The following is a 72089-nucleotide window of genomic DNA, read 5'->3' on the forward strand; positions in this document are numbered from 1 at the left end:
TTTATTAATGGGAACTGTAATCTGATTGAATCCATTCTCATAATCCTGTCACAGTTTCAGTTTCTCCCTTTCTGTCTGTGTTTACAGAAATGAAACCAAAGGAGAGAGGCATTTCCTTGAAACTGGTATTATATTATAGAAGCTAGCAACACCATCTTAATCACACAAGTATGTGGACATACTTGTCATAGTCAGTTGCATAATATTCAGTTACAGGTTGATCATTTTTATTAGCCACTTTATGTTTTAATTTTATCACAATTATCACTAGATGGCTGTGTACCAAGATTACCAATTGGCAACAAGGCTGTGCCTTTATTGATCACGTGGCAGCACTGATAATAATGACCATTGAACGTTGGAATGAATCCACAAACTTAAGAAAGAAAGAAAGAAAGAAAGAAAAATAAGATGTTTATAGTTACTGGAACACTACAATTTATTCCTGCAGTGCTGTTAAGTTTTTCGTCCAAAATACATGCTTGCCTGGCCATGCTCATATCTGTGATGCTGACCAAAGTTTCACTTACAGAAGAACTCTTTTACAAACTTACGTAAAAGTTTAGCAAAAGTTTTTATAATGGGGACTAGCCTAATTCTCTCCATATCAGGCTGTCAGATTAGTTCTACATCTATGCCGTGCAGTTTCAAGGGAAGTCCTCTCTTGGATTATCTGGTTTCTTTTCTACACTTCTTTTCTTTTCGCACTCTGAGAAACTGAAACTATTCGCATGTCCCTGGCATTGAGAGGAAGTCCTCATGATAACAAATAACATAATGACTGGGTAGGTAGGGTATTCACCCTTGAATAAGTCATTAATATCTACTTGTGCTCTTTTTCTTTTAGATATACAGCATGTCGGATGCGAGCAGAATTATTGAATTATTGAAAACCATATGGTCTTATGGTCATACATGGTGTATAGGCCTTGTAGGCTATGAAACATCTACTGACTCACAAAGATGGTTTGTTAACCTTATGAATGCTGAGTTGTGTTGCTTTTCTTTTTATTTTATTTTCTTGTTTATTGGCTTTTATGCAGTTATTTTAGGACAGGACAGTGAAAGAGTGTGACAGAAAACGATTGGGAGAGAGAGGAGGGAAGGATCGCCAAAGGACCTCTGACCAGAATCGAACCCTTGGGTCACCAGTGTAATGGCACAGCATCTTATAGCTCATTGAGCCACCGTGCCCCCTGAACTACGTTGCTTTAAGAGACCTCTTGTTTCTTCCGGTTTCAAGGTTTCTTGGTTCATGGGTTTCACTACTCCAGAAACAACAGATACAGGGCAGACATATGATGTGGCATGCTGTGTTTATACCCGAGATAAGGCCAGTGAGGAGATGTTGAGATATGCCAAGGCAAGGCCTTTCTTATCAAAGTTGAAGTCAAAGTTCTTCACATGCACTAGACATACAAAGGAATTTAAATTACGTTTCTCACTACCCCATGCACTGTTAGGCCTATAATTGGCCTATGTACATTAGTTATTTTATTGTATTTTTGAAAGTCCATTGGGTCAACAGGATGGGTCAACTAACCTTGAATCCCTTCAGTGCAATTGGTCAACTAACCTTGACTTGCTTCTATGCACTTTCTATTTCACAGAAATCAACTCAATACATTTGGCTTAACATGACCTTTAGTCATGGAGTGGATGCAGCAGTGTGTTTTATTATTATTGCTGATTTCCGGATATGGCCCTGGGCCTATAAATGCTGAGGGCATTTGTAGGAAGTCATGAGATCTCGAGAAGACTTTTGGAGAGAACACATCATCTTTACATTCACCACTACCATACCCCACGACACAATGACGTAAGTACAACATGACATTAAAGCAACATTCTAATATTTCTCCAAATAGGTACAATTTCTCCCCCTGCCCCGAATTCTGCGATTTTTGTTTCACTTTTGGGCAATCAGGGGGCCCCAGGCTGCAGCCATATCTAGCCTGTGCATTAATCCGGCCCTGGCCATTTCACAGCAAGACAGCACGTCATTTGCACAGTACTTACCTTTAAACTGCTAGGCCTATATACCAATAAATAGACTGTGGAGGCTGCCCTGTGAGCCTTAGCTTGGACTGAAGGTGTTCTCAACTCGAAGCAGAAAGTGAATTTCCAGCCGATGATAATCCTTTGGGGTTGTTCCCCGTTTATTGCAAAATTGAGGTTTAATACAAAAACTATGTTCACCCTTTGTGCTGTTTGTGCGTGTTAAAAGTGCTGGTGTGGCATTTTGGCTGGTCAAACACGAACCGTGCGTTTCCCCAGTCCAAGCCTCATCCACCCACTGTGTGTGGGCACCTGTAATTATAGGCCAACCAATCCTATCAGCTACGTGACCTACAATAAAAGTGAAGTGCTCCCCCATGTGGCTAAATCTAAAACTATGCTAAAACCTAACAATAGGTGAGAATAAAAGGGCTCCTACTAACAATACACTGAAGAGCTCTTGGTGATATGGTGGCATATAGATGACTTTGTTGTTTGCAGTCCATGTGTATCTTTTATTATCTTTCTCTGTTAATCTGCTTTACTGTATATATCTCACCTGTCTTTCTGCTTGTCTGTCTGTCTGTCTGTCTGTCTGTCTGTCTGTCTAAATGCCTGTCTGACTGTTTGCATGTCTCTCTCTCTCTGTCTAGTGCACAAAACTCTACTCTGTTGGAGCGCCTGAAGCAGCTGCAGTGCCACTTCACTTGGACACTCAGTGACAACGTTAGACGTCTTCGTCGGCAGCGAGACTTCCTGGAACAAGGCAGTGAGAGTGACTCCCTCTCCTGGAAGGGCCATCTGTACAACGTGCTGGCGTACATACAGTACAAAATCGACAATTCCACCGAGTCTACCGAGAACGCGCTAGCATGCCTGCGAAAGGCTGAGGTGATCCTCAAAGAGCAGGCCACAGATGGCAGAGGACCTGAGCTCATGGTGAACCAAGCCGACCAGGCCTGGGTGCACTATCATCTGGGAGAAATGGCTGACGCCCAGCGGTGCCTGGAGGAAGCTGCCAGCCTCCAGCAGGAGTTCCCAGCTCCACCTGGATTTGAGATGCACCCAGAGGTGCACGGGGAGAAAGGCTGGACACTGATGAAGTTTGGTGCTGATTTCCGGAAGGAGGCACTGAGTGAGTTTGAAAAGGCTGTGAAAGGAGACTCGAACAGGAAAGCGTGGCATAAAGGCCTCATTTTGGCAAAAGACAAAATGAACAGGGAAACAGGGACAGGAAACTGGAACAAACGGACTAGACCTGACCCATTATTCTTACAGCAGGTCGAAAAGGCCAAAGAGGTCGATCCAGACGACATACGCATTTCAATTATCTACTTGATCACTATGGTGGATGCTGGCAAGAAGCCAGTCGGTGAGGCGGTGAGAGAGGCTCAAACACTAGCTCTGCGTGTTCAACGCCCTCTTGGAGATCTTTCAAGCATTCTATATTTCTTGAGGTTACACGATTTAGAGTCAGCATTGCATGTTGCACAGAAGTTCGAGAAAAAATACCCATCTGACAGGGAAGCCAAAAAACAGCTGGCCATCTGTTACAAACGGACGATTTTCAAACCAGGGCAATCAAATCAAGACAGGGTGCTGATGGAAAATGCCATCAAATTTTATGAAGATGTAATCAGGCTTTACCCTCTGTACGTTAGGGGAAGAATAGATCTGGCAGAAATATATGCAAAGTCTGGAAACACAGGCAAAGCAGATCAGATGTACTTGGATCTTCTCAAAGAAGAAAAGGACCTAGAGCCTGCACAATTACAACTGTTGTACAGTAGCTATGCAGTCCACCTATTCCACAATAAAGACTTTGCTCAGTCTATTTATTATCACAAGAAAGCTGTAGAAATCCCACGACAATCTCCCGACATAACGAGAAGCATCAAGACCCTGAGGAAGATTGCTGAAAACCCCAGACACCGCAGATGTGATGAAATGCAGGAGTTTCTGCTGGGACTTAAGCACATTTAATTTTTGGGCAATTTCCCATGCAATACGAAAGCAAAATGATAAGATGTTTTATTCTGATGAATGCATGCTAACATACTCCACAAATCATTTTAGACTGACGAAACTACATAATCTGAGGAACATTATTTTTAACAGCAAGAGCTTTCTATCAACAAGGGAAATATACTGTAGTGCATTCATGTAAGTATCTGGTTAAAAAAAAATACTACAGTAGACCTATTGCCTGGTTTCAAAGTAGACATAAATAAATTAGATTGTCATTTACAAGAACTGTCCATACACTGTATTTAGCGTACTTGCCTGCTGCATGAAATATTTGTTATATGACACTGGTTAAATATTTAAATTAGATGATCACGAAACAATCATGTAAATGTGTAAATGATGTAAATAAATGCGCAGAAGAAAGAACCTCTTGCCTGTGTGTGTGTGTGTGTGTGTGTGTGTGTGTGTGTGTGTGTGTGTGTGTGTGTGTGTGTGTGTGTGTGTGTGTGTGTGTGTGTGTGTGTGTGTGTTTCGTAATCTTAACAAACTGAGGTTCAGAGTAGTGATCCTTTTATGTTGAGAGGTCTTGCATGGCAGGAACAAACATTCTACCACCTCAATGAGTAGTCTTCATTCCTGCTAAAACTCCTGGATATGCCCTTTTTTCTTTTTAAATTTTAAAAGTCACCCTTGCCATTAAGGGTACAAAACATAGTTGGTGTAGCCTACATTTGACTCTGTTATAGAAGAGAAAAGACAATAAAACATAGGCCTTAGGCCTATCCTACGTGAAAGTTAACTGACAAAGAAGCTCTCGTGTTCATGCACACTCCCTGGCTTTTTTTAAGACACCTGATTTTTTTGTATTTTTTAAGAAATCTGACAAGAACCAAGATGCAGTAATGTCACAAGGGCAAAACGTGAATGGGCGAAATTGATACACAATAGGTCATAATCTTTGATGCCAGCAATTCCACTTAATGCTGCATAGAGTTAAAAATAAAAGTAAAATACTGTCTCAACCTAAGACCCAATATGATAATCAAATTCATACTTTATCCCCTTAGGGAACACAAATCTCAGCTCCCGAGTGAAAAAAAAGTTTGACAGGCTCCAGGCCAATGTTGTTTGGTCAAATGTCATGTCACTACCTGTGAAAGCATGATTTCCCCTGATTGATATCATATTCCCACTTGGTTGTACACCCTAGGGGGGACATTTGTGATGTGCAATTAATCGGAAGTGATAAAATATAGTCGCTTGCCCTAATAACGGTTACGGTAAATGATACATTAGAAGAGGCACACAATAAAACTTCATCGAAAACTGCAGAACTGCAACTTAAAATGCACTTACTTGCATTCCTTGGGCCTGTTTTGTATGGGAAAATGTGCTAATGCTTTCCCTGTGTGTGGTTTACTTCAAAAGTTATCCCCCATCGTGTCATTTTTATGATTTTCCACATTCCAGGCTAGGATATTAAAGGGTTGAAAATTAAGAGGGTCATTATTTTGGCTTAAAGGAGAATTTCGGCCAGTTTGGATGCATATCCCATCTTGGGTGGACCAAGGGGAAAGGATGCAAGGGAAAACCGCAAGAATTTTTTATGCGTGCTGCGCAAAGTTGTTCAATTGCGGCGTTTTCGGTTAAAGCCTGGCCCGTCAGGCAGACTTTTGACCTGTTTTAAAGCCCTTAGCTTGTATCAAAACACTTTTGAATGCTTTGGCCGTGGTGTGTGTGTCATTACAAGTAAATCTGGTTGCTAGCTGGCACAGGAACGATACAATCTGAGTTTTGAAAAGTGGCGCACCTACCTCTCTCAGCTTCCGCCGTACACCTACGTCCGCAAAATGGTTCGCCGAAGTGATACTTCATAGTAATCCATTTCATTTTTGTCCACCAAAGACGAGCCAAAGGAACCTAATTCACACATTTCCATGTCCTGTGTTGTTGTTTTCTCGCAGATTGATTTCTCACTAGTGAAGCGCAGTTTTGTGACGTCACGTTGGTTGGCTGGTTGTGTGGCTGGCTGAGTCATGTGACAACGTGACGTCACAAAACTGCGCTTTTCAAAACTCTGATTGTATCGTTCCTGTGCCAGCTAATGGTACTGTAAACCACCAGATTTACTTGTAATGACACACACACCACGGCCAAAGCGTTCAAAAGTGTTTTAATACAAGCTAAGGGCTTTAACACAGGTCAAAAGTCTGCCCGACGGGCCAGGCTTTAACCGAAAACACCGCAATTGAACAACTTTGCGCAGCACGCATGAAAATTTCTCACGGTTTTCCCTTTCATCCTTTTCCCTTGGTCCACCCAAGATGGGATATGAATCCAAAACTGGCCGAAATTCTCCTTTAATATCCAACACAATAATCAATTACATGCTGTAAATTTTAGATTAGATTAGATTAGATTAGATTATTCTTTATTATCATGCACCCATGAAAATTGCCTTTGGTCTCACAGGGTAAAAAACCTATAGACACAAATAGACAAAACACACATACCTTGAAATTCAGAGTGAAGAGGATGGGTAGAATCATCTAAAATGTCCATAGTTTTCCTGTCAACTGCAGTCCTGTATACCGGTAGACTGTCCAGTGGTTTTTGGGGTCTTCCTATGATCTTTCCTGCCATTTTCACCACTCTGGACAGCATGTTCTTGTTCAGCAGGGTGAGGTGGCCTGCCATACCAAACAGAAATGTTGTAGGTAAGGACACTCTCTAGGCTTACATATGTCCTCTCCAAAATGTTGCAGCTTACTCCAAAGCCTCTCAGTTTCCTGATTAAAAACAACCGTTGATTGGCCTTTTTGCATATTGCAACATCATCTGTGAAGTTAAGCTTGCAGTCAACACATGTGCCTAGATACTTAAAACAGCTAACAGTTTGAACATTTTGATCAGAAATTAAAAGTGGTGAAGGGACACCAGTATAATTAAGAATTAGCTCCTTGGTTTTATTAAGTAAAAGTGAACTATAGCCATATATGAAGAGTTCAGATGCAAAACCCCCTAAGTGCCTTTTCAGAAAATAATCTTAATTAATTTTTATTTAATACAAAACTATCAACATTTCATATTTTCCATTTTATTTATGTAATATAACTATTTACAGTATATGTATTATCAAATACATGAAAGTAAACCAAACCAACAACAGTGTTCTCTAAAAATATAGAAGTGCAGGTCTTCAGAAATGGAGTTAGGGGGGTTTGCATTTGAACTCTTCATATATATATATACCACTGCTCTAGCTTAAAAACATGATCCACATATTCAGATATGCTGTCGTTCTGTTCAAAACTGCTGTAAAAACAATAAATAAAATCCGAGCATAAGCCTTGCCGTTTTGCAGGTGATACATGAAGAGTAATTGGTGAAAAAGTAGCTCACCAAAACACAATAAATCTTGACAGAATGAAATGTCAAAACAAGCACAACAAGGATCACAAGTGTCACGTTTGCACGTTTATTTAAGGATTGGGGGAAAAGGGAGTGAATGCGGGTGCTTCCTACCTCAGTGGCGTTTCGCTGAGATGGTGGGGCTGGTTCCGAGTCACCAGAGTTGGGTACGGAGTAGGCTATAGAAGTAAGACGGAAGGCAGGTCAAGATTACCGGGGCAGGAGATCAGAGAAGTAGTCGAGCAGGGCCAGGTTCACAGGCAAGAGTCAGAGACGCTTCAAGATATGCAGGTAACTGGTATTGGTTTGCAAATGGTCTGATGGTACTGAAAAACAGGGCTTGATATACAGAGGGTGATAAGCAGAGAATGTGGTGTAGCTGGCAGGTTAATGAGAGTACAGGTGTGGTGAATGAGACAGAGCAGAGGCTGAAGTAAGAAAACAATTTAGGCCATTTTATTGCCAAATTAAGTTTAGATATACAGTATATGCTACGCTAACATGAGATATTTAATTAGGAATTAACTGACTTTAATTCTGAATAAAGCTTAATTCTGCTTTGAAAACGTCACGGAATTATTAATTCGGAATTAAAAACATCATGTAGGCCTAAACGTAGTGATTGTCAATTGTCAAAAACTTTAATTTCATTCCTCAGGTCAATATATGGGAAAATGTGTCAATTTGTCTCTGTATATACTGTAGTTTACTTCAAAGGTTTTGACCCATAATTTGTCAGGTTCCAGTCAGATGCATTAAAGGGTTAAAAGTGCATTTTTCGGCTCAGCCCTTTCCTAGATCTGCAGCTTTTCTAATGGGGGCAGCTTTTTTACATTAAAAAAGTTCTTAACATGGGGCTACTCCAAATATTTTCCCAAAAGGTATCACTGCTTGCTAGTTGTCTGCTGATGTTACATAACCTTTTGGATGTTATTGGGAATAAATCCAGATGTTTTTTTTTTTTATGTAAACAAACACCTGCCCACATTACAATGACTAGGATCTCTGAAAAGGCTGAAGAAAAAAAAATCTCAGGTACTGACAAGTCCAGTTTAGTGTGAGCATTACAACTGCATGTAAACATTGTAAATTGGCTGAAGTTATCCTTTAAAAATACAAAATAGACAAGGTGGGGTGGGGGAGGGCAGGTGCACTTGGACCCCCCTTTCCATTTAGACTAATTGAATATCATTCAACAACTGTATAAAGTTGTTTTCATTTAAGGTATGCATTTGGCATTTCTTACTGTATAAGAAGAGCCACCACCTTGTCTCACTATTTTGCAAGCCCATATGCCTTTTACAGTAACAACTGCTTTTAGGTTTCTTTCTTGCTATTGAATGTGACGCCTGTCCCATGTTTATTTTTAGGATGCAAATGAGGATGAGGTTTGCACGCAATGCAATTGAAGAGAAGATCTCACTACCAGGAAGCACTGGATGTTGTGGATGCGGGTGTTGGTATGTGAGTAGGCCTTAGTGGTATAATAGTTTCATTTCTGCCAAATAATGCCAATAATTAATCAAATTGTTATTTTTAAATATGTGGACGCTGCAGTGGTAGCATACAGTATATAGTAAGGTCGCCAAATTCCGCCCACTTCACTGATCCCTTCACTGAAAACGTGATAATATGTATATGTATGTAATATGCGAAGAGTTCAGATGCAAAACCCCTTAACTCCATTTCTGAAGACCTGCACTTCTATATTTTTAGAGAACCCCGTTGTTGGTCTGGTTTACTGTACATTCATGTACTTGATAATACATATAAATAGTTATATTATATAAATAAAATTTAGAAATATGCAATTTTGATAGCTTTGTATTAATTAAAAATGAATTAAGATTATTTTCTGAAAAGGCACTTAGAGGGTTTTGCATCTGAACTCTTCATGTATATTTTTGGATAGCGGCAACTGTGTAGATGAGGTAATGAGCAATATTAGCTAACATTGGTAGCCCTTTCTATCGTAATTTGGCGATAACGTCCCAGGGCTGGACTGGGGTAGAAACAGGGCCTGGGCACTTTTTGCTTAAAGGGGCCCCTCATAATTAGCAGCGCAGAACTGAATCGCTGGTGGGCCCCGCACCCTCAAGGGCCCCTATTTTCAGAAATGTTTTTTTAAAAAAAATAGGGGCCCACGAGGGTGCAGGGCCCACCGGGAAATGCCAGCTATGCCAGATGGCCAGTCCAGCCCTGGGTCCAGGTACAGTAGCGGCTAGCTGGTCCCATAGGATTCAATGACAGTTTCTAGCCTGGAACTGGAAGTAGCATCATGTCTGGAATGAGTGGGCCCAGGCCAATGAAACTGCACAATATGTGCAGGCACATTTGATCTACCTTATATGATGGGGAAAGAGTGTGAAAATGACTGAGTATTAAGTGCATGCATGCACAATTTTAGTCCATTTTTAAAAATAAATATTAAGTTCGGGCAACGGCTTTGTTCCAAATTTCGATTTGAGTTCGACACCCCTGGACTAAGAGAACAACTGGACGTACAGGAGAAAGGTAAAACCCAATCATTTCACCCCAAGGAAGTGTAAAATGAGCGTATTTCCAGAGGCACAGAGACGGCGTGTGTGTGTGTGTGTGTGTGTGTGTGTGTGTGTGTGTGTGTGTGTGTGTGTGTGTGTGTGTGTGTGTGTGTGTGTGTGTGTGTGTGTGTGTGTGTTTCTGACCTCCTCCCCTCTTGAACTCCACGTTGCGTGTCTCGCTGCCCACGCGCGCCCCGTAGAACAGACGCTGGCCCGTCACCACTTCCTGCCCGCTGATGGCGCTGTCTGATTGGGTGCCACAGACTCCCAGGATGCCGTGCGGGGGAGGCAGGAAGACGGCCTGCTCACACGCGGCCTGCTGTCATAACAGAGATGATACAATTATCTTGCATTAGGCTACTTAACCCGTTAAGACACAGCATTATACATTTGCTGTTAGAAGAATGACAATGACCAAGACATAGTGCATTACTTAAGGCCCCGTGTTATGTTATAGTAGTGTAGTACTATGGTAGTTAACCTTTCAATAACTATTACAGGGTGACACTGGAGGTACGGTGTGCATTATGGGGCTAACAGTACAATGCCTTACATTAGGTCTACCTCATAGTTACATTACCTTACAATGGACCTATGATAAATGAAGCAGTCAAGCTATGTGTCTGCCTTCTGTCATACTAAAGAAATGTAATTAATGACATTTAACAGTTGTCTTTATCAAAAGTAACTTACTAATGAGGACAAAAATAAACTTAAAGAAAACAGAATGAAACGCAGTGTTAGTGTCACAATCGTCACTATTTGTAGTGTCTTCCATTGTCATTGTACTTTCCCTTATCACTGCTCTTATCATCAGCTGTAATCTTTGACCAGAACATTCATTTGTTTGTCATTTCACAAGATATTCAAAAGTGCTATTCTGTTATTTTATATTTCACAAGCCTTATTTAATTGCAGGAAATGATTCTGGGAGTTGCTATACCCTTATCAAGAATAAAACCATTGTCAACATGTCTTGTCTTACAGTTTTTCTCATTCTCAATTGGTTTTGTACATTTCTCACAACAGAATAATGATTCTCAAAAGTCTTTGTTCAATTGTGACTTCCTGGTGTTACCTGTGCACATGGTCAAATCAGTTTCTCATTGTTTTCGGCATATAGCAAATGCTCTCGTCCACCATGCCATGGCTGTGTACAATTCTCAGTGATTTCGTACATTATCAATTACTTTTGTCATATCACTCAAAAAGCTTTGTCACTGAATGCATGAAACTATCTCAATCTTATCTGATCAATGTAATATAAAACTGAATTTACAACATTTCCCATCCAATCTAAACAACATTTCGCTTCAGAAAAGATCTTCAAGAGTACTATTCAATTGACAACATGAGAAATTGATTTGACTAGCTTGTCCATACAATATGACACAATGACTAACCATTCTGCTGGCGCTGATACGTTCATTGACACAAAAACTTGGTTTTTGAAAGACAAATAAGGGTTTTGAGCAAGAGACTCGGTTTTGCAGGTTATCCACCGTGTTTTGCCATTCTGTTTTGAGAATGAATATTATATTTTGCAAATTGCGAGAGAGATTCGAGTAATGTACAAAAACAATTGAGAAATACTGTAATAAACATAACGGACAAAAAAATGCTTTAATCTCCAACAATAGGTAAGTGGTGCAACAAACTCAGGACATACAGACAGATTCATTTCATATATTGAACTTCTTTCATTAATTTATTCCTTAATTCATTCATTCATCCACATTCATCTGTTTCTTTATCCATGTTTGTGATCATGAATGTGTACCCCTCTCTCTCTCTCTCTCTCTCTCTCTCTCTCTCTCTCTCTCTCTCTCTCTCTCTCTCTCTCTCTCTCTCTCTCTCTCTCTCTCTCTCTCTCTCTCTCTCACCCTCTCTCAGGTGTGTTACATACTTGTATCTGTTGGTTCTGCCGTGCCTCTTTGTCCCTGGGAGGCCTGCTCTTCGTAGGCTGCTGATGCTGCTGCTGTGCATGATGAGGAGAAGGTGGTACAGTATATAGAATAGAACAGAACAGAACAGAACAGAACAGAACAGAATAGAATAGAATAGAACAGAACAGAACAGAACAGAATAGAACAGAACAGAATAGAATAGAATAGAATACAATAGAATAGAATAAAATAGAATAGAATAGAATAGAATAGAATAGAATAGAATAGAATAGAACAGAACAGAACAGAACAGAATAGAATAGAATAGAATAGAATAGAATAGAACAGAACAGAACAGAACAGAAAATAACAGAATAGAATAGAATAGAATAGAATAGAATAGAATAGAACAGAACAGAAAAGAATAGAATAGAATAGAATGTATTGTCACGCAAGCATGACATTTGTCTTTGATCTCACCATATCATAACACATGTTATGGAACATTCATTCCATTGTTCAAAACATAGAAAGGCTTAGGGGCCATTGACAGTAAATAGAATGGACGCCAAATCAACGCTATTTGCCATTCAACGCTTTGAAGCCAGATTTGGGAACATTCCAACTTACATTCCACCTTAGCAACGCCAAACGCAGGTGCTGATTGGACAACAACAAGACTTCTAACGGTCAATCAAACCATGTTCTGATGCTCATTGGTCAATTTAACTTTTAATATCTCTCTAAAATAAAACATCACCACAAAAAATCACCACCCTGGTAAGTTGGAGAGCAAGGGGACCTACTAGTTGAGCGAAAAATGATCCCCCTGGAGTGGCATTTAAGGGACATACAGGGTTTTATGTCTCTCATAGGAATGAATGGGATTTGGCCATTTTTTGGTCTTTTTGGGTCCAACCTTGGCTCCAACTTGGCTTCAACAATGAAATAGAATTTTGGCCTCCATTCTATTTACTCTCAATGTTAAGGGCAGATTATAGTTCAGCAACNGCGCCTGTTGCTTATGGTCGCTAACCACTGTTGATGTTATAGATCTGCGCACGAGGTGTCATGTCGTTAGCTACATTTGGCTACATAGCTACAAGGCTACAGTACAGTAGTCAGACTGCAGGCATTGTGCTGCGAGTGCTAAACTGATGTAGTGTTTGTTTGCTACTTACTAATGCAGTCATTGTAGCTTCATTTATTTACACAGACTAGAAAGAAAGTGTTCGTATTCCACAGAATATTGACAGTTTGGCTCTCGTAAACTACCGGAGAACTGTGCCGCCACGAGAAGAAGGAAGTATCGAGACGACCAATCACAGCGCCTTTTCTCTGCGACCTTCGCAACCGTCTGTCGCGTAGTCAGGATTTTTTTGAGGCACGCGACGACGGTTGCAGAGCCTCTGCGCGGGGGGTGTGGTCGCGCACAGACGGTTGCACAGGCTCTGCAACCGTCAGCGACAATAAGTACAAATTGGCCTTTACATACACACATTATTGCATTCACCCCCTCCCTCTAGCCACCCTTCCCAGCAAACACATCATATACAAGTCAGGTACCAGATCCAGTCCCTGCTGATGCTGCTGATGAGGCTTCTGTTTCCATGGATGCTGACGAGGGGGATGCTGCTCTCGCGCCGATGGCTGCTGATGCCGCTGCTGTTCCTGGGCCAGTTGTTGATGGTCAGGCTGCTGAGTGGCTCGTGGTGTTTCTTCTTGTTGTTGTTCTGTCTGTGGTTGATGATCAGACGGTTGTCTTTGTAGTTTCCACAACTGAGGAGAAGAACCTTGTCGTTCTGCTAGTTGTTGGTAGTGAGGATGCCTGTGTTTTGGTGGTTTTGGTGGCCTCTGATGGTGCTGCTTTGGTGGTGTCTGTTGTTGATTAGGATTCTTCTGTTGCCCTGGTAGTTGTGTCCGTTGCTGTGGTAACTGAGGCTGTGCAGGCTGCTGCTGAAGCTGTTGGTGCTGGTGGTGGTGGTGGTACTGATGCTGCTGCTGCTGCTGCTGTTGTTGCCCTTGGCGACCCAGAAGGTGAGGATGCTGCTGCTGTGGAGGATGCAGGAGATGCTGCAGCTGTTGCTGCTGCTGATGGAGATGAAACTGGAGCTGCTGCTGGTGACGCACCTGCAGGAGAGTGTGGCGCTCCTGCCTCAGCTGCAGCTCTCGCTCCTGGACATGGGGACGGAGATCTGGCTGTTGCTGTAACATACTGTGCTGCTGTTGCTGTTGTTGTTGTTGTTGTTGTTGTTGTTGTTGTTGTTGTTGTTGTTGTTGTTGTTGTTGTTGTTGTTGTTGTTGTTGTTGTTGTTGTTGTTGTTGTTGTTGTTGCAGCAAATACCCCTGTTGCAGCTGGGGTGGATATTGGGCTTGCTGATGTTTTTGCAACAGGTGATGATTGTCCTGCTGCGGCTGGTGGTGGTGGTGCTGTTGTTGTTGTTGTTGTTGTTGTTGTTGTTGTTGTTGTTGTTGTTGTTGTTGTTGTTGTTGTTGTTGTTGTTGCCCCTGCTGCTGCAGATGATGATATACTTGCTGCTGCCAGTATTGCAGTGCCTGTTGCTGACATTCCACAACTCTCCCGTCAGTCCGGGCAGTCAGTGTTGGCGCATCTCTCTGCGCTTCTCTCCCGTCTGTCTGGGCTGTCAGTGTCGGCACATCACTCTGCGCTTCTCTCCATCCCCTGGATGCACTCGTCCATCCCTTTCTAATCACCAGCTCTACATTCCCGTCATCATCCTTATTGTTGTGGTTAGGATCATTATCATCCTCATCATCATCATACTCCTCCTCCACCACCACATCTGCATCCTCTTCCTCGACATCAATCCCCTCCTCTTCCTCCCTGGCCCAGCAAGCCCCGACAGGAAGTCCCGACAGGAAGTTGTCATCCTCTGGCAGTGGCGGTGCGCTGGGGCATGCGTCACTGTCGAAGGCCTTGTAGAGGGTGGTGGTGGAGCGAGCTGCGTGGTTTTGATCTAGGAGTCTTCTCTTGGCATGTGGACTATCGGAGCAGCCTGCAGCTGCGGCATCATCATCATCATCATCAGTGTCCTGGGGCAGGAGATCTTCAGCAAGGAGCTGAGGAGGGGATGATGGGATACTTGGAGAAGAGCAGCCCTGAAGAGGGTGCGTTTGGCTGGGGAGCACAGAGGGTGCATTTGGCTGGGCTAGAGCGGGAGGCTGAGTCATCTCCGTGGAGTGTTCACTGTCCTTGGCTAAGGGGGCTGCTGAGTGAATCTCTATGGAGGGCTTGTTGGCCTTGGCTATGGGGGCTGAGTACATCTCGCTGGATGCCTGATTTGGCAGGGCGACGACGAGGGCCAACTCTGAGTCTGACAGGGTGCCAGCGGGGGGCTGGAGATGGTCTTCAACGCTCCTCTCCGTGACTATGTCCTCCGCCACCTCATTGTGCCCCTTTTTCCCATTTTTTCAGATTCATCATGTGTGTATTTTGAATGTTAATGAATGTCCATTACAAAACTGTCTTTAGCCAAGTTGACAACGATGCAAGAGGCACACAAGACTGGAGGACAGGGAAAACAATGTGAGTTTGGGGAATGGATTTGCACACAGTAGGCCTATGCTTTTGGTTCCCTTTACAACAGAGGGGGACAAAGCAGCTTATAGAAAATAAAAGTTCTGCCAGGTGTCCAGCCTACCGGTGCTCCTGATTTGCAGTTTAAAGCTACTTGACTCATTACTCATGAGGTGTGCTGATTGGGATCAACAGATTCAGTGAAACTGCTGCAAGGAACATATGGCAAAAAATTCTAAAGGTTATATGTAGTGTATATCTACCTTTGCCTTCCAGTAATACTTTTTGAAGGCACCTAAAACTCTGCCCTTAGGCAAACCTTCTCGTCAGACATCTTCAGTGGCTGGCATCAGTGCTAAGGTCACTGGCAGCGGTACGCCTTTTTTTAATATAATGAAGGCCGAGGTAACGTCTGCAAATCAGCTCCTCCTGTCCCTTACTGCAGCCTTCAGTTTTTATAAATAAAAAATATTATTCAGAATCATTCTTTCATTTGCAATTGGGGTGTTGAATGGGTGGAAAGCCCCTCACAAAGCCCCTCTGCACTGCTTGACAACACATTGTCTACTCCATCGAGCATGGCAAGAGGCAAGAAGCCAGAAGCCAGAAACCAGTGGCCAGGAAAGGACAGGAGGAACTAGATTGGCTGGCTGCCATTGTGTGTGAGAGAGAACCTATTATCATCATGCAACAATCATCAGAATGCAAACATTCTGTGTGTGTGTGTGTGTGTGTGTGTGTGTGTGTGTGTGTGTGTGTGTGTGTGTGTGTGTGTGTGTGTGTGTGTGTGTGTGTGTGTGTGTGTGTGTGTGTCATACACGCTAGCCGTGAGTACCTTAGATTCTGGTCTTCATTTCATGCCAAGTTACAACTAGGCCTGTGCAGTCGCCTTCGACTGCTTAAGGTATATCCCAGAAACGCGACGCTTAGAGTCCCCCATCATTCCTACCACTCCCGTCCACCTTTCCATAAACGTATATGATAAATACAAAACATAAAAGAATGTAATATCTTTACATAGATCAATGACATGCATAGGCTTAAAACCAAACGGCTATTGTGAAAATGAAGCAAAAGATGGGGCAAATGGTAACACTGTTTTAATGGTTCACTATTACAGTGGATCAACCACATTAGGTACAGTGTAATAACCAGGGTAACAATATTTAATACCATGTAATACCAGAGTAACACCATGTACCAATTTGTACATCATGTATTTGTGTGTAAGTGGTATTACATGGCATTGCATATTGTTACACTGGTTATTACACTGTACTGTGGTAGATTCACTGAAATGGTGAACCATTAAAATAAGGTGTTACCGGGCAAATCAATCCACCCAGTCAGAAGTTATGGGCCAAATGAAAATTCCGCCATTTTGAGAGTGTTGACCTCCACACTCGAATCAGTTCATGAACCTACCCTAGAGCATTGACACACCAAATCTGGGACAAATCCATCCAACTGGTCAGAAGTTATGGGCCAAACAAATATTCAGCCATCTTGAATTCAGCCATCTTGAAAGTGTTGACCTTCAAACTCGAATCAGTGCATGAACCTACCCTAGAGCATTCACACACCAAATCTGGGACAAATCCATCCACCCGGTCAGAAGTTATGGGCCAAACAAAAATTCGGCCATCTTGAATTCGGCCATCTTGAAAGTGTTGACCTCCAAACTCGAATCAGTTCATGAACCTGCCCTAGAGCATTCACCCAAAAAATCTGGGACAGCTCCAAACATCTGTTTCAAAGTTATCGCGTTAACACGAAAGGCCTTACGCGGCGGCGGCGGACGCGGCGGCGGCGGACGCGGCGGCGGCGGACGCGGCGGCGGAGGACGCGGCGGCGGAGGACGCGGCGGCGGATGCGGCAGCGGCGCACGCAAAACCATTACATCCCCGACGCTCCGCGTTTCGGGGATATAATTAGCATTTACTTTAAAAGGTGTGGCACTGGTGCCCCATCCTCCTCCATGACTGAGGACATGGCAAGGTACCGTCTCACACCCAGTTGGGCTGCCTCCTTTCAAGAGTGAGGTACAAATGCATTTTTTGAATTGTTGAGATAAAATTGCTGTGATAAAATGACAATGGGAGTTCCCTGGTATGTCTCTCTAAACTGATAACTGCAAACTGCATGTAAACTGCATGCACCCACCCACCCACACTCACACACACACACACACACACACACACACACACACACACACACACACACACACACACACACACACACACACACACACACACACACACACACACAGACACACACACAAATGTGGGTATGTGCGTATGTCTTTCATTCTACCAGCACCAGCATTCTACCTTTATTTTTTTAAAGGTGTGGGTGTGGTAGCATACAGTATATATAGCCTACATCTGACATGCAGTTCAGTAGAATACCTACAAGAGCTGGAAAGAGTCAACAGGACAAAAGAGTCTCATCACCATGGCGTAAGTCAATCTTCATACATAAGTACATGATATTTATGGAAGGACGTGTAATACTGAACGCAGGACAATTGCCAGTGTTTGAAAATGATTCAGTTGTGGTTCAGATTTTTGTTAGTTTTTTGGAAGGTCAACTCACGTTAAAACTAATAGTTAGTTAAATGTCACCACCTACAAACTGAAAGACTCAAATGCATAATTTCCGGGGATGACTTATTATGAGTAAACCAGATATTTTACTGTGTGGAGATTTGTTTTGGAAGTTTGAAGATGAACTTGGGATTTAAAAAGCCATCCTAAAATCAAATTCAGCTTTGGAGGTCCAGTTCCCAGGTCCATTTGTAGGTATCCTGGAGGTTTACTGAGTTCTCGTTTCACCTGTATCTGACATTATGGGCATTCCAGCCAACCGATCAGTGAACAGGGGAGAGATGAGGGAGGCGGTGAACGATGACAGGCAAATTACACATCATGGTCAAACATTAGCTATTGGAAAATGGCAGAACATTTAAAACTTCAAAAAATGTCACCCTCTCCCATCTGGAATTGGTGTTCATTTCAGTAGCTCCACCCTCTGTCTGAACTGGGTAAAACCAGCTTAATTTGTAGGTGTTCAATATCAATAACTGTTTTACCAGTCAAAGCGCCATCTTGAACTACGTTACCTGATCAGAAAATATTTTATAATACTGTAATGATTCTGATTGATACGCTTGACAAACATATTACTTTTTGGCCTTAGCCAGTTTGAAAAGCAGGAAGGAAATCTCACACAATACACCTTTGGGTGCTGTTTCCATGTAGCAGGATATTTTCAAATGTGGATATTGTTTTCTCCTGTTATTCAACGTGGATAAAAATTAAAAATCACCCTCTCCCACCTAAACTCGGTGCTCAGTTCGGCAGCTCTAGGGAAATCTTGCACGGTGGATCTTTAAACTTGTACTTGTTCAAAATTTCATTTCATTTATGTTAAATTGTTCTTCCATTTCCCATAGTGACGATGACTTGCAACGTGAATTGAACAGCATGGAGTGTCATTTCAACTGGAAGTTAGACTGCAGCAATCCATCTACACTGAAGAAGCTTCAACTGAACCTTGAGGATCGTCTGAGGTGTGGATGCAGCTGGATGCGTCATGTATATAATGCCCTTGGGTATGTCCTTCATGCCCAGGGCTTGGAAGATGAAGCCCTGGAAGTCTTAATCAAAGGACAAAAGTATATCAAGACAGAGACAACATACCATGGAGACTGCTCCCTGCTGATAAATCAGGCAAACATGGCCTGGGTCTATTACCATAAAGGAGAGCTGGAGCAGAGTCGAGCTTGCCTGGAAGAAGTGGCTAGACTTCAGCAGGAGTTCCAGACCCCAAAGGGTTCCCAGGTGCACCCAGTGCTAAGTGCACAAAAAGGCTGGACCCTGATGAAGTTTGAGAACAGCCATAAGAGACGTGCCATAGAGTGCTTCAAAATGGCTCTGGCAGGGGATCCTGAGAAGAAAAACTTCCACAAAGGTCTGGCCCTTGCCATGGAAAAGAGTTACACCAAAGAAGACTTCAAAGATACCATAGGCTTGCAAAGAGAGATGATTGATCAGCTGAAATTTGCAAGAGACAAGTATGAAAATGAAGATACATAGGCAAAACAAATTAATAATTAAAACTCTTCGCCCTACCATCTGGCCGCACATACAGGAGTATGCCCGTATCCCCGCAGGCCATACAGATGCTAATTGACACGAGATGCAATTGACTAGGGACATGGCGCAGGATTCTTCTTCACATTTCCTTTTTTTGCCTGCCTTTCTTTTGGGGGCTTTTTTCTTTTAGCACAAAACTTTTTGTTGCTCACGAATGAAATGTATGTATTTGAATGTGACAGTTAAACATCTTGCAATCTTGTGAATAAATATCTTGAAAGAGGCAGACACGCACACATGTAGGCATGCAGGTACGCACACATGCAGGCACGCAGGCACACACACACACACACACACACACACACACACACACACACACACACACACACACACACACACACACACACACACACACACACACACACACACACACACACACACACACACACCTGCCGTGCCCACTCCTGGATGGCGTTGGCTGTGAGGGGTCCCTCCACGCTCCCGTCGCGGCGGAGGAAGATCTCCCCCTGGTCCGTCTGATAGAGAGACAGCAGTGCATGGGCCGGGGGGGGCTGCAGTGCCAGGCGCAACACCTGCAACAATAATAACAATAATAATAATAATAATAATAATAGTAATAATAATAATAATAATAATAATAATAATAACATAATAATAATAGGGGGCGCTGTGGCGCAGTGCACTAAGCCCCCCACATTTGGGCTTGCATGCCCACCCACAGGGACCCTGGTTCAAGTCCGGCCTGTGTCATTTCCCGATCTTTCCCTGTCTCTCTGTCCCATTCGCTTGCTGTCACCATCTTCGACTGTCCTGTCAAATAAAGGCATAAAGCCCTTAAATATATATATATATATATATATATAATAAATATATATAATAATATATAAAAATATAAATAATAACACGTCACCACAATTTTAACCATCCGCCACCTTCCAGTCAACACCCCAGTGGGAGGCACAGCATGGTACCGCTGAGCTAAACGGACCTGACTGTTAGCTCAGCGTTACGACACATATTGTATGAGACTTTGGGAGGAAGGTTTACTAATGTTTTATGCTAGTTAGCATAGCACTTTCCATCTAAGCAGGAGATTTTTTTTAAAAGCAGGCTACGTGGAATCAGTACCTGAATGAGTGAGTGAGTGAGTGAGTGAATGAATGAATGAATGAATGAATGAATGAATGAATGAATGAATAAATGAATGAACAAACATGAGATATTGAAGTGATACTGTACCATGTCTGCAAATAAGCTCCTTTTACACATCCCCTGAAGTTAAATAGATGTGTTTTACTTTTCTCCTACTTCTAGCCATTTTCTATGTCTGGCAACGGAAATCTTACCTCCAAACTTGTAGCCATTTTCATTTTTTTAAAGTATTTTTTGGGGGCTTTTCAGCCTTTATTGGTTTTTGTGAGACAGGATAGTGAAGGAGAGACAGGAAGTGAGCTGGGAGAGAGAGATGGGGAAGGGCCGGCAAAGGACCGGGACCGGGAATCGAACCCAGGTCGGCCGAGTGGTAAACGTGTGCCCTACCATATCAGCCATGGTAGGGCCTGTAGCCATTTTCATTTAATCTTATGGGTCCAGACAGGGCTGGACTGGGGTAGAAACAGGGCCTGGGCACTTTTTGCTTAAAGGGGCCCCTCATAATTAGCAGCGCAGAACTGAATCGCTGGTGGGCCCCGCACCCTCAAGGGCCCCTATTTTCCACCGGGAAATGCCAGCTATGCCAGATGGCCAGTCCAGCCCTGGGTCCAGGTAGCGGCTAGCTGGTCCCATAGGATTCAATGACAGTTTCTAGCCTGGAACTGGACGTAGCATCATGTCTGGAATGAGTGGGCCCAGGTCAATGAAACTGCTCAAACTGCACAATATGTGCAGGCACATTTGATCTACCTTATATGATGGGGAAAGAGTGTGAAAATGACTGAGTATTAAGTGCATGCATGCACAATTTTAGTCCATTTTTAAAAATAAATATTAAGTTCGGCCCACGGCTTTGTTCCAAATTTCGATTTGAGTTTGACACCCCTGGACTAAGAGAACAACTGGAAGTACAGGAGAAAGGTAAAACCCAATCATTTCACCCCAAGGAAGTGTAAAATGAGCGTATTTCCAGAGGCACAGAGACGGCGTGTGTGTGTGTGTGTGTGTGTGTGTGTGTGTGTGTGTGTGTGTGTGTGTGTGTGTGTGTGTGTGTGTGTGTGTGTGTGTGTGTGTGTGTGTGTGTGTGTGTGTGTGTGTGTGTTTCTGACCTCCTCCCCTCTTGAACTCCACGTTGCGTGTCTCGCTGCCCACGCGCGCCCCGTAGAACAGACGCTGGCCCGTCACCACTTCCTGCCCGCTGATGGCGCTGTCTGATTGGGTGCCACAGACTCCCAGGATGCCGTGCGGGGGAGGCAGGAAGACGGCCTGCTCACACGCGGCCTGCTGTCATAACAGAGATGATACAATTATCTTGCATTAGGCTACTTAACCCGTTAAGACACAGCATTATACATTTGCTGTTAGAAGAATGACAATGACCAAGACATAGTGCATTACTTAAGGCCCCGTGTTATGTTATAGTAGTGTAGTACTATGGTAGTTAACCTTTCAATAACTATTACAGGGTGCTACTGGAGGTACGGCGTGCATTATGAGGCTAACAGTACAATGCCTTACATTAGGTCTACCTCATAGTTACATTACCTTACAATGGACCTATGATAAATGAAGCAGTCAAGCTATGTGTCTGCCTTCTGTCATACTAAAGAAATGTAATAAATGACATTTAACAGTTGTCTTTCCAATGTAACTAACTAATGAGGACAAAAATAAACTTAAAGAAAACAGAAAGAAACGCAGTGTTAGTGTCACAATCGTCACTATTTGTAGTGTCTTCCATTGTCATTGTACTTTCCCTTATCACTGCTCTTATCATCAGCTGTAATCTTTGACCAGAACATTCCTTTGTTTGTCATTTCACAAGATATTCAAAAGTGTTATTCTGTTATTTTATATTTCACAAGCCTTATTTAATTGCAGGGCGTGATTCTGGGAGTTGCTATACCCTTATCAAGAATAAAACCATTGTCAACATGTCTTGTCTTACAGTAATAAACATAATGGACAAAAAAAATGCTTTCATCACCAACAATAGGTAAGTGGTGCAACAAACTCAGGACATACAGACAGATTCATTTCATATATTGAACTTCTTTCATTCATTCATTCCTTAATTCATTCATTCATCCACATTCATCTGTTTCTTTATCCATGTTTGTGATCATGAATGTGTACCTCTCTCTCTCTCTCTCTCTCTCTCTCTCTCTCTCTCTCTCTCTCTCTCTCTCTCTCTCTCTCTCTCTCTCTCTCACCCTCTCTCAGGTGTGTTACATACTTGTATCTGTTGGTTCTGCCGTGCCTCTTTGTCCCTGGGAGGCCTGCTCTTCGTAGGCTGCTGATGCTGCTGCTGTGCATGATGAGGAGAAGGTGGTACAGTATATAGAATAGAACAGAATAGAACAGAACAGAACAGAATAGAATAGAATAGAATAGAACAGAACAGAACAGAACAGAACAGAACAGAACAGAACAGAATAGAATAGAATAGAATAGAACAGAACAGAACAGAACAGAACAGAACAGAATAGAATAGAATAGAATAGAATAGAATAGAATAGAATAGAACAGAATAGAATAGAATAGAATAGAACAGAACAGAACAGAATAGAACAGAATAGAATAGAATAGAATAGAATAGAATAGAATAGAATAGAACAGAACAGAACAGAAAAGAATAGAATAGACTTTATTGTCATGCAAGCATGAAATTTGTCTTTGATCTCACCATATAATAACACATGTTATGGAACATTCATTCCATTGTTCAAAACATAGAAAGGCTTACATACACACATTATTGCATTCACCCCCTCCCTCTAGCCACCCTTCCCAGCAAACACATCATATACAAGTCAGGTACCAGATCTAGTCCCTGCTGATGCTGCTGATGAGGCTTCTGTTTCCATGGATGCTGACGAGGGGGGTGCTGCTCTCGCGCCGATGGCTGCTGATGCCGCTGCTGTTCCTGGGCCAGTTGTTGATGGTCAGGCTGCTGAGTAGCTCGTGGTGTTTCTTCTTGTTGTTGTTCTGTCTGTGGTTGATGATCAGACGGTTGTCTTTGTAGTTTCCACAACTGAGGAGAAGAACCTTGTCGTTCTGCTAGTTGTTGGTAGTGAGGATGCCTGTGTTTTGGTGGTTTTGGTGGCCTCTGATGGTGCTGCTTTGGTGGTGTCTGCTGCTGATTAGGATTCTTCTGTTGCCCTGGTAGTTGTGTCCGTTGCTGTGGTAACTGAGGCTGTGCTGGCTGCTGCTGGTGATGGTGGTGGTGGTACTGATGATGCTGCTGCTGCTGTTGTTGCCCTTGGCGATCCAGAAGGTGAGGATGCTGCTGCTGTGGAGGATGCAGGAGATGCTGCAGCTGTTGCTGCTGTTGATGGAGATGAAACTGGAGCTGCTGCTGGTGACGCACCTGCAGGAGAGTGTGGCGCTCCTGCCTCAGCTGCAGCTCTCTCTCCTGGAGATGGGGACGGAGATCTGGCTGTTGCTGTAACATACTGTGCTGTTGTTGTTGTTGTTGTTGTTGTTGTTGTTGTTGTTGTTGTTGTTGTTGTTGTTGTTGTTGTTGTTGCTGCTGCTGTTATTGTTGTTGTTGTTGTTGTTGTTGTTGTTGTTGTTGTTGTTGTTGTTGTTGTTGTTGTTGTTGTTGTTGTTGTTGCAGCAAATACCCCTGTTGCAGCTGGGGTGGATATTGGGCTTGCTGATGTTTTTGCAACAGGTGATGATGGGTCTGCTGCTGCTGCTGGTGCTGTTGTTGTTGTTGTTGTTGTTGTTGTTGTTGTTGTTGTTGTTGTTGTTGTTGTTGCCCCTGCTGCTGCAGATGATGATATACTTGCTGCTGCCAGTATTGCAGTGCCTGTTGCTGACATTCCACAACTCTCCCGTCAGTCCGGGCAGTCAGTGTTGGCGCATCTCTCTGCGCTTCTCTCCCGTCTGTCTGGGCTGTCAGTGTCGGCACATCACTCTGCGCTTCTCTCCATCCCCTGGATGCACTCGTCCATCCCTTTCTAATCACCAGCTCTACATTCCCGTCATCATCCTTATTGTTGTGGTTAGGATCATTATCATCCTCATCATCATCATACTCCTCCTCCACCACCACATCTGCATCCTCTTCCTCGACATCAATCCCCTCCTCTTCCTCCCTGGCCCAGCAAGCCCCGACAGGAAGTCCCGACAGGAAGTTGTCATCCTCTGGCAGTGGCGTTGCGCTGGGGCACGTGTCACTGTCGAAGGCCTTGTAGAGGGTGGTGATGGAGCTAGGCTGTGGCGGCGGCGGTGACAGAGCTGCGTGGTTTTGATCTAGGAGTCTTCTCTTGGCATGTGGACTATCGGAGCAGCCTGCAGCTGCGGCATCATCATCATCATCAGTGTCCTGGGGCAGGAGATCCTCAGCAAGGGGCTGAGGAGGGGATGATGGGATACTTGGAGAAGAGCAGCCATGTAGAGGGTGCGTTTGGCTGGGGTGCACAGAGGGTGCATTTGGCTGGGCTAGAGCAGGGGGCTGAGTCATCTCCGTGGAGCGTTCACTGTCCTTGGCTAATGGGGCTGCTGAGTGAATCTCCATGGAGGGCTTATTGGCCTTGGCTATGGGGGCTGAGTACTTTGTACATCTCTGTGGGTGCCTGATTTGGCAGGGCGACGACGGGGGCCGACTCTGAGTCTGACAGGGTGCCAGCGGGAGGCTGGAGCTGGTCTTCAGCGCTCCTCTCCGTGACGATGTCCTCCGCCACCTCATTGTGCCCCTTTTCGTCTGTGCTCCATTGTCCAGGAGAGGAGTGGAAATATGAGTGGAGAGAGGATGTGATGGACATTGCAATCTTCACATGCACATCAGTCAATTACACATGGGCATCAAAGGCTTCTCTCTCTCTCTCTCTCTCTCTCTCTCTCTCTCTCTCTCTCTCTCTCTCTCTCTCTCTCTCTCTCTCTCTCTCTCTCTCTCTCAGGTGTGTTACATACTTGTATCTGTTGGTTCTGCCGTGCCTCTTTGTCCCTGGGAGGCCTGCTCTTCGTAGGCTGCTGATGCTGCTGCTGTGCATGATGAGGAGAAGGTGGTACAGTATATAGAATAGAACAGAACAGAACAGAACAGAACAGAATAGAATAGAATAGAATAGAATAGAACAGAACAGAACAGAACAGAACAGAATAGAACAGAACAGAATAGAATAGAATAGAATAGAATAGAATAGAATAGAATAGAATAGAATAGAATAGAATAGAATAGAATAGAACAAAGCAGAACAGAACAGAACAGAACGGAATAGAATAGAATACAATAGAATACAATACAATAGAATAGACTAGAATAGAATAGAATAGAACAGAACAGAACAGAACAGAAAATAACAGAATAGAATAGAATAGAATAGAATAGAATAGAATAGAACAGAACAGAAAAGAATAGAATAGAATAGAATAGAATGTATTGTCACGCAAGCATGACATTTGTCTTTGATCTCACCATATCATAACACATGTTATGGAACATTCATTCCATTGTTCAAAACATAGAAAGGCTTACATACACACATTATTGCATTCACCCCCTCCCTCTAGCCACCCTTCCCAGCAAACACATCATATACAAGTCAGGTACCAGATCCAGTCCCTGCTGATGCTGCTGATGAGGCTTCTGTTTCCATGGATGCTGACAAGGGGGATGGGGTGATGAGGGGGCAGGCAGGGGGGACCACCAAGGTGCTGTGGGAAGAGGGTGGCAGCAGCAGTGCAAAGCACACCTAGATGACAAGGAGACACAAGACACAACACGTCAGCATTTATAAGCAGACACTGGCATTCAACATGTTACAAGGGCCATTTTTTTCAGATTCATCATGTGTGTATTTTGAATGTTAATGAATGTCCATTCCAAAACTGTCTTTAGCCAAGTTGACAACGATGCATGAGGCACACAAGACTGGAGGACAGGGAAAACAATGTGAGTTTGGGGAATGGATTTGCACACAGTATGCTTCTGGATCCCTTTACAACAGAGGGGGACAAAGCAGCTTATAGAAAATAAAAGTTCTGCCAGGTGTCCAGCCTACCGGTGCTCCTGATTTGCAGTTTAAAGCTACTTGACTCATTACTCATGAGGTGTGCTGATTGGGATCAACAGATTCAGTGAAACTGCTGCAAGGAACATATGGCAAAAAAATCTAAAGGTTATATGTAGTGTATATCTACCTTTGCCTTCCAGTAATACTTTTTGAAGGCACCTAAAACTCTGCCCTTAGGCAAACCTTCTCGTCAGACATCTTCAGTGGCTGGCATCAATGCTAAGGTCACTGTTCTGTCTCTTTAAATGCCCCGTGCCTCTTCCAGTTTTGTTTATAGTCGCCATAGCAACCAATCAGTTATCAGAAATCATAACAGCTATCCTTCGTACGTCTGCATCCTTTGTCTGTGTCTTACACACCCCATATGAAAGCTTTGTCTGTGAGTAATCCATCTTAATCTGTCTTCATCTCATTCCTCTGATTAACCTAACTTGTTATTTAACTGCCTATTCAAATATCGTACATTTTTCTTGATCTCTTACCCATAAGGAGAAGCAGTAGAAACAGCTGCAGCTGGACAATGCAGAGGCTGCCCTGCAGGCGCGGTTCTTGCATAGAGGCGTTGCTAGGCAACCGCCTTAGGCCCCGCCTTAGCCCCCCAAATTTAGGGGCCCCCTCTGACTGAGAGCGGAAAATTTCACATAGTAATTGGGGCCCCTTTGGACAGTAATTCACAAATAAATGGTAATTTTCATAAATAATGAATTTTGTATGTTTAAATTGGAATTAAGAGCAACACAATACATTACAAACAAATACAGATCCCGTGCACACCCCTCTCTTTCGTGTTAAAATGGAATATTCCATCCATGCATGCCATGTGCGCGAGACGAGTTCCAAAACATTACGTTCCCACACAACATGCCTGCGCATATCTGCACCGCTCAAATGCGCACAATGCGTAATTACGGCGCATTCGGAACGCACTGTGAGTGCGCATTGCTACCCATATATGCGCAGCGGGTCCCTCCGCGAACGCGCTGAAAACGGAAGCGACTCAAGCGAGGTGACTGACATTTCTAGGTGGTGAATAGACATGCGAGTTTTGTGCTTTCCTGAATATGGATAACACTGTGCGTAAATGTTTTAAAACTCCAACATCGGTAACTTTGGATAACCCACGACATGACATGTTAGAAGCCTGGACTATCTCCGTGGATCAGACAGCGACAAGGAAACGGTGCCCTACACTGTAGCACTAGCAGGTCAACTACTGTGGCTATCCCCACTGATGGATCTGTGAATGGCCGCGGCACTGATAACCCCAAGTTTTGTTGAAGTTTTGTCGTGAGATATTTTGTTTCAAAAAGGCGTTACTTTTCCTCTAGATGTGAACTGGATTGGCTCGAGTAAGTTATTCCATTGAAAAGGACGCAGCCTTTAAGCGCTTGCAGACGTGTGCATCGGTTACTGTATCGTCAGACAACCTTCTCAATCTCTCTGAAATGATTTCAGAAACATGCTGTCGAAATTTGGAAAGGCTTAAACAAGCATGCAGCTTTCAAGGAACATTCTGTAACTTGATGCGATGTGGCGAGATTTAGAACATCGCAGAATTAGCTGAAATGTCAGCCATAGCTCCAGTAGATATGCTGGAGTTTTTAATAATGAACTGCGTTACGTGGCGATATTGCTGGCTAGTTCTGGATGCTAACAGGAGGTGATGTGGAAGTTCAGCCTGGAGAAACGCTGACGTGATTGACAAAAGACAGCGCACTCTACTCATAGTAAGTCACATTGATTGTGTGTGTGTGCGCCCGCCCGCTTGTGTGTGTGATGGCAATTGGAACTATTGCTACTACTATGCCTCAGTTGGTTGGTTTGGAATTCACCCGCCGTGGTGTTTTGTTTTGTAGCCAATTCAGTTTGAGATGCTTGCTGCTCGCCGTCCAATACATCATGTGCACACGCAGTTGGTGGTGTGGCGGTGGTGGCAGTTGGGCAAGATGATACACTGCAATCTTACTGTCTATTTTTATTTGTGTCGTTGAACTTTGATCTGTGTTTGCCACTGCAATGGTCTGGGTAGAGAGAGAGAGAGAGAGAGAGAGAGGGAGAGAGAGAGAGAGAGAGAGAGAGAGAGAGAGAGAGAGAGAGAGAGAGAGAAGCCTTTGATGTGCATGTGAAGATTGCAATGTTGAATATGTCAACATTGAATGCTGTCTAAATGTCTAAAGCAAAACTTGGCCCAAGTTCATTATGTTCAGGAGGTCTTCTGACTGTTGTAGAGAGCTTAGTTTTTTAATTGTGTATCTGTGATACAGAAGATGCTGTGAGCTAAGCATCTCTAAGCAAGCCTATTAGGCTATTATTATTATTTTTCAAGGGGGGGGGTACACACTTGGGTGGGCCGGTGGGCCGGTGGGCCGGTGGGCCGGTGGGCCGATGGGCCCCCTAGCTAACTTCGCATTAGGCCCCCAAATGGCTAAGTCCGCCACTGCTGCCCTGCATAAACACAAGCAGAAGGTCCCTTATATTCTGTCGTGTGTGTGTGTGTGTGTGTGTGTGTGTGTGTGTGTGTGTGTGTGTGTGTGTGTGTGTGTGTGTGTGTGTGTGTGTGTGTGTGTGTGTGTGTGTGTGTGTGTGTGTGTGTGTCATACACGCTAGCCGTGAATACCTTAGATTCTTGTCTTAATTTCATGCCAAGTTATAGCATTTACTTTAAACAGACAGCACAGAGGCCAGGAACAGGACATGCAGCCGTAATACCTATGAATAATTGCAACTGGTGTTGTAGGTGTTGCACAGTTGACTCAACTGTACGGCAGGAAGCTGTGATTTAGTGGTTAGGGAGATGGTCTGGAATTGCTTGCCTATCCACTCCTTTTACATCATCTCCTGGATTTGGTTTTCATTGTGACACCATTTTCATTGTGACACACCACACACATGCACACTGCACACTGGTTAATTACTCTGGCGGGTTGGGAGTTGATCCGGCAACTTTTGGGCAACAAGTCTGACGCCCTAATAGCTTATCGGAGTTGATCTGGCCTGGAACTGCTTGTCTATCCACTCCATTGCATCATCTTCTGGATTTGGTTTTGGAGTGCAGTAAAGATTGAGGCTGATTGCAAAGTGTGTGACCAGGGTTGGATTAAGATAGGCGTGGGCACCTAGGCCACACACAATCACACAATTCTGCGATTTTCACTATTGGCCAACAAGGCCCCCCCTGGGAGGTGGGGGCCCAGAGGCTGCAGCCATATCTAGCCTCTGCATTAATCCTTCCCTGGGTGTGACTATCATACTACTGTAGACATAGTCAGAAAGTTTGGACGCATTGTCTTCACCTTACCTGATTATCATCGACTTTCAAATCTCTTTTCGAGTCTTCGGTCTGACCAAGTGCATAACCAATAATAACGCTTCCCCAACGGCAATGCTCTCTGATTGGGCAGAGAAACTGTAATGGTCGGAATGCTTGGCTATTATGACACAGGGCCCATGATCTTGGACATTATGAGTCATCCTCGCCAGACTGTCTTTCAGATCGAAACGATTGTGCAGAACTAAAGGCAGTATGGGAGTTCCCAGGCAAGGTTCATTAGGCTCTGACCACTGACTTGTATAGTAATAATAGAAGTCTGTGGCTCTGACTGCTCTTCAGAATGTTGAAAGCATAACAGCGGCAACAATCATAACAATAGAATTCTCATAACAAAACAATTATAGAACCATGGCTACTGGGTTCTTTGCAATCATCATGCAACAATCATCTGAATGCAAACATTCTGTCTGTGTGTGTGTGTGTGTGTGTGTGTGTGTGTGTGTGTGTGTGTGTGTGTGTGTGTGTGTGTGTGTGTGTGTGTGTGTGTGTGTGTGTGTGTGGGGGAGATCTTCCTCCGCCGCGACGGGAGCGTGGAGGGACCCGTCACAGCCAACGCCATTCAGGAGTGGGCACGGCAGGTCTGTGTGCGTGTGTGCCTGTGTGTGTGTGTGTGTGTGTGTGTGTGTCGCAAAGGTGTAGGTTTGGCTGCTAATGTGGTGGGGACATTTCAATGGCAAATTGTCCGTATATGCTGTTTTGCATTACATTTGTGAAAAAGTAATGTGAACAAGCTAGGTTTATCTCAAAAGTAGTATGGACATGTCCCCACCATCCCCCCTAAAATTACGCCTGTGTGTGTGTGTGTGTGTGTGTGTGTGTGTGTGTGTGTGTGTGTGTGTGTGTGTGTGTGTGTGTGTGTGTGTGTGTCATACACGCTAGCCGTGAATACCTTAGATTCTTGTCTTAATTTCATGCCAAGTTATAGCATTTACTTTAAAAGGTGTGGCACTGGTGCCCCATCCTCCTCCATGACTGAGGACATGGCAAGGTACCGTTTCACACCCAGTTGGGCTGCCTCCTTTCAAGAGTGAGGTACAAATGCAATTTTTTTGTGTGAATTGTTGAGTGCTGTGATAAAATGACAATGGGAGTTCCCTGGTAGGTCTCTCTAAACTGATAACTGCAAACTGCATGTAAACTGCATGCACCCACCCACCAGGGCTTTGAACCGGTTCAAGGAGCGAAAACGAAAACCAGGAACTTTTTGTATTTTACAGGGAACAAAAACGAAACCGGAAACTTTTTTTTTTTTCTGGAACGGAAACACTTATTTAAAAATAATTTGGTTAATACCAGTTAATACCGTTCCTCAATCAAAAAAAAGTAATTATTTTCCTGTGCACATTACCATGACAGCTGAGGTTCACGTCCTGTGACATCAGACATTCTCTGACTGACTGGAGAGAGAGCTGTGGATTACAAAGTCTCCACTCCACATTTTAAATAAGAGAAACCACTGTCATACAATAGGGCAGAGTTTCCATTGCATCATTGTAAGATATTGCAGAGAAGCGCATGTAAAGCGCACAGAGAATGTTCAACATTATTGGGCATCCATGGCCGCTTCAAATATGCACAAACTCACAATGTCCATCATAGCGCTCTAATTACCGTCAATTAGACCTATCGGGAGTAATCAGCTGACAGGAACGAAATTAACCGTTCCGGGAACAATATTATTTTGTTCTAACCGGTTCGGGAACGTCAATTTATTGGTGGAACTCATAACCGGAAACGTTATAATTCCATTTCTGTTCGGAACGGAACGGAACGTTTGGAAAAAAATAATTGTTCAAAGCCCCACACCCACACCCACACACACACACAAATGTGGGTATGTGCGTATGTCTTTCATTCTACCAGCACGCAAGCTTACATTCCTGTCTTAGTGGTGGGACAGTTTCATTTCTGCGAAATGATTATATTTTTTAAAGGTGTGGGTGTGGTAGCATACAGTATATATAGCCTACATCTGACATGCAGTTCAGTAGAATACCTACAAGAGCTGGAAAGAGTCAACAGGACAAAAGAGTCTCATCACCATGGCGTAAGTCAATCTTCATACATAAGTATATATTTATGGAAGGACATGTAAAACTGAACGTAGGACAATTGTCAGTGTTTCAAAATGATTCAGTTGTGGTTCAGATTTTTGTTAGTTTTTTGGAAGGTCAACTCACGTTAAAACTAATAGTTAGTTAAATGTCACCACCTACAAACTGACAGACTCAAATGTATAATTTCCTGGGATGACTTATTATGAGTAAACCAGATATTTAACTGTGGAGATTTGTTTTGGAAATTTGAAGATGAACTTGGGATTTAAAAAGCCATCCTAAAATTTAAATTCAGCTTTGGAGGTCCAGTTCCCAGGTCCATTTGTAGGTAGCCTGGAGGTTTACTGAGTTCTCGTTTCACCTGCATCTGACATTATGGGCATTCCAGCCAACCCATCAGTGAACAGGGGAGGGATGAGGGAGGCGGTGAACGATGACAGGCAAATTACACATCATGGTAAAACATTAGCTATTGGAAAATGGCAGAACATTTAAAACTTAAAAAAATGTCACCCTCTCCATCTGGAATTGGTGTTCATTTCAGTAGCTCCACCCTCTGTCTGAACTGGGTAAAACCAGCTTAATTTGTAGGTGTTCAATATCAATAACTGTTTTACCAGTCAACGCGCCATCTTGAACAACGTTACCTGATCAGAAAATATTTTACTGTAATAAAGATTCTGATACGCTTGACAAACATATATTACTTTTTGGCCTTAGCCAGTTTGAAAAGCAGGAAGGAAATCTCACACAATACACCTTTGGGTGCTGTTTCCACGTACCTGTTTAGGAGGAAACGCAACATGTGGATGAAAATAAAAAATCACCCTCTCCCACCTAAACTCGGTGCTCAATTTGGCAGCTCTAGGGAAATCTTGCACGGTGGATCTTTAAACTTGTACTTGTTCAAAATTTCATTTCATTTATGTTACATTTTTCTTCCACTTCCCATAGTGGCTATGACTTGCACCGTGAATTGAAAAGAATGGAGTGTCATTTCAATTGGCAATTAGACTGCCGCACCTCGTCTACACTGAAGAAACTTCAACAGAACCTTGAAGATCGCCTGAGGTGTGGATGCAGCTGGATGCGCCACTTATACAATGACCTTGGGTATGTCCTTCATGCCCAGGGCTTGGAAGATGAAGCCCTGGAAGTCTTAATCAAAGGACAAAAGTATATCAAGGCAGAGACAGAAGATCAGGAAGACTGCTCCCTGCTGATAAATCAGGCAAACATGGCCTGGGTCTATTACCATAAAGGAGAACTGGAGAAGAGTCGAGCTTGCCTGGAAGAAGTGAGAAGACTTCAGCAGGAGTTCCTGACCCCAAAGGGTTCCCAGGTGCACCCAGTGCTAAGTGCACAAAAAGGCTGGACACTGATGAGATTTGAGAACAGCCATAAGAGGCGTGCCATAGAGTGCTTCAAAATGGCTCTGGCAGGGGATCCTGAGAAGAAAAACTTCCACAAAGGTCTGGCCCTCGCCATGCAAAAAAATGACTTCAAAGCTAACCCAGAGCAAAGAGAGATGATTGATCAGCTGAGAGTTGCAAGAGACATGTATGAAAATGAAGATGTTTGTCTGGGGGCGCTTTATCTCATGAGCTTACTGGCACATGGTGATAAGTGTGAGGAGGCCCTGGACGAGGCAAACAAACTGGCAGACAAGCTGATTAAATCTGGAAGAATCAGTGGGCTGAGTAACCTTTCATCTCTTTATACATACCACTTAAAAAACTACGACAAAGCAATAAGTGTGACAGAAGAAATGCAGGAAAAATTTCCACAGTCCACCCGTGTAACTAAGAACCTTGCTAGCTGCCTGAAGTTCAAGGTGAGGTCCTTACCATTTGGTAGCATGGAGCGGAAAGCATTAATCAAAAGGGCAAGCGATCTCTACAAAGATTTGGGTACACCATATTCTGTGAAGGAGGGCAAGATGCTCATCTGGATACATAAATGTGCTGGCAATAGTGATGCTGTAGATCAGGTGTACAGACAACTCTTACAGCTAGAGCTTACTGATGCTGAGAAGCAGGAAGTGTCAAGACAATACCGTGACTTCAAGTCTACCAGGTCTACTGCACAGTCGCATCCCCATGGGAAAAAATGATATTGGTAGGGGAAGTGAGACTGTTGTATGATGATGTGGGTGGCATATCCAGAATTAGTGGAAAGAGGTGGTAGTTTTGTTGGGGATTTTGTTCTATTTTCATTATTGTATGACTACTTTTTCAACTTTTTCAATTTTCTTTGGAACCACATACATTTCTTTTCAAAGATGCCTATAATGCGGCTTCTTAGCCCACTAAGCCACCGCTCAGATCCCACAGATTATTGTTTGCTTGCTCTTTGCTTTGACAGCTTTTTAGGTTTATGTAAATCATAGAAATACATAGGCAAAACAAATAAATAATTAAGACTCTTCGCCCTACCATCTGGCCGCACATACAGGAGTATGCCCGTATCCCCGCAGGCCATACAGATGCTAATTGACACGAGATGCAATTGACTAGGGACATGCCGCAGGATTCTTCTTCACATCTCCTTTTTAGGGGCCAAGCAGCGAAGCTGGCGAAGGCCCCTAGTGTTTTAGTTCCCTCATTGACTCCAGTCAAAATTCTTCTCCCTCTGCAAGTCTATGGCAGCCCATAGAACCGTACATAGGAAAGTTGTGAAAATTGGCACACATATTCGAGGCAGCATCAACATTACCCGCAGCGATTTATAGGTCCCCAGCCTCAACGCTCTAGCGCCACCAGCAGGTCAAAGTTGCAGGTACATTTCTGCTTGTAACTTTTGAACCGCTGGTCCAATTTTCAAAAATTTGGTATCCCTGGAATCCTTGGCCCAGGACAAATCCGAGAACTAGTGATGATATTGTACCCTGCGTGTATAGTTTTCCCGCAATTTTGAATTTTGTAAAATTCAATAAAAATGCTATTTTTTTCGCACTTTTTGATCAATTCGCCCGAAACTTGGTACATAGTATCTCTGGACTGAGCTACACATGGGGTCTCAAGGAATATTGGATATCTTTTATCGTTTAGCCGTGACAGCCAATCAAAATTGTCGTAAAAGTGGCGAAACAGGAAGTGAGGTCATATCTCAGTAACCATTTTTCGAATTAGGCTAGGATTCTTTACACACACAGAAGTCCATCCCATGACCCACCACAAAAAAAATCAAATCCCCAGCTCAAACTCTGTAGCGCCACCAGCAGGTCAAATTTTTAGTTACATTTTTGCCTGTATCTTTTGAACCGTACTCCCAATTTTCAAAATATTGGTACACAGGTCATCTTCACACTATGTTGCACCCAGGTATGGATTTTCGTAACGATTGAAAAAACTATCAGCTCACAGCAGCCATTCAAAATTGTGGAAAGAATGGAGGGATTTTTCTCATCTCTCTGTCCCCTTTGCCAACGGCACCTGCGCACGTTCACTGACACCATTCTCAGCAGGGGGTCTCTGGACACACAAGAGACGAGAGCTTAGGTGTGTGCGTAGTTCTGCTATTGCTCTAGTGTCAACCAAAGCCCCACTGCCCCAGCCCCTGCACATACCCCCCCACCCCACACACACAGACAGAGAGAGAGAGAGAGAGAGAGAGAGAGAGAGAGAGAGAGAGAGAGAGAGAGAGAGAGAGAGAGAGAGACCATTGTTGTTCTCTCGGTTCCTCTGTCTCTCACACACTCACTCACTCACTCACTCACTCACTCACTCACTCACACACACACACACACACACACACACACACACACACACACACACACACACACACACACACACACACACACACACACACACACACACACACACGTTACTTCTATGTACACCAATTCCTCAGACCAGTCTCTCAAAAGGCTGGCCAACATTACATTGCAGCCTATAGGATTCTTATGTTTAGGATTTCAAAGACCATATCTATTTTCAGTAGGCTCCTGATTCTTTTCCATAATATTGTATGTCATATAAACAATTTTACTAAATAGAATGATCACAGAGGATTATAATTGCTGTCCAAAAAGCAAGCCTCTCAAGTATAGAAATTACTTGCTGATATTTTATAGACTAATTTGAGAGGGAATGGAAATGTGTTACTCAATATAAATCAAGGGCAGCACAGGCCCTGCCGTGGCCAACCGGTAGGGCACTCGTCTATCATGCGACTGACCCGGGTTTGATTCCCAGCCCAGGTCCTTTGCCGACCCTCCCCGTCTCTCTCCCCATTTTCCCCTCCAAGGAATGCACCCCAACATTGGCGAGATTTGGGCCAAAGGGGGAGCTACAGTTCCTTCTGTTGCCGTGGCAACTTTGCCAAGTTTACTGCTTGGCCCCGCATTGCTGCTTGCAGCTATATTTTTACCTGCCTTTCTGTCTGAGCAAGGCGGTTTCCCCACCTTTTTCTTTTGGGGCCTTTTTTCTTTTAGCACAAAACTTTTTGTTGCTCACGAATGAAATGTGTGTATTTGAATGTGACAGTTAAACATCTTGTAATCCTGTGAATAAATAAATAAATTAATTAATTGATTAATTAATTAATAAAATGAGTGGAAAGTCAAATCACTGTATATGTGAATATTGTGAATATTCTTGCTGAAGCACTACATATTGGCAGAGGAATATTTTCAAAGGAGGAAATGAATATAGTCCCATTCCATCTGCATGCAGATATCAGCCTACGATCTGTAGCTCTTCCACATGCAAATGATCAAACCAGAAATCGTCACGCAAAAACATGTGATGTGATGTTGAACATGAGGTTCAGTACAGACACGCTAACAGAGATACCAGAATGTGGCAAAAATGACGAACTGAAGAAGAAACAGAGACACCGACTTGTATGCAACGCAATCCACTACAGCTCAATTTATGGTGTTTGACAAACAGAGCACCAGTCTTACTAAACGTACCATTTCAATGCCCATTGGGCTTGAGAAATTGCATTCGATCTTATTTCTGATGGGTACACACACCACTGTAAATTGAGCATTTCCCTTTAGTTTATTTTGAACTCCTTAATGATTAGCATACACAGATGAATTAGAAATATGGTAGAAATAAGGTAGAAATAAGGTATACAAAAATAGAAATCAAGTACTGACACTAATCTGAATTGTTGGTTCACATTAGATACAATGTCTATTGCAGACATGGGCGTAGATTTGGGTAGGGACGGTCGTGACATGTCACAACCAATATTCAAGGGCTATAAAATAGTCCCGACCAATTTTTGACATATTAATTAAAAAAAAAGAAATAACTGAACGAAAATCTACATTGATTAGTTTAATATTTCAATATACTATGCAGTCGTAGGATTCATTTAAAAAACATTTTAAATTGGCTAGTTAGTGAGCTATGATGACCCATGCCGCTATTGGCTGCAACAAGCGGCCAGGCGGAAGCAGTGGTCCACGCTGGTGGTGCTGAAAAGTGAACGCATCTGTCTGGTATTGGAATTAAACTCAAACGGCATGAATGTTTCCTTCTGAATTTGACATTTATGAGCCTCAGAGATACCAAAAAGAAAAGGACGACTGGCATAAGAAGTTATGCTACCTCAACAGTAAACCTACGGCCCCATAAGATTTCATCTATGCATGTGTTGCATCGTTCGGTGTTTAGGTAAGATAAGCGTTATCCTCCTACCCTCCCTTTTGAGTGCAAGTTTTAACGGTCTCGTTGTAGCCATCGATTAAGCCCTGGCAGATGCAAATAAACATGGGAATGAATGAATGAGAGAGTCTGGATGCTGGAGATGCTGCCGTTTGAATTAGTTGCTGTAGCCTGTTGGCTATCCACACACCTCACATAATGCATGCCATAATTGCAAAACATTCCGACTGTCAAACTACTCGATAGCTCAATGCGATTTATGCTTGCTCATTTCGGTTGCCGCGTGCCGCGTGTGCCGCATGTTGTAAAAAGTTTGGCAAAAGAAATTAATTTCAAGTTGTGATTCCTCTGACATTCTAAGAATAAAAGTCAGGTTTTAGATATTGTCAGGCAAAAAAGGGTCGTTTATTCTCCCAGGACAAAGGGGCTCGGTCTTGATGGAGCTTGTTGACTGCTTTTACAGAAAGTAGCCCAAGAGTAGCCTGGCCTACGTCTTTAAAGGAGCCGCTACCCTTTTAAAGTCAGATACAGATATTCTCTCTCTCTCTGTCTCTCTCTCTCTCTCTCTCTCACTCTCTCTCTCCCCATTGTTATGTTGTCCAGACCCATTAGAAATGCTTAGTCGTTGAAGCAATTTTGTTTAAATAAATGTTAAATAGAATTATCTCTGTTGAACATGTAGGCCTACCACTTACTGTATAGCACTGTTCATTTTGGGAAAAGGATATGAGCCCTGGTCTAATGTGCCACCTGGTTTAAGAAACAGTCTTCCTTACTTATAGGCCCTAGTCATTATTTCGGTAGGGCGCATAGGCCTATATTGAATGAGCCTAGATTAATTTTATAATACCAGTCAGATTAATCTAGATAAAGAATCTATGTATTTTTTTTTTTTTTTTTGAAGTTGTCCCTACCAAAGCTCAAGCCAAACCTACGCCCTTGTTTGCAGATACTTCAGTCTAACACAATCATGACAGACAGCCGTCTGGAAAGGTGTCACTTAAAATGAGTAGTACTCTGAATTGAACCAGCGGCATGTGGTTTGATAAAACATTTGGTATTGTATGATGTCACCGCCTCGTCAAACTGGTTTGGCTTTACACAGGCTGCGGCTGTTACCTCAGGTGACTTTCAGTGTCTGTGTGACATGGAGGGCAATGTCTGTGACAGTGACATTCAACATGTTCAGACAGAAAACGACAGATGGCGCCAGCCGCCAGATAGAACATAAATAGTCTTTCCACAAGGCCATCATGGCCATGCAGTGTCATTATACTACTACTTTGTACTATTACAGTATTATTATTATTATTATTATTATTATTGTTACTATTATTATTATTATAATTATTACTACTATTATTATTATTATAGTATTATTGTCTAGAGAGTTCATAGTGAAGGTAACAGTAATTCACCATCCATTGTTATCAGTCTGTACTCTGTTTGAAGTTCAAGTAAGTCACAAACTCGGTAAACTTGGTGTGAAATGTGTACTTTACTGACAAGCTGACATGCAGGCAGACAGACAGACAGGCGGACAAACAGGCAGGTAGATGGTGGGTCTTTGTGTGTGTGTGTGTGTGTGTGGCTGTTAGTCTGCTCAGCAGCCGTTGGCCCAGATATGAACCCCATCACTATCTGATGTACACGCACGCACGCACACGCACACACACACACACACACACACACACACAAACACACACATACAGAGCCAGAGCGATGCTGTAGTTGCACACTGTACACACCCACTGATGCACACAAGCACACACACTCTCTCCCACAAATACACAGCCTCCACAGGAATAAGACACAACTACTGTCTCACACACCCAGATTTGCATGTGCGAGCGCGTATACACACACGCATGCGCGCGCCCACACGCACACACACACACACACACACACACACACACACACACACACACACACACACACACACACACACACACACACACACAGCTAGACCCATTTCCTTATTGCCATCTGCATGAAAGGCCTCTCCTCTCCTCTCCTCTCCTCTCCTCTCCTCTCCTCTCCTCTCTCCACTCCTCTCCTCTCCTCTCCTTTCCTATCCTCTCCTCTCACATGATGCTGCAGGCAGCAGACACTGGCGTCTGGGTACCTGAGCCTCCTCCTGCCTCCTCCTCCTCCATCTCTCCCTGTGGGTAACCAACACAGGGGCCCTGACTCTGAGCATCCTCCACAATCCCCCAGCTCCTCTCCCATCCCTGGAACACGCACAAAAAGAATAATGACTGTCACTCTAAAAAACACACATTTTCGTAACATTTAATGCACCTGTCTAACCACTGACACTGATTGTCCAAATGCAAGTCAAGCCAAATGTCCAAAGTCAAGTCAAGTCAAGTGCTTTTATTTGTCACATACATTTTACATATAGTGAATGATGTAAGGAAAAGGCTCTAATGGTTACCAAAAAAAATATGTTTGCAACAAAATCAACCGTGTATGAAAACTACCAGTCAGTCAGCGCAAAATGGCCAGAAAAAATACAAAGCATTGCTATCATTTTGTCACAATATACCATTGCTTAACATTTTTGCCAATTACTTAACTTGTTATGCCAGTGCCATTTTGTCTCTTTTCATTTGGCAGTGATTCAATCTAGTGACTGGCCGATAAGCGATAGCTAGCAGGCTAAGGGAAGGGATGACACAAAGATTTCAAGGTGTCAATGATTTTGACAGTTTACCTTCAGCCTGGTGCTGCTCCGGCTGTGTCCCTCGTGGACTACCATCGCTGCCAGCTGGTCAACACTGTGGACACTGAGGGATGCTGACGCCGGAGCCGGTGGGGTGGACGACGCTGACACTGATGCAGACGCTGACACTGGGGTCGTGCCACTGGTAGAGGGGAACAGCTGAGGTTTCGGGGTACCACTGGGAGAGGGGCAACCGGAGGAGGAGGATAAGAAGAAGCTCTTGTTGGGTGTCCCTGATCCTAATCGGGTCTCACTGGAGGACGGGCACAGCGATAGGAGGCTCTGTGGGGTGGGGGTGTGGCCCTTGGGGCTCTTGGGGCCCTTGAGGCTCCCCCCGCTGCCTCTACGGCTCAGCTTCAGCAGCCGATCCCGCAGACCCTCCAATCGAGGTGGAGGACCAGGAGCAGGAGCAGGAGCAGGGCCAGTGACGTGGCAGGCGATGTTTGGGGGTGTGGTGGCATCTTGGGCAGCAGGAGTAGTACAACCAGGGTTGTTGGAGGCCATCGGTACCCAGCCCTGGCGAGTTGAGGTCTGGTCCCACGGTGTGGGGGTGTCTGTGGGTGCGGTCTGGTTCCGTGGTGGTGCCCGTGTGGGGGTGTCAGGGGGAGCAGGGCTGTTCGGGGGTGCAGGGGTGCGTGGGGGTCCACTAGGGGCGCTGCTGCTGAGGTGAACTAGCGCCCTCTGCAGGGCGGCGATGGTCAGGCTCTGCTGTCGCACCTCCTGGAGGAGGAGGCCCTGCTCCGATAGCAGACCCTGGATACAGTGCTGCAGGCGGAGCACCTCCACACTCCAACGCTGTGGACGACACATCGATACAAACAGACAGTCAGGAAACGTTTATATATCATATCATAGTATATATATCATCATATATTTATTATATTATCATTTATTATATATTTATATTATAATTATATTATCATTTATTATATATTTATACATTTATATATCATATTGATGTTGATATTGGATACAGTGCTGCAAGCGGAGCACCTCCACACTCTAACGCTGTGGGACGACACATCGATACATACAGACAGGAAACATTTACGGTATATACGTGTTATTTATATATCATTTAGTCACTATATCATATCACTGTATATCACATTGATATTGATATTGACAGTAGCCCCTGGATACACTCCAACACTGTGGGACAATGCCATACATCTCTCAGTCAGGCAACATTTACATATCATTTATATATCATTTATATATCATGTTGATACTGATGTCGATATCAACAGTAACTCCTGGACACCTTGACACTCCAACGCTGTGGGACGACACATCATACATACAGACAGGGTACATAGCCTACCGCAAATATCATATGATTAGAGCTGTGTTGAAAATATTGATTTAATCGATTTGCACATTCATTTCCGATAATTGATTCGTCCGTCCAAAGAACGATTTTTTAATAATAATAATAATTATTATTAATATTAATAATTTCCCCCGTGGTTAACCTTTTCATCAGTCTTCCAGCCGTCAGTAACTACCGAAATACTTGTAGGATTTGCTGTCTACAGAAATATCCTTATAATACTAAATGTAATATATTGCTTCTCTCTTGAATTCAAGAGGCAGGCACACACACATGCAGGCATGCAGGTATGTACACATGCAGGCACACACACACATACACACACACACACACACACACACACACACACACACACACACACACACACACACACACACACACACACACACACAGGCGTAATTTTAGGGGGGATGGTGGGGACATGTCCATACTACTTTTGAGATAAACCTAGCTTGTTCACATTACTTTTTCACAAATGTAATGCAAAACAGCATATACGGACAATTTGCCATTGAAATGTCCCCACCACATTAGCAGCCAAACCTACACCTTTGCGACACACACACACACACACACACACACACACACACACACACACACACACACACACACACACACACACACACACACACACACACACACACACACACACACACACACAGGCACACACGCACACAGACCTGCCGTGCCCACTCCTGGATGGCGTTGGCTGTGAGGGGTCCCTCCACGCTCCCGTCGCGGCGGAGGAAGATCTCCCCCTGGTCCGTCTGATAGAGAGACAGCAGTGCATGGGCCCGGGGGGGCTGCAGTGCCAGACGCAACACCTGCAATAATAATAATAATAGTAATAACTATAATAATGATATAAAATAATAATAATAATAATAATAATAATACGATTATACAATTTTAAGCATCCATTCATTCCGCCACCTTCCAGTCACTGCTCCAGTGGGAGGTACAGCACAGTACCGCTGAGCTAAACGGACCTAACTGTTAGCTCAGCGTTATCGATACTGTATGAGACTTTGGGAGGGAGGTTTACAGTACTAACGTTTTATGCTAGTTAGCATCCATTACACATCCATCCCTCTTCCATCCAAGAGGGCTTTCACAACAATACAAACACTGACAGCAATTTGAACCATCCTTCCATCCGCCTACTGCACCTCCAGGTTTAGTCCAATTTACCCAACTTTATCCATCCAACCCCCCATCCATCCATCCATCCATCCATCCATCCATCCATCCATCCATCCATCCATCCATCCATCCATCCATCCATCCATCCATCCATGCATCCATCATCCATCCATCCATCCATCGGTGTACCTTTAGGTCCAGGCCCTCTGGTCTAAGTCATTATTATTGTTGTTATTATTATTATTATTATCATTATTATTATCATCATTACTGCACCTTGAGGTCCAGCCCCTCTGGTCCAGGCCTGACGACGGGGAGGAAGCTGAGGCTGTAGCTGTGTGGCATCAGCGGTGGCTGGAAGAACTTCAGGATGGAGTCGACCAATAGCCTTGCTCGATCCTCCTGCCGATGGTCACAGGCCACGCCCCTCACCACACCCTCGTCGTCCACACCGACCAATAGCATCCCGCCGCCGCTGTTGAGGAAGGCACACGCGTAGCGACGCAGGTGGCTGCGGAAAGTGGAGCGCAGATACTCACCTGTACAGGTAAGAATGAATGAATGAATGAATGAATGAATGAATGAATGAATGAATGAATGAATGAATGAAGAAAACAAATAACAATAGAAGACATGAGATATTGAAGTGATACTGTACCATGTCTGCAAATAAGCTCATTTTCCACATCCCCTGGAGTTAAATACATGTGTTTTACTTTTCTCCTACGTCTAGCCATTTTCTATGTCAGGCAACGAAAATCTTACCTCCAAACTTGTACCCATTTTCATTTAATCTTATGGGTCCAGACAGGGCTGGACTGGGGTAGAAACAGGGGCCCCTCATAATTAGCAGCGCAGAACTGAATCGCTGGTGGGCCCCGCACCCTCAAGGGCCCCTATTTTCAGAAATGTTTTTTTTTTAAAAATAGGGGCCCACGAGGGTGCAGGGCCCACCGGGAAATGCCAGCTATGCCAGATGGCCAATCCAGCCCTGGGTCTAGGTACAGTAGCGGCTAGCTGGTCCCATAGGATTCAATGACAGTTTCTAGCCTGGAACTGGAAGTAGCGTCATGTCTGGAATGAGTGGGCCCAGGCCAATGAAACTGCACAATATGTGCAGGCACATTTGATCTACCATATATGATGGGGAAAGAGTGTGAAAATGATCTGAGTATTAAGTGCATGGATGCACAATTTTAGTCAATTTTTAAAAATAAATATTAAGTTCGGCCCACGGCTTTGTTCCAAATTTCGATTTGAGTTTGACACCCCTGGACTAAGAGAACAACTGGAAGTACAGGAGAAAGGTAAAACCCAATCATTTCACCCCAAGGAAGTGTAAAATGAGCGTATTTCCAGAGGCACAGAGACGGTGTGTGTGTGTGGTGTGTGTGTGTGTGTTTCTGACCTCCTCCCCTCTTGAACTCCACGTTGCGTGTCTCGCTGCCCACGCGCGCCCCGTAGAATAGACGCTGGCCCGTCACCACTTCCTGCCCGCTGATGGCGCTGTCTGATTGGGTGCCACAGACTCCCAGGATGCCGTGCGGGGGAGGCAGGAAGACGGCCTGCTCACACGCGGCCTGCTGTCATAACAGAGATGATACAATTATCTTGCATTAGGCTACTTAACCCGTTAAGACACAGCATTATACATTTGCTGTTAGAAGAATGACAATGACCAAGACATAGTGCATTACTTAAGGCCCCGTGTTATGTTATAGTAGTGTAGTACTATGGTAGTTAACCTTTCAATAACTATTACAGGGTGACACTGGAGGTACGGCGTGCATTATGGGACTAACAGTACAATGCCTTACATTAGGTCTAGTTGCATACACCTTAGACCTATGACAAATGAAGCAGTCAAGCTATGTGTCTGCCTTCTGTCATACTAAAGAAATGTAATAAATGACATTTAACAGTTGTCTTTATCAAAAGTAACTAACTAATGAGGACAAAAATAAACTTAAAGAAAACAGAATGAAACGCAGTGTCAGTGTCACAATCGTCACTATTTGTAGTGTCTTCCATTGTCATTGTACTTTCCCTTATCACTGCTCTTATCATCAGCTGTAATCTTTGACCAGAACATTCCTTTGTTTGTCATTTCACAAGATATTCAAAAGTGTTATTCTGTTATTTTATATATCACAAGCCTTATTTAATTGCAGGGCGTGATTCTGGGAGTTGCTATACCCTTATCAAGAATAAAACCATTGTCAACATGTCTTGTCTTACAGTAATAAACATAATGGACAAAAACTGCGTTCATCACCAACAATAGGTAAGTGGTGCAACAAACTCAGGACATACAGACAGATTAATTTCATATATTGAACTTCTTTCATTCATTCATTCCTTAATTCATTCATTCATCCACATTCATCTGTTTCTTTATCCATGTTTGTGATCATGAATGTGTACCTCTCTCTCTCTCTCTCTCTCTCTCTCTCTCTCTCTCTCTCTCTCTCTCTCTCTCTCTCTCTCTCTCTCTCAGGTGTGTTACATACTTGTATCTGTTGGTTCTGCCGTGCCTCTTTGTCCCTGGGAGGCCTGCTCTTCGTAGGCTGCTGATGCTGCTGCTGTGCATGATGAGGAGAAGGTGGTACAGTATATAGAATAGAACAGAACAGAACAGAACAGAATAGAATAGAATAGAATAGAATAGAATAGAATAGAATAGAACAGAACAGAACAGAACAGAACAGAATAGAATAGAATAGAATAGAATAGAATAGAATAGAATAGAACAGAACAGAACAGAACAGAAAAGAATAGAATAGACTTTATTGTCATGCAAGCATGAAATTTGTCTTTGATCTCACCATATAATAACACATGTTATGGAACATTCATTCCATTGTTCAAAACATAGAAAGGCTTACATACACACATTATTGCATTCACCCCCTCCCTCTAGCCACCCTTCCCAGCAAACACATCATATACAAGTCAGGTACCAGATCCAGTCCCTGCTGATGCTGCTGATGAGGCTTCTGTTTCCATGGATGCTGACGAGGGGGATGCTGCTCTCGCGCCGATGGCTGCTGATGCCGCTGCTGTTCCTGGGCCAGTTGTTGATGGTCAGGCTGCTGAGTGGCTCGTGGTGTTTCGTCTTGTTGTTGTTCTGTCTGTGGTTGATGATCAGACGGTTGTCTTTGTAGTTTCCACAACTGAGGAGAAGAACCTTGTCGTTCTGCTAGTTGTTGGTAGTGAGGATGCCTGTGTTTTGGTGGTTTTGGTGGCTTCTGATGGTGCTGTTTTGGTGGTGTCTGTTGCTGATTAGGATTCTTCTGTTGCCCTGGTAGTTGTGTCCGTTGCTGTGGTAACTGAGGCTGTGCAGGCTGCTGCTGAGGCTGCTGGTGCTGGTGGTGGTGGTGGTACTGATGCTGCTGCTGCTGCTGTTGTTGCCCTTGGCGACCCAGAAGGTGAGGATGCTGCTGCTGTGGAGGATGCAGGAGATGCTGCAGCTGTTGCTGCTGCTGATGGAGATGAAACTGGAGCTGCTGCTGGTGACGCACCTGCAGGAGAGTGTGGCGCTCCTGCCTCAACTGCAGCTCTCTGAGATCGGGCTGTTGCTGTAACATACTGTGCTGCTGTTGCTGTTGTTGTTGTTGTTGTTGTTGTTGTTGTTGTTGTTGTTGTTGTTGTTGTTGTTGCAGCAAATACCCCTGTTGCAGCTGGGGTGGATATTGGGCTTGCTGATGTTTTTGCAACAGGTGATGATTGTCCTGCTGCGGCTGGTGGTGGTGCTGCTGTTGTTGTTGTTGTTGTTGTTGTTGTTGTTGTTGTTGTTGTTGTTGTTGTTGTTGTTGTTGCCCCTGCTGCTGCAGATGATGATATACTTGCTGCTGCCAGTATTGCAGTGCCTGCTGCTGACATTCCGCAACTCTCCCGTCTCTCTGGGCTGTCAGTGTCGGCGCATCTCTCTGCGCTTCTCTCCCGTCTGTCTGGGCTGTCAGTGTCGGCATATCACTCTGCGCTTCTCTCCATCCCCTGGATGCACTCGTCCATCCCTTTCTAATCGCCAGCTCCACATCCCCGTCATCATCCTTATTGTTGTGGTTAGGATCGTTATCATCCTCATCATCATCATACTCCTCCTCCACCACCACATCTGCATCCTCTTCCTCGACATCAATCCCCTCCTCTTCCTCCCTGGCAAGCCAACAAGCCCCGACAGGAAGTCCCGACAGGAAGTTGTCATCCTCTGGCAGTGGCGGTGCGCTGGGGCACGCGTCGCTGTCGAAGGCCTTGTAGAGGGTGGTGGTGGAGCTGGGCTGCGGTGGCGGCGGTGGCGGTGACAGGGATGCGTGGTTTTGATCTAGGAGTCTTCTCTTGGCATGTGGACTATCGGAGCAGCCTGCAGCTGCGGCATCATCATCATCATCAGTGTCCTGGGGCAGGAGATCTTCAGCAAGGGGCTGAGGAGGGGATGATGGGATACTTGGAGAAGAGCAGCCCTGTAGAGGGTGTGTTTGGCTGGAGTGCACAGAGGGTGCATTTGGCTGGGCTAGAGCAGGGGGCTGAGTCATCTCCGTGGAGTGTTCACTGTCCTTGGTTAAGGGGGCTGCTGAGTGAATCTCTATGGAGGGCTTGTTGGCCTTGGCTATGGGGGCTGAGTACATCCCTGTGGATGCCTGAATTGGCAGGGCGACGACGGGGGCCGACTCTGAGTCTGACAGGGTGCCAGCGGGGGGCTGGAGCTGGTCTTCAGCGCTCCTCTCCGTGACGATGTCCTCCGCCACCTCATTGTGCCCCTTTTTCCCACGATGGCCGCCACCACCGCCACGGTTCCTGGATCGTCTGCGCTCCATTGTCCAGGAGAGGAGTGGAAAGATGAGTGGAGAGAGGATGTGATGGGAGGATGGGGTGATGAGGGGGCAGGCAGGGGGGACCACCAAGGTGCTGTGGGAAGAGGGTGGCAGCAGCAGTGCAAAGCACACCTAGATGACAAGGAGACACAACACGTCAGCATTTATAAGCAGTGAGGAGAGAGATGGAGAGAGGGAGGGGGGGAGATATGGAGAGAGGGAAGAGGTGTGGAGAGAGGGAGGAGAAGGAGGAGAGAGGAGGTATGGAGAGTGATGGAGGCAGCCAGGCAATTCAAACAGGGTGTCTGTACACCTATGACAAGAAGACAAGACACAACACAGCAGCATGTAAGCAACAGGAGAGATGGAGGAGGAGGTGGAGGAGGGAGCAGGGGGTATGGAGAGAGGATGCAGCCAGGCAACCATGGTGTTCCCATACGGAAAACATGGTAGCCTACTTAGAAATACTTGTAATTATAAGAAAATGAATTATAAGAATTTAAGAAATATAAGAAATTAATTATAAGAATTATGTATCTAAAAAATGCTATGTATGATTTACAGAATTATTACAGTAGGTGGATATAATTACCAGATGATGTTAAACACTGGGGAGCTCAGCTGTGCTCAGCTTCTGGACAGCTGCCTCTGCCTTATTATGATGGGGATGCTTTAACTGATATGACATCATAATTTATCATTGGCATGGAAGGTTCTAAATTCCAAATTCCAAATTCCAAAGGGGAAGTGACTGGCTCTGAGGACTTCTAGAGCAGTGTCTCCCAACCTTTTCTCTATTGCGTACCCCCTGAACCTTTTTGTCATACAATAAGTACCCTCTAACTCATACTAGTTCCTCTATCCCAATGTGACTACAGTCAATCCCATACATTTGTTATCATTACACTTTCCCCACGTACCCCCTGTAGTGTGCTCGCGTACCCCTAGTGGTACACGTACCCCTGGTTGGGAAACACTGTTCTAGAGGATTGTCACATTTTCAATCAATACAATATACAATACAATACAATACAATATCTTTTATTTGTCATAGTGACAAGCACAACGAAATTGTGCATTCCTTGTTGAAGCAAAAATAAATACAAATAAAATAAAAAATGGAATAAAAAGAATGGTATGTATATAAAAACTATGCTTTTGATGCAAAATTCAGTTCTGTGATGGCCGCTGCATAGAAACTGTCTGTATGTCCCTGTCTTCATGGACCTGAATCTCCTGCCCGATGGCAGCAATTCAAACAGACTGTGACCTGGGTGGGATGTGTCTCTCAGAATGCACTTGGCCCTTTTTAGGCATCGGGTGCTGTATAGGCCCTCCAAAGATGGAAGAGGTCAGCCAGTGATGTTCTGTGCTGACTTTGTGACCCCCTGGAGCTCTTTCCACAGTGCAGCCTGGGAGCCACACACAAAGACAATATGTCAATATGCTCTCCACTGACTAGCGGTAGAAGGACACAAGCAGCTTCTGGCACATGTTGTTTTTCCTAAGTATTCTTAGGAAATAAAGTCTTTGCTGTGCCTTCCTCACTAGCCCAGTGGTGTTGACACCCCAGGTCAGGTCCTCCCTGATGTTAACTCACAGGAAACGGAAGTCTGACACCCTTTGATGAGTATGATCACGCAGGTCAACAGAACATTAGCACTCAAAATTCTCATTATGTCATAAATATTTCTAACACAGTTCTAGCAATGTCTTACCCAGTTCTAACACAGTGTACAAGGATACATTTTTTTGTAATTTATTTACATTTATTTGTCATATACATTCTTCTGTGTCACATGTACTGGAATGAATGGCCGGTGCAAAACAAGTGTGCAGAAGAAAAGTGTGTGTGTGTGTGTGTGTGTGTGTGTGTGTGTGTGTGTGTGTGTGTGTGTGTGTGTGTGTGTGTGTGTGTGCGTGTGTGCGTGTGCGTGCATGCCATGTTCAATCAAATCAATTAGGATGAATCAAGTAAACAAATGGCATGAGGAAAGAAGGTCCTTCTCTGTCTCTCCGTTCTAGCTCTATATGAAGAGTTTAGATGCAAAACCCCCTAAGTACCTTTTCAGAAAATAATCTTAAATAATTTTTATTTAATACAAAGCTATCAAAATGACTTACAGTTGAGGACGATATTATTAGCCCCCCTCCTGAAATTAGACATATCTCTTCATTGATCATTGAGAATGATCATTATTAATACATGTATGTTATTCTGGAAACGAATACACCACGGAGATAGTATCCAATAAGTTAAATTTGGACTTTTCCATTTTCACAATGAGTTTAAACAAAAAAGTGTAAAAATGGCAAGGACAAAATTATTAGCCCCCTTATCATTAATAGTCAATACAGTGCCATTTATGAACAAAAATTGACACCAGACACTTTGATTAGTTGTTAACTATGTTGGCGCATGTCCTACCAGGGATTTTGGGCCCATTTTTTCATTGCAAATAGTTAAGCTGGTCCAAATTGCATGGATGTTGAGGATGGACATTCATTTTCAGCACTCTTCAAATACTATCTAAAGGATTGAGGTCTGAACCACTCCATGACCATGGTTTTAGTATCCTTGAAGAACATTTGAACTATTTTGGATGCAAGTTTTGGGTTATTATCTTATTGAAAGATCCAGTGAAGATGTTAACTCCCTCTATGAGCATATTTTTGCAAGGTCACTTTCCACATTCTGTCATAATTTTCAGTTTTTATGGTGCCGCACACCCAAACAAGGTTTCCTGTGGCTGAGGCTGCCACAGAATGATGCATCCACCACCATGTTTAATTGTGGAAACCATCTTATAACGATTCAAGGCCTATCCCTTTCTTCACCTGACAGAAGCAGAATTCATGCATCAAAGCAGGTGCAATTGAATATCATCAGATGAAAGCAGAGATGTTCAAAACTCATTTTTGACTTTCAAATGTTCACAGGCAAAGCTCAATAACACTCTGATATGCACTGCCTTTAGTAAAGGGGTTCTTCTGTGATGATGGCCCCAAAGCCCAATATGATGACAAGCCGTAACAACTGTCTTTCTTGGGGGGCAGAAAGCCTCCAGGTGAGGCCAGGTCAATAACAATCATCTAGGCAGGTGTCCAATGCTTCTTTGGTCTAATGAGGCTAAGCAGTTTCCACAGTAACACATAGTGGAAGGGCATCAAGTTTAGTCTGTTATTCAGCCTCAGACACAGGGAGTCTGGGTCTGAATCTGGATTGCTGGGTCTTCCAACAACATTGTAACCCAAAGCATACATTTAGATTAGTTCAGAGGTTCTTCAAGGACACTAAAACCATGATATTGGAATCACCCGCTCATAGTCCAGTCCTCAATCCCACTGAGAGTCTGTGGTTAATGTCTATGCTCAGCATCCATGCGATTTGGACCAGCTAGAACACTTTGCAGTGAAGAAATGGGCCAAAATCCCTAGTGGGGCACGAGCCAACTTAGGTAGCAACTTATCAGAGCCTGTTGTCAGTTTTGGTTCATAAATGGCGCCATATTGAGTATTAATGTTCAGGGGGCTAATACTTTTATCCTTGTCATTTTTGCCCTTTTTTGTTTAAACTCATCGTAACAATAGAAAATCCAAATTCAACTCATTGAACATTATCTCCATCAGTGTATTTGTTTCCAGAATAACAGAAACGGTGAATAATGGTAATTCTTACTGAGAAATCAAGAGAAATGTCTAATTTCAGGAGGGGGGCTAATAATATCGTCCTCAACTGTATGTTTTAATTTATGTAATATAACTATTTATATGTATTATCAAGTAGATAAATGTAAATCAAACCAACAACAGGGTTCTCTATAAATATAGAAGTCCAGGTCTTCAGAAATGGAGTTAGGGGGTTTTGCATCTGAACTCTTCATATCCTGGGTCCATATCCTCCGTAAGTCCAAATCCTCGGTGTGATTGGTCTTAGAGAATTTTATGGGCCCTAGATCATGCTCTCTTTGTATAGATGACTTTCACTGCTGGCAGAGATTGATGAATACAGCGCTCAGGAGAGCGCACTATTCTTTGGAGTTTTTTTCTGTTCACGCACTGTGGCATTTCTGTACCAGGTGATGATGGACCCTGTCAAGATGCTCTCCACCGCTGATGTAAATTAGCTTTATAGCTAACTGGTACTAGAACTGTCTTGTACATGCCCCCTGTCAAATGAGCTGTAGGCTACAATTAAGGGCAAAAAGAATGGGTCACACTTTACATTAACCTTCCGCTATAAATGGTTAACTAATGGTTTGTTGTGCATCTATATTATTATTATAAATACTTATTAAACAATAATAAATCCATTGTATAACACTCACTACTCACTCAACATTTTTTAATTATAATAATAATCCCTTGATATCGGGACTCCTCGAAGCCGCTATTCCGCTTATCACCCGGTTACCAGCATTTAAGTATTAATTTATTAATATGTTGATCTAAGGCTTCATGAGAAAGTAGATTCACCACTGCGCTTGGTACGCTGCTATGGGCACCACTTCCTAATCTAGTGAGACGCGCCTCTATCGGAGGCATGTAAGGACGCGCGCAGAATGTTGGGGTGACTTGACAACCAGATGCGATAGAACTAACGATGTGGTCTTGACTAGACAACCAGATGCAATAGAACTAGTGACGGCACTTCGCCAGAAAGTTAGAAAAGAAGCTACTTAGATGCCCACATGACATCATAGGTGTCCTGCTACAGGGGAATAGAGGACACCTGCCCAGTCAATCAGAAGGCGTTCTGTCTGCTCACTGGGTGATAAATACAGTATTTATTAATATATTATCACCCAGTGAGCAGTCGGAACGTCTTCTGATTGGCTGAGCAGGTGTCCTTTATTCCCCGGTAGCAGGACACCTATGATGTCATGCGGGCATGCGGACGTCCAAGTTGCTTCTTTTCTACTTTCTGGCAAAGTGCCGGCACAACCATGGCAATGACAACAGACCATGGCAAGTTTGGCAACAGACACCATCACAGCTGCCACAGACACCATCACAGCAGCAACAGCATCCCACCTTTCCATGGCAACAGCATCAGCACTCCGCCCCTCCATGTCAACCGAACCAGCATCCTACAACATCAACATTCTCCAGCATCAGCAGATCTCCGTCAACATTGAAACCCACATCACCATCACCAGCAGCATCCGGCTTCTCATCACCATCACCAGCAGCATCCGGCTCCTCCACAGCGGCACCAGCAGCATCCGGCTCCTCCACAGCAGCACCAGCAGCATCCGGCTCCTCCACAGCAGCACCAGCAGCATCCGGCTCCTCCACAGCAGCACCAGCAGCATCCGGCTTCTCCACAGCAGCACCAGTAGCATCCGGCTTCTCCACAGCATCACCAGCAGCATCCGGCTTCTCCACAGCATCACCAGCAGCATTCCGTCAAACAGCAACAGCAGTCATCACCCCTTCCACAGCACCCCAGCCTGCCATGGGTCATTATTTGTTTGACCTACAAGGCCAACCATCGCCCTACTCCCGAATTTCTCCCCCTCCTCCGCAGCAGTCTCCCTGTCCACACTTAACCTACCCCCTCAAGTCAGCCCCTTTCCCTGAAAAGCCCCCTCAGTCTGGGACCCCTACAGTCAGCAGGGCCAGGCTGGCTTCTAAGTACAGCAGAACTCTCCTCAGCATCCCTACCAGCAGCAGGTGTCTCACCTGTCTTCCCAGGTCAAGGCGGTCATCCTCCTCTGTTGGAGATCCCCTACACAGTAAAAAAAGATTTTTTTTTAATTTTTAATTTAACCTTTATTTAACCAGGAAAAATAAACCCGTTGAGATTAAGAACCTCTTTTACAAGGGTGTCCTGGCCAAGTGGCGGCTCAAGTTACAAAATTAAAATTACACAGTTGCATTAAAATAACAAATCAAGTAAAATAAAATGTCAATTGAAACAGTTACAGACAATAGACTCTGTCTCAAGTGATCTCATCTTGGAATTAAAATCGTTCAATGGAATCAGATCTGTTAGTTTCAAGTCCTTTTGCAGATTGTTCCATGAGGTAGGGGCTGAAAACACAAATGACCTCTTCCCCAGTTCTGTGCGGAAGCAAGGGACAGAGAGTAACAAATGGCCTTTAGAGCGCAGACCATAAGACTCAATATTCCTCACTGTGATAAGGCTGCAGATGTAAGGTGGCAGTAGTCCGAGTATTGCCTTGTAAATAAATGTATACCAGTGAGTAAGTCTCCTGGTAGTCAGTGAAGACCATTTAACTCTGGCATAGAGTTCACAGTGATGAGTTTGGGCCCTACAGTTAGTGATGAACCTCAGGGCACCATGATACACAGAGTCAATCTTACTCAGACATTGGGATGAAGCATTCATGTACAGCAGGTCTGCATAGTCTAAAATGGATACAAATGTTGCAGAGACAAGGCGCTTCTTAACATGAAAGGAAAAACAAATTTTATTTCTAAATAAAAAACCTAACTTTAGTTTAAGTTTCCTCACAAGATTTTCAATGTGGGCTTTGAACGTCAAAGTATCATCAAGCAAAATACCCAGGTATTTATACAAACGTACCACCTCAATTTCAGTTCCCTCAAGGGTGAGTACTGAGGGGATGATTGATGGTACTTTCCTTGGCTTTGAGAACAACATTTGCTTAGTCTTATCAGCATTAAGAAGCAATTTTAACTGTAAAAATGTCTGTTGGATTACATCAAAAGCCTTCTGCAGTGATTCAATAGCATTAACGGCGGATGGCCCGAAGCAATAAATTATTGTGTCATCAGCATAAAAATGCATGTTCGCATCAGACACATTCCGACCCACATCATTTATGTACATGATAAATAAAAGGGGACCTAAAACCGATCCTTGTGGCACCCCCTTGTGGACACTGACAAATTCTGAGTACAAGTCATCGTGTTTAAAGGGTAACGTTTAGGTTAAATTTATAACTAAATATATACTGGATGTTGCCAGGAGAGGTGTTTTGAAACATATATGTGAAATTCACAGTCTATAACAAAGCCAAACTGCAATATTTTTATGAAAATGTATCATTTTACAGCTACTTCTGAAGTATTGGGCTCCTCACTGGCAGAGCCTCTATGACGTAGATAGAGGGAGTCCAACTAAAGTTCTGGCTCAGCTCTCGCTTGTGGATGTATGCTTACCAACCATTTTGGTTGTTGTAGAGAGGCTGGGAAAAGTGGACAGTTATATTGTATGTGGGCTATTGAAAATGGTCTATTACTGTGTTTGTGCATTGTGTATTAAAAAAGACAGATCAGCGGGTCTATCGGTTTATCTAGAATATGAAACTGTTCTGGGTCTCCGCGCTGTCTGTGGCCATGCGTAATTTGCGATTATAAACAGGGGGCGATATCTAGGCCTATCTCTCCTTTGCTTTCACATGAGAGATGCATTTCATAGGCAAATCTAAAACAGTCTCAAAGTAGACCATTACATAGGCTACTTAGAAATAGCGACTACTTTAATATTTTCCCAAAAACGGCATTTGCCGTGGAGTAGGCTAACGACATGCCTACCGCCTAAATGGACTTGCGCCCTCTGTCCGTGGTGCTGAAACCGCGGCACTACTCTTATGTGAAGCGCATTACAGTTTCACGAGGGGATTGGCTTACAGCAGAGACGGTCTTATACGAGACGAATCACTCATGAAACCTTCCATAAGAATGAACGAGAGCATTTGGCTACGCGAACATGGCGTTTACCGGCGTCACTCCCACCTGTCCGGTAACGAGAGCCAATTGCTTGCTGAGCTGCGCTGTCACTTATCCAATCATCTCGACGCCTCGACGCAAGTGCAAACGTAAACCTTTACGACTGCTCGTACCTAATCGGTTTGTTTGCTGGCGGCCATGTGGTTTGTTTGCCGTCCGTGGAAACTTCATTGTGAATTGGGCAGAGAGCGCAAATCGACCATTAATCACCTTTCTGCGCGCATCCAAAACGCAGGTGCAGGACAAAGGGACTATTATCATGGAAACAAAAAACGGCCGTGCATAGACATGTGCATACCCGCTGTGTTTTTTCTTATGGTTGAAAACAAATAAGTAAGAAAAAGCAAAACGGGAGCAAGTCTGCAAGACATTCAACTTAACAGTTTAGCTTTTTTTCTTAGACCTATATTTTTCACCGTTTGTCATAGCTATTATCAGTTTAGGCAACAATGATAGCCTATCACAGTTTAAAACACCAATTTTGAGGCAGGCTACATCATTAATTTATTCAATAGCCTATTTTTTTATTATTATTATTACTGATGAGCAGATACGACCATTGTGCTTAGACTACTGCTTTGGCTATCAGAAAATAAATCCAGTGTCTTTTCTGTACGATGACCGGAGAATGGATGCCCGTTTGACAGCCGGCCGGAAGAGGTGAAGTCCACGCCACGCAACTTGCTCTCACCAGAGAAATTAGAACACGCTCTCACCTGCCGCAAAATAGAACGTTGTCGTGGAATGTGGCGCGTGCGCAGATCAAAAATAGCATAAAGAAAAACGGTGTTTAAAAGTGTTTCTTTCATGTTTCGGTCATTCTAAGACTGCCTGTAAAACCAGTTTTTCATTGTGATTCCAACCATATGAGTTGTGTATCGCTGTGTTGTCCCACTGTCACACAACATTATTTCCCCCATTCATTCTTATATACCCCATCACTGACTAATCTCAAATAGTCAGTTTGAGGCGTAGCCAAGATGGCCGCCGAGTGATGGGACTTATGGGAACAGACTTTGCTTACAGGCTACAAAAAGACCAAACTAAATGTGCACTGGCAGCACTCGTCGTTGAGTTTGGGAGATGTCTTTAGTGGGAGTAGGCCTATTTGAATGTGTAAAACACGTTGGACATGCTGGGCATTTTCAGTAGGCTATTGGGGAAGTAGAGCGATTATTATTTGAATGCGTCATTGTTTCACCGTCGACCTTGCATCAGCATCCCAACGTTAGGCTATTTGCCAAACTAACGTTGACGTGGTCCTGACATTTTGCTGAATAGCATAATATCTCTGCAAAATCGGGAGTAAATTGAATTGAATTGAAGTCTCCCAACATGTCTTGCCAATCCATGAGGATACGAAAATCTAGCACACCACACGCGGAGAAAGCGTTCCTTTGATAGAGAGCGTCTTTGTAAAGTGCTGCGCGCACGTTTGATTGCCGGTTTTACAAATTACAGACAGACAAGAGGTACGAAGCAGTCCTCAACTTCAGAAAAAAGATGGAAATGTGGATATGCTATGTAGGCCTGGAGAAAGAGGTTCACTCTCTCCAGCAGTTCAAAACCACCGTCAGGTTATGCTTCGGAAGCATATCGTTTTTTTTTTTCGACAAAAACGAAGCGCAATAAAGTCACAGTCAAGTTTCTAGGCTATAGGCCAGCACAGCAGCGTTAATAAACTCCAAAAAAGTAATGTGACATACCCTAATAATGACAATCTTACTGTGCAAACGAAGTGTGGGGGATTGGGGCAATAAAAACAGTCGGTGGTGGTGGTAGTGCGCGATAGCTCTGTGATGGGGAGGGGGATTCTTTTGGCTACATCTAGCCTACCCAACTCAGGACTCTGGATCCAACCGAGAATCTCCACAATGAGGGAAACACATCGAAAATATAAAATTAAATATGATATATGCACAAATAGAGTTTATATCAATCAGACATTCTATTAGGTTAACAATGTTATTTGTGCCACATAGCCTAATAACGGTCTGGCACACCCTCATGGCGCTGCTGCAGCGCATTGACATGGAGGAAACCTACAAAAAAATATTATTATTTTAAATAATAAAATGGTTCAGACGGTATCTGGTGGATACTGCCACTGTTTAAGGTCATTTAACTTGTTGAAATTTAGCCTATAGGTCTGGAAATGTGTTACAATATTATAATCTGGCCTATTCTCTGCGGTGCTTAGTATGTCTGTAGAACGCGGCGACTCCCTCTATCTACGTCGGATTCTAAATGTTTGTTTAAAAGAAGCCGCCGTTATTTTTGACAAAGTTTTCTGAAAATGTTGTTTATGCAATAATTCGGTATTTTGACATATATCACATCTAAATTTATGTATTGAGGTTCTTAAAATGAGATTTAGTGGTGTTTAACCTGCAAGTTAACACTGGGACCTACCACTTAAATAATTTGTGAACCAAGAAACAACATGATCTGACAGACCAAAGCTGGACAGCCTCTCTCTGAGAACTGTGTGGTCCACAGTGTCGAACGCCTTGGAAAGGTCAATGAAAAGTGCTGCACAGTACTGATTTTTGTCAAGGGCAACAAGTATGTCATTGACTACTTTTGTGGCAGCAGTGATAGTACTGTGCTTTTTCCTAAAACCTGACTGAAGCCTTGAAAGAAGGTTGTTTGTGTATAAAAAGTCTTTAAGTTGCTCGCATACCAGTGATTCCAGGATTTTTGATAGGACACACAAATTAGATATTGGCCTGTAGTTAGTTAAAACTGCTGGGTCGCCTCCTTTTAAAAGCGGAATAACAAAGGCCGACTTTCAGACTACGGGAAGTTCTTTGTTTTCAATTGATAAATTAAAGTGTTGTGATGGGCTGTGCAATAAAATCGGCTGACATTTTCAAAAAATAAGGTTCAATAAAATCTGGCCCAGGAGGTTTACTTTGATTCAAAGTTTTGAGTGCCTTGTGCACTTGCTGCACAGTGAAGGGCGCAAATATAAAAGGTTCTCTATGACATATTTCTGTGTTTATATTGTGAGGCACTGTAGTATTTCTTGTAGATTCAAACAATGACCCAGATGACACAAAATGCTTATTGAAACAATTTAATATTTCAGTCCTATTAGTCACTGGGGCTGAATCACTTAAAATATATGTAGGAAGAGCCTGAGGGGTTTTGTTCACGGATAGAGACTTAATTACTTTCCAAAATTTCTGTGGATTATTGAGATTTTCAGTAGTAACAGATAAGTAATACTCTGATTTTGCCTTTTTGATGAGAGAGGTGCATTTATTTCTTAATTGTCTAAAAATAGACCAATCACAGGCAGAGTCACTTTTTCTGGCTTTGACCAATGCCTGATTTCGTTGATGAATGACATCAGACAATTCAGGAGAAAACCAGGGGTTTTCTCGCCCCTTTACCCTGAGTTTCCTTTTGGGAGCGTGTTTATTTACAATTCTCTCAAAATTATCTTTGAAAAAAGACCAAGCTAACTCAACATCTGGTAGCAAGTCGATATGTTCCCATGTGACCAAAGATAAATCATGATGAAAAGCCTGTATATTAAATTTCTTTAGGTTTCTCTTAAAAATGATACGTGGTTTACATTTAGGAATTTTTGTGTCTCTGCAGGCTACAACTGCACAATGATCACTCAGGTCATTGCAGAAAACTCCAACAGATGAAAATTTATGTGGGGAATTTGTTAAAATTAAATCGATCAAAGAACTGTTGTTTTTACGGAAAATAACTGTTGTTTTTACGGAAAATTGCTGGCAGCAGTGGTTGCCAAAGTCTACCTTTAAACAAATAACGGTATATTTCCTTTTTACATTTTACGGTAAGATTATGGCAGCAGTGGTTGCCAAAGCCTACCGTTAAATAAATAACGGTATTATTTTTTTTACATTTTACGGTAAAATTATGGCAGCAGTGGTTGCCAAAGCCTACCGTTAAATAAATAACGGTATTATTTTTTTTTTTTTACATTTTACGGTAAAATTATGGCAGCAGTGGTTGCCAAAACAGATTGGACAGATTATATTCAGGTGAGTTCAATTATAGAGTTACAATCAGACAACTGATTGGTGATAACACTGAGGTGAGTCCAATTAGAGTTACAAACAGACAACTGGTTGCACTGAATATACTCAGGTGAGTCCAATTATAGAGTTGCAATCACAGACAACTGATTAGACTGATTCTACTCATTGGAGTCCAATAAACATAAACTTAATTAGATACCTAAATAAATGCCCAATTGCCAGATTGTCTAGTGCAGGCAGGTGGACCAGTCTAGTATCATCAATGAAGGGTATGCAAATCCATTCTTTATTTAAAAAGGCCTGAAAATAACCTTAAGGAAAATGAAGGCCAAAGCTAGCGGGGCAAGCAAGCTAACAAACAAGCTAGTTAGCAAGCCACCATGCAGCCACCCTTAGGGCCAAAACATACCAAAGCGGAACGGAACGGTCCCGGGACGAACGCGGTCTTTCTGCCTGTTTTGGCCGGCATGTTTTTCTCTGCCTTTCACACTGACAGCGTCGGCATGCGCGGCCAGTCCTGTTCAAAACCCTCCCCACAGCTAAAGCTAGCGTGCTACTTTGCCATTCATTTGAATGAGACACCGCCGGTTGCCGGCGTGAAAAATACGCTGGAGTTCTATTTTCCAAATGCAGCGCGGCGCGGAGCCGGCTCCCGCGCCGCTGACGCCCGACTACCGTCGGTTGGTGTGTAAGGACAGATAGGTTTCAATGTATTTTCACCGACGCCGGTAAAAAACGCGGCCGTTCCGCGACGCTTTACCGCCTTGGTGTGTAAGACCCCTTACAACGTGACCTGCTAGCCGGGCCGGCCAGGTGAGGGCAGGCCAGCAGCCGGCCAGCCGGCCTTACAGCCAGCCAGCCAGCTAGCTAGCTAGCAACCAGTGAGCAGAACAATGCAACAGTCCCTGTTTAAATACATGTTCAAGTGAACCATGTGACCCGAGTGATGAAGCATTTGGCAGGTGCAGGCAGTAAGTTAATCATTGCATGACAGCCCTTAGCACTCAGGTGAGGTCAGGAATTGATTGATAGATTGATTTGGATGGGGTAGAATGACAGTTTCAAATAGACTGGGCTACTTCTAAGAGCTCAAGGGATTACTGTCCCAGGTAGACTTTTTCAGATTATACTAGCCTATAGGTATATTTTACACATTAAATGAGGCTAAACTGTATGCTGTTACCAGATAAATAATAAGTTACAGTGAATTACTGCAAAATGTGCAAACTGTTGCCATTTGCAGTCCTTAACTGTTGCACAGTTTATTCAGTTGCCAGCTTCATTGTTGTCAAATCTACAACGTGGAGGCACCTGGAGCCAAGCAGACAGGCAATATGTTTTCTGTGGAGTAATTAATATTCAATTCATTATAACCTCCATTGCTTTCTGTTGGGTGGGAGGAATGCAAAAAAAAGATATTCTGAATTTTGAAGAGGTTTACCGTGTCAATTTGCCTCTCAATCGAAAACTCTGATGGCAAAGCCTCAAAGTCCAATAAGGGAAAAAAATATTGCGGTGGAGAATTTTTCGCAGGATGAACTACAACACATGCAGAGGGTTGTACTCTAAGTTAATACTCATTGATGGCTACTAATCAAATAGCGTGTTGACATCAAACTCTGCCTGTTACAACCAGCCTATCAGTGGTTTGACAAGTTACACCTGGAACAAGTGCAAGATCTATTGGACTAAAAGAGGACAAAAAGCCTAACACGACCAGAAAGAGCACCTACTTTTTGTAGTATACACAATGTGAAGAAAAGCAGAACAGAGTTCTTTGTCTGTTGGTTCACAATTTGGTTCACTAACAGAGGATTGAGTTTGGTTCACTTATAGGGGACTCAACAAAAATGGCTGCTCATGTTGCCAAAACATTTGAAAATTGGGGAGGCATGTTTTTCATAACTCTCAAGGGAGTTAAACATTAACTCTCTAGCTCTCTTAGCTCAACAACTCGGATCCAGAGGAGTCAAATAACACTCTGTAGTGTTGCTGCAACTCTTGATGTTTAGATTTTGGCTGAACACCAGTCTAACTCTGATCAATCGAACTCTGGCAAATTTGCTGTGTACATATGTGTACACCAGTGAAAAATAAAGTCATGTACCGTTTCTTGACTACTTCATCTTCACTTAACGGTATTTTCCAATATTTTCTTTTCAGTGAACAGTCCAGTATTTTCTACATATGACACCTGTCAAAAATAAAGTTATGTAGCGCTTTTTGACTAAATAGTGGCTTGCCATATTTAGTACAGAGATAAACTGTTTTACATTTTACGGTCACTGACTGTTGCAATTTGACAGTTTTTTGCCGTAATTTCAACAGGCATTTTTTACAGTGTAGCTGTAAAGCTTTAATGTATCATTACTATTATTTAATGTTGATGTGACATTATTATAATGCCAGGCGGGGAGTGTTCTGTCTCTTTAAATGCCCCGTGCCTCTTCCAGTCTTGTTTATAGTCGCCATAGCATCAGTTTTTAAAAATAAAAAATATTATTCACAATCATTCTTTCATTTGCAATTGGGGTGTTGAATGGGTGGAAAGCCCCTCACAAAGCCCCTCTGCACTCCTTGACAACACATTGTCTAGGCTACTCCATGGAGCATGGCAAGAGGCAAGAAGCCAGAAGCCAGAAACCAGTGGCCAGGAAAGGACAGGAGGAACTAGATTGACTGGCTGCCATTGTGTGTGAGAGAGATCCTATTATCATTGTAATGTTCCCGTAATAATGGCCTTCCAACAACTGCTGGTCCAAGTTCATGTGGTTTATTTCTCTTCAATATACATAAATCTGGTACCACCGTAAGGAATTGGCGCACTTACGGGTTCATTATTGCCTGGTTAATCACAAGTGAGATTAGGTCTGGGGAGTTGCCTATTGTAAATTCCGTAGGTGCCAGAATACTTGGCTATTATGACACACTGCCCTGCTCTCTGATTGGGCAGAGAAACTGTAAAGGTCGGAATGCTTGGCCATTATGACACAGGGCCCATGATCTTGGACGTGATCATCCTCGCCAGACTGTCTTTCAGATCGAAACGATTGTGCAGAACTAAAGGCAGTATGGGAGTTCCCAGGCTAGGTTCATTAGGCTCTGACTGCTCTTCAGAATGTTGAAAACATAACAGCGGCAACAATCATAACAATAGAATTCTCATAACAAAACAATTATAGAACCATGGCTACTGGGTTCTTTACAATCATCATGCAACAATCATCAGAATGCAAACATTCTGTGTGTGTGTGTGTGTGTGTGTGTGTGTGTGTGTGTGTGTGTGTGTGTGTGTGTGTGTGTGTGTGTGTGTGTGTGTGTGTGTGTGTGTGCATGTGTGAAGAAGTGAATAGCCTACCTTAGATTCTGGTCTTCATTTCATGCCAAGTTAATTAACATTTACTTTAAAAGGTGTGGCACTGGTGCCCCATCCTCCTCCATGACTGAGGACATGGCAAGGTACCGTTTCACACCCAGTTGGGCTGCCTCCTTTCAAGAGTGAGGTACAAATGCAATTTTTTGTGTGAATTGTTGAGTGCTGTGATAAAATGACAATGGGAGTTCCCTGGTAGGTCTCTCTAAACTGATAACTGCAAACTGCATGTAAACTGCATGCACCCACACACCCTCACNCACACCCACACCCACCCACACAAACACACACACACACACACACACACACACACACACACACACACACACACACACACACACACACACACACACACAAATGTGGGTATGTGCGTATGTCTTTCATTCTACCAGCACGCAAGCTTACATTCCTGTCTTACTGGTGGAACAGTTTCATTTCTGCCAAATGATTAGGCCTGTATTTTTTAAAGGTGTGGGTGTGGTAGCACACAGTATATATAGCCTACATAATCAGGGCTCTAAATGAACACACGCCAACCCGCCAAACACGGGTGAAAATTCATTTTGGCTAGTAGAAAAAATTAACTATCCGCCAATTTGGCTAGTAGCGCCCGAGTACAGTAAATTATGAACGGCAAACCACTGCTATGACGGACGTTAGACTGCGAAATTTCCAATATTACCCATGGACACTAGCGACACGACGTAGCCTCCCACCATGGACAGCCCCTAAAACATGGATCGTTTATTTCGGCCAATCAGATGACAAAAGCGTCAGATCCCATAGAAGCGACAGGTCTGGTGCTGACAGCGGCAACTCAATGCTGTGCGCGCCAGGACAGAAAACATTTCAGACGACCAGCCTTCTGTCAGCTACGCTCACACTATTCTGGCAGGCAGCTCTCCTCCTATGCTCTTGTCGCTTTTGCTACAACCTTTTTAACGTGACTGCTATTAGGCCTATTAGGCTACTAGCACGAACCTTGCTGTAACAGGCTGCCTTTTTTTCAATAACAGGACTTACGCAGATTATGCCTAGAGCTCGGCCTACTTCTGCTCTGTACGGTTCTCTGTGTTGGTGAATGTTTGTAGTAATTGTAACAGTAATACTAGTGACGTTAAAAAAGGAGTGGTTGTGGAACAAAATTGCGACAAGGGCAGAGGTGGAGAGCTGACTGTCAGAGTCGTGTGAGCGTAGGGGACTAACTAGTTTGACACCGTGTCGCCCAGGATGAACAGAGAACTCTCACTTTCTCCTAAATCACACAAAATAAGAACTGAAAGCAAAGGGGGAAACGTCACACACTTGCGCACGCACACACACACACACACACAGTCACTCTCCAAATTGGAGTCCAATATAAACAGCAGCCCGCTGATAGACCAACAGGTGGATCCACAGGTACCACGGACAGCGACCGACTGTCTCGAAGTCGCCGGGCAAAGGACGCAGCGCAGAAAGCCTGGTTCCTATAACGCCAAGTACGAAGTTGGCCTAGTGAACCAATGTGGCCGCGCTTACAGTCGCACCCCCGTCATAGACCAAACTTGAAACACGAAATTGTCCCTCTCTCGTGAAGCGAGGCTCTACACGGGCTCGACTCCCCAGCGGCACCACACACACAAACCAAAGGCATAGTTGCCACAAGCACACAAACAATCTGACGGTTCCCTCCAACTCCGAGCAGATTGTGCCAACCTTTAAAAAGTTTTGCCAATTGGTGCCTACTGATCACATGGCGCACCAACGCACGACAGATTTAATGATGCAGCTTAAAGGTACACATCCCATCATGTTCACCTACACTACAAGACACTAGTGTGCCGTCAGAAATCATCTGGTGTGCCATGAAAAATTAAATGGCTGTAGGCCTACCTTTATAGGCAATATGGTTGTATTTTCAGTTAGCATTTTCATTGGTGGTGTGCCTTGACATTTTCCCTCGATAAAAGGTGTGCCATTTAAAAAAAGATTGAAAACCAGTGGTAAACAACGGATTGAAATTCTCACGTATTGATGTGCATTGTTGTAGAATGGTGGATGAGGTGCATGTGTGTGTGCACGTGCGTGTGTGTTGGGGGGAGCGCCAGTATGGGTCATACTGGTAGAGCAGTAGTTCTCAACCATTTTTTGAACAAAAGCCCCCTGAACCTCATCATAAGCATCCCAATCCCCCCTTGATCCCTCCCAGCGCCCCTTGGTTTTAAAAAATAATAATATATAACAATATAATTGACTAATTACCCCCGATGGCAATAAGCACCAACCCTATCAGCTATCCTTCTCAACTAGGGCTGTCTAATAAAGAGTTTATAGCGCTAACGTTGAGAAATATTAGGGAGCGTGTGTGGGGTGCAAAGGATTCTGAACAGGGTGGGCATAGGGGGCTATAAGGTGATCAATGAAGGGGTGGAATCATGGGAGGGCTATGCCCAGTGTGTGTGTGTGTGTGTGTGTGTGTGTGTGTGTGTGTGTGTGTTTGTGTGTGTGTGTGTGTGTGTGTGTGTGTGTACTGTGTCCCGCCACACCTCGGAAAAAACGTCCTGTCAGTGTTTTAGTTTGCGCAAGGTTGCGTTAGGCTACGGCCCTTTACGCCCGTTACGCTATGATTTTGGACTGCTTACAACAAAGCCAGATCATCAATGCCAGTGCGCTATCGCCCTTCTGCCAAACTTGACACTTCTCCGTGAATTTTTGAAAGTTGTTAGTCATCTCTGTGAGCTCTGCGTTAGATTTCAGCGATATCTCTCAGTGCTACAGGGTCGGAAACCATGGCACCATGGGGCACGTGGCGGTACGAGTTACATCCAAAAGTAATTTGTGTTCGCTAAAAGCCATCACTGTAAAACTGGTTCACAATTAAAAGCAAATAACTATTTGATTTCCTCCATTTACCTAAGACCCGATGTCATGTATAACAGGAGGAATTTTCTACCACAGAAAGGAAATGTGCCGCTCTCTATTAGTCATTGATCTACTGCGTTAAGTTCCATGATCAGCTGTCGTGGCGCCAACATGTCACGCGTTAAGAAACATTAATCCAAGTCTGACCGAGAAAACTATTAACCAATGCCCACTTTGGATAGTTCCAAATGTCGGAGTTGTTACAAGTCTAAGCTCTCTGCATGGCTAAGCAGTGATAGCCTACTTGATTTAGCCAATTATAAATTAAAAGGGGAGAACCGCAACAAACGACACATTGCGTTGAAAGTTTCAAGAAAAAGAAAGAAAGAATACAGCGTGCTGCCTCAACGTCGAGGCCTATGTTAAAATTAGGCCTACATAATTCACATGTGGGTCTTGATATGACAAAATGATTTTCATAAACTTCTCATCATCTTTGAAAATAACCGTTCAGTAAACAGTTGTCCCGCCTGCCTTCCTTAATTCTGTCATACAGAGCTTCTGCATTGCAGACACGTGTTGTCCAGCAAATCCTATATTTCCCCTTGTGTCCGTGCGCAAAGCGCTACGGTGTCTCTCAAAATCTGTTGTTTATTTAACATAAAACAATGTATAAAATAACGGTATCCTTGCACGTCCTTCCAGCGGTAGTAGTCTAATGTTTTTGACTGTCAGCATCCCTCTCGCTGTTATCCAACAACAGTGGTGGTTGAATTGAATAGCCTACCCCTACAACTGTGGCGTGTCAAAGCCGTACACGTGTTGGTTCAGACTGCCCCCGGTGACCAAAAAGTGTGCTGCAAATCAAAGTGGTGAACCCGCAGATGTAAGTTTTAATTTGCGTTATCTCGCAAAATATTTGCGTTATCTCGCAAAGGTGTTAGTCTCCAGTGCACACATTTCCCCCGCCAAAAAAAATCCCTCCGTGTCACCTCTGGGCCTCCGTAGTTATCCAACAACAGTAGTGGTGAATTGAATAGCCTACCCCTACAGCTGTGGTGTGTCAAAGCCGTACTCGTGTTGGTTCAGACTGCCCCCCGGTGACCAAAAAGTGTGCTGCAAATCAAAGTGGTGAACCCGCAGATGTAAGTTTTAATTTGCGTTATCTCGCAAAAATATTTGCGTTATCACGCAAAATATTTGCGTTATCTCGCAAATGGTTTGCGTTATCTCGCAAAAGGTTTGCGTTATCTCGCAAAAGATTTGCGTTATCTCGCAAAGGTGTTAGTCTCCAGTGCATACATTCCCCCCTCCAAAAAAATCCTTCCATGTCACCAATGGGCCACCGTAGGAGAGCCCACGCCATCGGAAAGAAAAACAAATAATAATAAAAAAAAACGACGACGCTATAGAAGTAACAAAGGAAACGAAGATTCCCGTGATATTATTTACTTTTAGTTAAACATAGGCTTCTTGTCATTTTGTTGCGCATGGTAGAGAAGAGCTCCTCCTCTCTCCTCTCCTTTTCCTCTCATCTCTTCTCCTTCCTTCCTTGGGGTCTGCGTATGTGAGGTTTTGTAGTGTTTGGCTGTGTGTTTGGTTAGGCTACTGTATGTTAAAGGTCTGTTATGTGAGTGGCTTGTGATGTGATTCACTGTTTTCAGAGGAATGGAATGAAAACGAATGAAATTGATTAGGCCTAAGTAATGAAAGTAAAAAATAAAGCAGAAGTTAAAAAAATAATGACAAAAAATATATAATATGCTTATTATGTAGGCATATGGTATGTAGGCCTATAGTGTATCTGTGTTGTGGAAATAGTTGAACAAAATGACCATAATTTAAAAAAAAAAAAAACTAGCCTAACGCATAGTTTATTTTGGTGAGATAAAAAAAATGGCTAGTTGAACTTCTATTTGGCTGGTAAGAAAAAATGTCCACTAGCCAAATTGGCTGGTGATGGAAAAAGTTAATTTAGAGCCCTGAATACAATGTCTATTACAAGTGTTCACAGGCATAGGCAGAAATAATAAAACAGATGGGCCCAGGCGCGTAGACATGGGCGGGCCTGGGTGGGCCTGGGCCCACACACTTGACATCCAGGCCCGTCCCATCTAATGAGAAGAGAAGTCACACCCACGACAGTCGACTCAACTTGCCTCATTGAACTGTAGCACTGAGCGATAATTAATAATTTTGTAAAGATAAATCTAGTTCATCTTCTATGATTTCCACTATTTCAATTTCAGAGGATATTGTAATAATATTGCGGAATGCTTGTGTTGAAACTCCAATCAGATTGTAATTAGGCTATAATCAAACGTGCCCCTTGTACAACGTCTGAGTGGTACCCAACTCACTGAGCTAGTGTTAGGAAGGAAGGTCCAGGAATCTGTCTTGTAAACAAAAAGTTTCAAGGGCGTCAGCATGATTTGCAGAACATTGTTCTTCTCAATCGGATATGTCAAACTATGATACGGATAACGTTACGGAATCGCTTTCACCCTCAGTAGCACACCCCAGTTCAATCCACAGCAATAGCATGCCAAGGCGATAGGCATGCCAGAGCTAAGTTTGATACAACATGATGGGCCTAATGAATGGCTGTTTTCTACCATTAATCGGAAACAAGCGTCCACTAGAACATGTTGACTCAGACTGAACGCACTCTGTGCTCTTCCTTGAAATAAGAGAACTGGCTGACTCCTTGAAATATCATGACGCGAACGCGAGTTCAACAACAACAAAACTTGCCTCCTGTTAGCATGCATAAAGGAATCATCAAAAGTAAGACCATTCATGTGAATAAAATTACTGTATCACCTTATCAAAATTGACCTAACTGAAAGCCCACACAGGAAACATTTAGGTAGCATTTAAAATCTGTGAGCAGATTTTATTGTTTAGCGGCCGGAGTAGTTATTGCGTGGAGACATGAAGTCTTCCACTCAATAAGTCCTGAAGTAGATACAAAAAAACAATCCTATTTAAACATTTCCCAACCCCACAGTCCATGGTGTGGGCGTCTTCTGTGCACGTAGGGTCCCTCATGGCCAGACGCAGTCCATTGTCTTGTTGTCCAACGTATGCAATTTCATATTTCGTTGTTCAGCAGCCTTGTGACCACACAAATTAGATGCACATGTCTCCAATATTGAGGGTCCCGTGGCCCATTACAGAAAAGCTTACACACAAGAACATGTCTCTAGGACTTCCCCAGCCAGACCATAAGAATAGAATAAGAACATAATATAGGAATAGTAAAAGGTTAAGAAAACTAAGATGAGGTTATAAATTCATAATAACATGTATAAATGCAGTGAATCTTTTCACAATTACTTCTTTTCGTATGGGCATATGCTAACTGTTCATTTTGTATTGTAACAGTCCATCATGTTGGTGCCCATTCCATTTGATTTTGCAGACGAGCCGCCATGTCTTGTTTCAATGTCATATCTTTGGCCGCCGAAGTAGTCTAACTGTTGGACTTTCATATGACTAGTAGTAGCTGCTAAGCGTTCTGTTGCTGCTTTTGATGATGAGTCTGTGCATGACACTTAGCGTCTGTGCAGTTGGCTGAGATGTATTCTTCATTAAACTTTGGATGCCTTATTTGAATGCAGACGTTTTGGTTTGTCGAGGATAGGGCTGGGTAACATGGTTTCCGTTGGTTTCGGTCTCCGTTAATGAAAGCTTGGCTACATTGTTGTTGTGGTTAATACATCTACAAGTACCTGTAACAGAATAAGGTTTGTGCTGTCATGAGCACTTCCTGAGTGGAGAATCGCAGAATGCGCATTGCCATGTTGCTAAAAGTAATTTAATGCAATTTAACTGTGTGCCTACTAGCCCCAACTACATGTGCCAACTTACACCGGGACGGGGCAAGTTGGCACAAATTCACAACAACTCTTTAATCACATATAGATGGAAACAGTGAATTATCAACCAACGGTGCATGTGTCTAATATTTAGCTGAGATGAAAAACTTTTAGAATATCTTAGTTTGGGAGTTTTAAAGCAATTTAAAACTCCCAAAGATATGTCACTCAAACTGAAAAGTGTGCCAACTAGCCCTGGTCTCCCCTACTTGACTCATTACTCATGACGTGTGCTGATTGATGATGATCAACAGATTCAGTGAATCTGCTGCAAGGAACATATGGCAAAAAAATCTAAATGTTATATGTAGTGTATGTCTACCTTTGCTTTCCAGTAATTCTTTTTGAAGGCACCTTAAATGTTGCCCTTAGGCAAAGTGTCTCATCAGGCATCTTCAGTGGCTGACATCAGTGGCAACAGTCATCATTGGTCACAAAGTGACAAGGCAGCGGTACGCCTTTTTTTTTACATAATGAAGGCCGAGGTAACGTCTGCAAATCAGCTCCTCCTGTCCCTTACTGCAGCCTTCAGTTTTTAAAAATAAAAAATATTATTCAGAATCATTCTTTCATTTGCAATTGGGGTGTTTAATGGGTGGAAAGCCCTCACAAAGCCCCTCTGCACTGCTTGACAACACATTGTCTAGGCTACTCCATGGAGCATGGCAAGAGGCAAGAAGCAAGAAGCCAGAAGCCAGAAACCAGTGGCCAGGAAAGGACAGGAGGAACTAGATTGACTGGCTGCCATTGTGTGAGAGAGAGATCCTATTATCATCATGCAACAATCATCAGAATGCAAACATTGTGTGTGTGTGTGTGTGTGTGTGTGTGTGTGTGTGTGTGTGTGTGTGTGTGTGTGTGTGTGTGTGTGTGTGTGTGTGTGTGGTGTGTGTGTGTGTATATACAAGCAAGAAGTTAATACCTTAGATTCTGGTCTTCATTTCATGCCAAGTCAATTAACATTTACTTGAAAAGGTGTGGCACTGGTGCCCCATCCTTCTCCATGACTGAGGACAGAGCAAGGTACCATCTCACAGACAGTTGAGCTGCCTCCTTTCAAGGGTGAAGTATAAATGCAATTTTGTTGTGCACATTGTGGAGTGTTGTGACAAAAAGACAATGGGAGTTCACATGGCACCCACCCACACACACACACACAAATGTGGGTATGTGCGTATGTCTTTCATTCTACCAGCACGCAAGCTTACATTCCTGTCTAAGTGGTGGAACAGTTTCATTTCTGCTAAATGATTAGCTTTCATTTTTAAAGGTGTGGGTGTGGTAGCATATAGTATATATATAGCCTACATCTGACATGTAGTTCAGTAGAATACGTACAAGATCTGGAAAGAGTCAACAGGACTAAAGAGTCTCATCACCATGGCGTAAGTCAAACTTCATATAAGTAGGCCCTACATGATATTTATGGAAGGACATGTCTTAATGGAATGTAATACTGAACGCAGGACAATTGCCAGTGTTTGAGAATGATTCGGTTGTGGTTCAGATTTTTTTTTGTTTTTTTGGAAGGTCAACTCACGTTAAAACTAATGGTTTGTTAAATGTCACCACCTAAACCGACAGACTCAAATCTATAATTTCCAGGGATGACTTACAATGAGTTAACCAGATATTTTACTGTGGACATTTGTTTTGTAAATTTGAAGATGAATTTGGGATTAAAAAGCCATCCTAAAATTTAAGTTCAGCTTTGGAGGTCCAGTGCCCAGGTCCATTTGTAGGTAGCCTGGAGGTTTGCTGAATTCTCATTTCACCTGTATCTGACATTATGGGGTGAAGTATAGGTTTGCAGCCAACACATCCGTGAACAGGGGAGAGATGAGGGAGGGGGTGCACGATGACAGGCAAATTACACATCATAATCAAACATTAGCTATTGGAAAATGGCAGAACCAAACATTTACAACTTCAAAAAATGTCACCCTCTCCCACCTGGAATTGATGTTCATTTCAGTAGCTCCGCCCTCTGTCTGAACTTGATAAAACCAGAGCCATATAGTGAACAGAGTCAGGCGATCTCCGCTGTATTCTAAGCAGGGCTTGAAAACGAAATTATTTTTCAAACGTTCCGTTCCGAACGGTTCAGGCAAGTTTCAGTTTAACGTTTTCGTTCCTGCAATCGTTCCCCCACAAAAATATCGTTCCTGAACCGGTTCGGAACGAAAAATAATGTTCGTTCTTAACGTTCCTGCAGTGTTTAACGGCCATATTAAGTCTATTTTCGTGGACTTTATCTTAGAATAGACGTACTCATTATTTCCCCTTGATTTACACAGCTATTCTCAAAAATAATAACACACCCAAAAACACTCAGATGGGCTATCCATCCTGGCAGATTTAACCGGATGCCTATAATTCTTATCAAAAGTAGCCTATGCCAGCCCAGTAGCGGTGGGTGGATGTTGATTAGGGAGGCGAGTTCCTAAAAAAATCTCTGGAATAGCGCAGGTAAACGTCAGCATAATAAGAGGTGTCGATAGGCATGGATTTCAGTTCTTGCCTAGCTCTATTTAATAGGCCATGATGAGGTTTGCAGCAAGTGAAACGTGTAAGTAAAGGGGACAC

General features: G+C 43.5%; 4 protein-coding genes and 1 long non-coding RNA gene across 6 annotated transcripts; 2 read left to right on the forward strand and 3 right to left on the reverse strand.

The window, feature by feature from the left end:
• Positions 1-2649: 2649 nt before the first annotated feature.
• On the forward strand, positions 2650-4246 carry LOC134441726 (interferon-induced protein with tetratricopeptide repeats 1B-like; the record flags this gene model as incomplete). Its single annotated transcript, XM_063192117.1, has 1 exon — positions 2650-4246. A coding segment is annotated over one exon (1332 nt), but the record flags the coding sequence as incomplete, so codon positions are not given.
• Positions 4247-8171: 3925 nt separating this feature from the next.
• On the reverse strand, positions 8172-15675 carry LOC134441727 (putative mediator of RNA polymerase II transcription subunit 26). Its single transcript, XM_063192118.1, has 6 exons — positions 15661-15675; positions 14528-15220; positions 13370-14158; positions 11824-11895; positions 10062-10236; positions 8172-8188 (listed from the first exon to the last, which is right to left on the reverse strand). Exons 1-6 carry the CDS (start codon positions 15673-15675, stop codon positions 8172-8174), a joined length of 1761 nt encoding a protein of 586 aa, XP_063048188.1.
• Positions 15676-21729: 6054 nt separating this feature from the next.
• LOC134441748 (uncharacterized) lies at positions 21730-23761 on the reverse strand. 2 transcript variants are annotated; one of them, XR_010033192.1, is made up of 3 exons: positions 23433-23761; positions 22848-22916; positions 21730-21895 (listed from the first exon to the last, which is right to left on the reverse strand). It is a non-coding gene; the product is annotated as an uncharacterized LOC134441748 (long non-coding RNA). The 2 variants fall into 2 exon arrangements; XR_010033191.1 differs by having other exon boundaries at positions 22848-22919.
• An 8162-nt stretch (positions 23762-31923) lies between these two features.
• Positions 31924-34518, forward strand: LOC134441729 (interferon-induced protein with tetratricopeptide repeats 2-like). Its single transcript, XM_063192120.1, has 3 exons — positions 31924-32012; positions 32977-33856; positions 34477-34518. The coding sequence occupies exons 1-3, from the start codon at positions 32008-32010 to the stop codon at positions 34516-34518; spliced, it is 927 nt and encodes a 308-aa protein (XP_063048190.1). The 5' UTR covers positions 31924-32007.
• A 5165-nt stretch (positions 34519-39683) lies between these two features.
• LOC134441730 (uncharacterized) lies at positions 39684-48087 on the reverse strand. The gene is made up of 9 exons (XM_063192121.1): positions 47995-48087; positions 46693-47793; positions 45808-46548; positions 45358-45429; positions 44256-44430; positions 43124-43386; positions 42385-42528; positions 40363-41166; positions 39684-39877 (listed from the first exon to the last, which is right to left on the reverse strand). The coding sequence occupies exons 1-9, from the start codon at positions 48085-48087 to the stop codon at positions 39731-39733; spliced, it is 3540 nt and encodes a 1179-aa protein (XP_063048191.1). The 3' UTR covers positions 39684-39730.
• Between the last annotated feature and the right edge of the window lie 24002 nt (positions 48088-72089).

The sequence above is a fragment of the Engraulis encrasicolus genome, chromosome 24 (genome assembly GCF_034702125.1).
Source record: "Engraulis encrasicolus isolate BLACKSEA-1 chromosome 24, IST_EnEncr_1.0, whole genome shotgun sequence".
NCBI lineage: Eukaryota > Metazoa > Chordata > Actinopteri > Clupeiformes > Engraulidae > Engraulis > Engraulis encrasicolus.

Bases quoted from the DNA above. Each gene is read 5' to 3' on its own strand.
- LOC134441727 (XM_063192118.1), bottom strand. The intron at 14,159-14,527 runs GTAGAGCTGGTG...TATCCACCCCAG, and splicing joins ATAAGGATGATGACGGGAAT to CTGCAACAGGGGTATTTGCT. The intron at 10,237-11,823 runs GTATGTAACACA...CTGTTATGACAG, and splicing joins GGCAGAACCAACAGATACAA to CAGGCCGCGTGTGAGCAGGC.
- LOC134441729 (XM_063192120.1), top strand. The intron at 33,857-34,476 runs GTGAGGTCCTTA...CCGCACATACAG, and splicing joins CTAGCTGCCTGAAGTTCAAG to GAGTATGCCCGTATCCCCGC.
- LOC134441730 (XM_063192121.1), bottom strand. From the start codon at position 48,087: ATGGTTGCCTGGCTGCATCCTCTCTCCATACCCCCTGCTCCCTCCTCC. The intron at 45,430-45,807 runs GTACCTGACTTG...CATCATGCACAG, and splicing joins ATCAGCAGGGACTGGATCTG to CAGCAGCATCAGCAGCCTAC. The intron at 44,431-45,357 runs GTATGTAACACA...CTGTTATGACAG, and splicing joins GGCAGAACCAACAGATACAA to CAGGCCGCGTGTGAGCAGGC.